General features: G+C 40.8%; 2 protein-coding genes and 1 long non-coding RNA gene across 3 annotated transcripts; 2 read left to right on the top strand and 1 right to left on the bottom strand.

Annotated features, from left to right (window-relative positions):
• Positions 1–2,507: 2,507 nt before the first annotated feature.
• Positions 2,508–17,038, top strand: LOC141752805 (spermine synthase-like). Its single transcript, XM_074610997.1, has 11 exons — positions 2,508–2,553; positions 4,107–4,227; positions 4,524–4,611; positions 8,048–8,124; positions 8,243–8,418; positions 13,123–13,270; positions 13,371–13,467; positions 15,435–15,546; positions 15,638–15,717; positions 16,398–16,513; positions 16,875–17,038. The coding sequence occupies exons 1-11, from the start codon at positions 2,508–2,510 to the stop codon at positions 16,903–16,905; spliced, it is 1,092 nt and encodes a 363-aa protein (XP_074467098.1). The 3' UTR covers positions 16,906–17,038.
• Positions 17,039–25,533: 8,495 nt separating this feature from the next.
• On the top strand, positions 25,534–28,975 carry LOC141753194 (uncharacterized). The gene is made up of 5 exons (XR_012590412.1): positions 25,534–27,224; positions 27,314–27,433; positions 27,554–28,092; positions 28,192–28,321; positions 28,407–28,975. It is a non-coding gene; the product is annotated as an uncharacterized LOC141753194 (long non-coding RNA).
• A 6,150-nt stretch (positions 28,976–35,125) lies between these two features.
• On the bottom strand, positions 35,126–70,531 carry LOC141753345 (uncharacterized). Its single transcript, XM_074611917.1, has 30 exons — positions 70,385–70,531; positions 68,571–68,644; positions 64,413–64,484; positions 63,143–63,204; positions 62,403–63,037; positions 61,680–61,707; positions 61,557–61,594; positions 61,340–61,470; positions 61,181–61,259; positions 60,973–61,031; positions 59,634–59,681; positions 59,481–59,548; positions 59,067–59,110; positions 58,922–58,961; positions 58,378–58,412; positions 58,161–58,288; positions 57,934–58,054; positions 57,267–57,796; positions 56,831–57,032; positions 55,525–55,681; positions 51,991–52,149; positions 51,640–51,765; positions 50,912–50,957; positions 50,724–50,827; positions 49,761–49,885; positions 47,963–48,334; positions 47,523–47,806; positions 37,144–37,245; positions 36,825–36,974; positions 35,126–35,593 (listed from the first exon to the last, which is right to left on the bottom strand). The coding sequence occupies exons 1-30, from the start codon at positions 70,456–70,458 to the stop codon at positions 35,490–35,492; spliced, it is 4,197 nt and encodes a 1,398-aa protein (XP_074468018.1). The 5' UTR covers positions 70,459–70,531; the 3' UTR covers positions 35,126–35,489.
• Between the last annotated feature and the right edge of the window lie 1,558 nt (positions 70,532–72,089).

Below are 72,089 nucleotides of genomic sequence, written 5' to 3'. Positions count from 1 at the left end.
TGGGAAAACTTTAAAGGAGGGTAAAAGGAAAAAACACAAACCAATATTTCAGTTTCCTTAATTGTTTGTTAATATAGAGGCATTTGTTCATTAGCGAAGAGGCATTTGTTCATTATTATTATTAAGAAGGCATTTTATTTTATATTATTATGTGGATGGGAACTGTTTTTCAGTCTTCTGACTGAACAACTAAAGTCTGGGGAACTCGGTACCGCCACAACACCATCCTTAGAAGGCCATCTATCCATGGTTTAACTCATCAAAGTATTAAAGTCTCCTCCCCAGACAACTTAGGCTGAAGGGAAACTATCCTGTCTCATAACGGTCTTAACCTAGCTCACGTTCCCTTTGCATGGGATTAGCATAAAGTGGGCATGACTGTAAAGGGGAGACTTCTGGGTACCCACAAAACCCATGAACATTCCAATACTTTGTGAATTCTGCTTCACAATGATAGGAAGAATTGACATCGAAGGATAACAGCTGAGTCATTTAAATATAATTGCATTGTTTTTTTTATTATTGGAAGAATAGATATTTATAAATAAACAAACTGAGATAGCTCAATATCTACAAGGAGAATTATCCATCTACCATTTGTATCCGTTAGGTAATTGATAATATTACCTTTAAAGTTTCCCTGTAGTATTGCCTCCCCTGCTGACCTATTACTACCAAAGGAAAACCACACATTTTTAACAGATTGCATTCTCATTTTGACACCAGAAATAACGCGGTGACATGCAAATGTAAATGCAACAGACTTGGGGCGCTGTTTCGCTTATTGCATTTGAATATTGTCCACTGTGCAGCAGATTAAGTCTTTGAAAACGCAATGTCAAATGTTTTCATTTTCAAATAGTTAGATTATAATTTTAATCGTGATTTAATACTTGCACCAATGTTTTCAATGCAGCAATAAATAAATAATTATTTTTACTATTATTGACAATGTGTTTACTATGGTTATTGTTAACCATATGTGGCATATATGTTATTCAATTGAAAAGTTCAGTCTCTCACACTGAGATTTAGTTTGTACACTGTTACAGTTGGTGTTAGACTGGTTTAGTTGGTTTACAAGGCTGTGGTCTTGCTGGTCTTGCTGGTCTTGCTGGTTGGTGGAGCTTTTAGAAGTAGTGAGCCCAAGCTGAACAACAAAACAGGTTTATTGGTGTAAAAGACTCCGGTGGCTAAAGGAACACTCAACCTGACATTTATGTTAAATGCAGTACCTGTGAGGGTTTCTGGACAATATTTGTCATTGTTTTGTGTTGTTAATTGATTTCCGATAATAAATATATACATACATTTACATAAAGCAAGTATATTTGCCCAATCCCATGTTGATAAGAGTATTAAATACTTGACAAATCTCCTTTTAAGGTACATTTTTAACAGATAAAACAATGTGTGATTAATTTGCGATTAATCATGTACAATCATGCAATTAAATATTTTAATTGATTAACAGCCCTAATTAACAAATTACCCTTCACAATATTAATATATACAAAATACACATGACTATGGTCTAATATAGGTGAAATAGAAAGGATAATAAACTGAAGAAATATCAAACAAAACCAACTTGACAAACAGCCGCTGTAGCCCGCTACAACCAATGAAAGATCAATTGCGTTAATGCGTTAAAGAAATTAGTGGCGTTAAAACAAATTTGCGTTAACGTGTTATTGTCGCGATAACTTTGACAGCCCGATTGTAAATATATTTTGTTAATCTATTTGGGGAGTGTTTACGTGTCCTTTACTTTCGGGGAGGGGCCCGTTGTAGATACAGTAGGACAGCTGGAAAGGCAGTGCAGGTGTCAGAGAGGGATGTGTCAGCTTGAGTGTTCCTTCAGCCACCGGAGTCTTTTACACCAATAAACCTGTTTTGTTGTTCAGCTGCCTGTTCTCCATGGGTGTTAATTGTGGGATTCCTTTTTTGTCACAAAAGTAGTTTTGCAGTTAATGAAATTACTTTATAAGTTCTGTGTGTTTATTTTATGAAACATTGCTAGGTATATGTAGTAACCATCTGATAAAACAATAAGCCACGAGAGGCCGGGATTTACAGTGATTTCACAACAGCTAAGGGGCGTTGTTAGGCATTTAAAAAAAAAATATATATTTCAGACACAATTCTTCACAGCTTGGATGCGTCTCTGTGTTTTTCTTTAATCTACTCTCAGGAATGTAACGAGGGTAACTGGTTTTGTCTGGTGTCCTAACAAGAAGCCTGACTTTTTCTGGTTTTTGATTATTTATTTTTTGATTTTCATAATACTCTGGCTATATTTTGGTTTTGAGACAGTAAGGCAAATACCTGTACCGCCGATTCTGAATGAAAGTGTTGTTTCTGCATTTTCATAGAACATTAAAAAAACACCAGTTGTATTCATGTTTCTTCTTGCTGTACAACTTTCCCCTGGGGGAGGGCCCTCCCTCTTTCTCCACAGATAAATACTTGCAGCCTACCTATTCCCATGTATGAATGACTCAGACATGGCACTGCACCACTATACTCTTGACTTCAAGCTCTCTACAGCAGGTAAGATGAGTGCATGTCCTTATCACTAGCTATTTAATATGTATATTTTTTATTACAAATAACAGATATACCAAGGATTAAGAGGATGAAAATGTATAAAAAAAAATTATAGAATTTACATATATCATGAGTCTATAGGGCTTTGGGGTTTCTAGAGTGCTGAATAGTTAAAGATAAATATTATTAATTAATAATCTGTTTAAATAAGGGTTTTCTGTAATAAAATGTACTTTAAAAGTTACTTTCACTACGGTGAAATTTTGCTAAGATAACAAAAAGATTCATAATATAATACAGTTTCTGTTCTGAACTGCAGACATCATAAAAACAGCTCACCTCAAATATTACAAAAAATACATTGGGCAATTGTTCTCCAAAACCCCCCCCCGCAATAACAGAAAGATCGCTCCAAAAATAAGTGTAATGTTGTTTCACCATCAAGTCCACAGAAAGGGCAATTAATATCAATGTCATTTCTCAAAGGGACTGTTTGTAACTTTTTAAGTGTATAAATGTACCGGGTCGAGACACATGCGTGCTCGCATATGCGCGCTCGCGTGGGGCCGGCGTCCCCGCTCCTCTGCCTGCTTGTCTTCACTCAGACAGCGCGCGCGTTCTCGCGTACTCGCTCCACCTCTAATAATAATAATAATAGATTAAACTTATATAGCGCTTTTTAAAGATCTCAAAGACGCTTAAAACCTCTAGACGTGAACGCACGCTCACTCCACACCTCAGAAGAGTTAGTTTAGCTCTGAGAATATCTAGTGAATGTACAGTAGACGTTTGTGCAGAAATAAATGCTGCAGCTCCTCCAGACCAACAGAGGTTTTCCGTGTTTTGTGAAGTGACGGGACTCTGCAGAGAGAAACGTTGTTGTCTCGTTAGCGACCGGGTGCCGGTGTCTCCCTGTTCACTCTGGCTGCGGCATGAAAAAGGCATGAATCCAAAGTTAAGGCAGGTGACAGGCCAAGTGGATGGAATGTTTAGTGAAGTGTACATAAGATGATCTGACAGTGAGGGAACAATTGGAAATGGGCTGGTATGTCTGCAGGGTAGACCAGGTGAATGGAAACAGGTTTGTTGGAGGGAGGGCATGTCAGGTGATCAGGACAGGAAAGAGTACATTAAACTACCCAACTGTAAAAATAATAGTTTAAATTAGCTCAACCTTGACCAGCTACAATAAAATGCTGCTTATGTGTTAATCCATCTCTAATAATTTAGTCATAATCCAGCAGTATTAAGTATAATGATATGACACTATCAGGGGCCATTCTACCTAAGGCGTATAAGGAGTACTTTTTTTTTTTACGTTCATACAAATGTACATTTTTAATAATACTTCTGTACTTTTACTTAAGCATTACTATGAATGGCCATTAACTTGTAGAGCATTTTTACATTGTCACGTTGCTACTTTTATATAAAGAGTGTGAGTACTTCTTTCATCACTGATGCAGATAATGTATAATGGGGGGGAATTATCATTAGTTATTGTTATTTGTGTATATTGGTTTTTTTTCATTGTTCCACCCTCAATCTTTTCCCAGTTGATTCTGCTTCGACAGTTCATGATCTACTGTCCATATTTCATGAGCAGGAAATGACAGAGACTGTCCATGAAACAAATGGGCATGGATACCTTGGTACTTTTGTAGGCAAGAATGGCCGGTAAGAACAACATTTTTGCTTGTCACATAATTTTTTTAACAATCAAAAGTTTTGCATTTTCTTTGGTCTGTGGTACAGTTGCAGGAATATCCAGAAACATCTCAGAGTCATGTAGTTTATTGCATAATATTAGTTTCCTATTTTGCATAAATAAGCACATTATATTTTATTAATGCCGCATGGAACCCAGTTTTAATGTAAATATTTGAGAAATTAGGTGTTTTTAGTTAGTTTACCCTATCACCCTTTACCCTGCTTTGTTTCCATCTCTTTATCTTTACCACTTCATTTTTCAGGCTTGCAGTTTTGCGTGTGCACTCCCATGGGTTGGTCACCATTGATCTGCAGTGTTATGAAGAGGACAACACTGAACAAGTAGACAATGTAGGTGATTAAAAAATAAATACACAATAATTTATCCATTGCCTAAAAGCCAAAACACACGGGAAGTCCCACAATGCAGCATACCATGTGATGTTACTAAATTTTAAGCTTGTCAGGGTATGTAATAACTTCTCTTTTATCACTCATAAAATGTAGTTTTACAGTAAAACTTGATTGCTATACAGAAAAGCAGGCTGTACTGTAAACCAGGAAACGCTTTATATCAAGAAAGGTCCTTGTAATAAGCCTTAGTTAAAGTGGCAGTTGGCAGTATTTTTTTGGCATCATTGGGCAAAAATTCCATAATAACCTTTCAGCATATTGCAATTCAAGTGTTCTGAGAGATAACTAGACTTCTGCACCTCATCATGGCTCCTTTTTTCAGGCTTTAGAAAATCTAGCCTGTGACGGGAGACTTTGACCAATCACAGGTCATTTCATTGAGAGAGTGTTCCTATTGGCTGTGCTCCGGTCATGTGACCTGTACTTGGTGTTGTACTTGGTGTTCCTTCACCAGATTTAACAATGGTGACAAACTTTCTAATTTTACAGCTAAACTGTGGACTACAAGATGATTCTGAAAACATTTGAGACGAGAAATAGGCATTAACGTAACATAATATTGATTCATATTTGATCAGCGCGTCCCAGTTTGACCATTTGGTCGGAGTTTGCGAGTGATTGACAGCCGACTCTCATAGGCAGCTGGACAGCGGACCTCAGATCAGTTCTGACTGGTGGTTTTCCTTCGGTATGTGAAATCTCACAGATGCCGTTAGGAGCACCGGAGTATTAAGAGGCACAAGATTTTTTTCAGGTTACCTGTTTCATGTACTACTGTCACGATATAGCGATCGTTTTATAGAAATAACTTTATTTAATCATATTTGCTCCCATCTCGCCTACTTCAGCTTTAATAGGTATTAAGGCCCTTATAAGTCCTTATAATGCTATCGTCACACTACGAGCAACAAAAGCAACAAAACGGCCAAGCATTTTTTTAGACGTAACGGTATAGGGTGATACAAAAACATATGATTAGTTGACGTTTCACCGTGTCATTAGAGCACTGAAAAAAGTTGCGACCAGCTCAAGTGTTGGGTGTCTGTTTGTAGCTTCATGGCACCGACTTCCATTGAATATGACTTTCCTGTTGCTGTGTCACTCGTAGTGTGAACGCAGCATAAGATACTAATTAGCATTATTATGTGTTAATAAGACTATATAAGTGTTAAAGGGACTATTTGTAACTTTGTATGCGCATAAATGTAGCGGGTTGTCACACATGCGCGTTCGCATATGCGCGTTCGCGTGTAGCTGCTGTACCCTCCTCCTCTGCCTGCTCTCCTTCACTCAGACAGCTCAGCTCGCTCCACCTCTAGACGTGAACGCGCGCTCACTCCACACTGCAGAAGAGTTAGTTTAGCTCTGAGAATATCTAGTGAATGCACAGGGGACATTTGTGCAGAAATAACTGCTGCAGCTCCTCCAGACCAACAGAGGCTTTCCATGTCTTGTGAAGTGACCGAGCTGTGCAGAGAGTTTACGTTGTCTTCTCGTTACCGACCGGGTGCCGGTGTCTCCTCTGCTCTCCAGCTGCGGACGGAGAGAGCAGGGAGACATGCTGCAGAGCTCCGCTGCCTCAGCCTGCACTTAGGCAGGAAAAGCCAACACTAGGATCAGATCTAAATCATGTTCATGTAGAGACCTTTGTCTGGTCAGCTAACATTACTGCCAAGCAGCTGAAATATAGAGTGATATTGTGGTTTTAGCTGACGTGTGTCGCCTCACTGTTTTGAGCGATGCTCGTTCAGGTATATTGAGAGCGAGCAAGCGCGAGCCCGACGCTGACTTTCGTTGATTTCACGGCCACAGGTGTCGCTGTTAAGAAGCATTTCTGAAAGTTACAAATAGTCCCTTTAATAATAGCATCATAAACACGTTTATTGTTAGATTATTTATAAGACATTTATAGACTGCTTAAGAATGTAAATAAAAGCTTTATGAGGTTTTTATAATTGTTTATAATAGCAATACAAACACATTTATTGAGTTTAACTAGCTTACCTTTTATGTCATTGTTAAAAACTTTACAAAGCTGTTTTGTTGCTTTATTAAGATTAATACATACTTTATTATGCATTTATTAGCAGTAAACTATGCACTTATTAACAGTTAACTATGCTTCTCGCAGCTCCTCCCTCTGGAATGAGACCTACATGTTGTCAAGGTTGATAAAATGTGAATAAAGAATTACACATAAATACAATGTTTTAGAGGTGAAACACAAAAACACACTTTAAGACAACTCTTTAGAATTTTATTTTTTGCTGTCCATCATTTCCACGTAAATGTCAGCCACATGCGGCCAAAAGGAGAAGGTTAGATTGAAAAAAAAAGGGACAATCATTAGTACAATTACATTATCTTTCAACATTGAGGTCAATTGTATACTGTAAAAGACAAAATATGTTACAAATATGTTACAATTGCACTATTTTTTGTTGATGTGATTAGTGATGTTTTATATGTTTTCAGAATTTGAAAAATATAGTTAACTGTTAATAAGTGCATAATAAAGGATTTATTAACCTTAATAAGGCATTGTTCTTGCTTTAGGTCCAGTAGCTGCAAAAATCATAATAAAGTACACATTAATCTTAATAAAGCAACAAACATAGCTTAGTAAAGGTTTAACAATGACAAAATAGGTAAGTTGGTTAAACTCAATAAATTATTTTGTGAGGGTATTGTAAACAATAATAACAAAGTCAAAGCTTTTATTAATGTTCTAAAGCAGTCCATAAACTTTTAACAAGTTTCTTATAAGTGCTTATTCTTGTGTTACAATCTAACAATAAAAATTTTTATGATGCTATTATTAACACACATATATATATTTATTATTACATAATAATGTTAATAAGCATCTTATAAGGATTTATAAAGGCCTTTTACCTATTAACTAACGCATAGTACGTTAATATAAAGCGTAACTGTAAACCAACTTGTACAGTATTTCCTGGAACTATAAAGATCTGTGCCAAATAATAGTGTATGATGATAATAAGAACAGCATAGAACTTTCCCCTCTTACAGTAAATAGATTTGGGATATGTGACAGACACCAGAGGACCAGTGCCAACGTTATTGCTTGTACATGCCGTCTACTTGCCTCGGGTGCACAAACATGCACTTTCCCATAGACAGCATATTTGGTAGTCCTCCAGAAATACAACTGCTACAAATGCTGTGGAGCATCAGTAGGTAACATGTAGTGCACATTGAAACAATACGGCTGCTGTATTGTTCACTATCTATATGTTTTGGCATTAAGAGTGCTGCTCATGTAGCACTATAAAGTATCCCACTAGTTGACTAGTTGATTAGTGCACTTAAGCTTTTATAGTGTTTGTGACAGTCTGTTTCTCCACAGCTTTTAAATGCACTGGAAACGAAGCTGGAAACGAAGCTAAAAATTATCTTAAATGGCAATATTACAAGGATTAAAAGGTACGTTTCTGGAGGCTCATGGCTTTGCTCATGTTGTAGAAAGGCAATTGCCGTATTTCATGCAGCTTGCTTGCTGAAGTAATATTGATTAATTGTATTGTTCACCATTCACCCCAAGGCTCCCAGCCCTTGTACGTGGAGCAGAAGTTGACCGATACTGGTCCACAAGTGATGGAAGAATGATTGAGTACGACTTTGACCAGTTGGTGTACGAAGAAGATTCTGCATTCCAAAACATAAAGATATTCCACTCTCAGCAGTATGGAAATGTCATAATACTCAAAGATGACTTAAGTGAGTGTATATAACACAACAATACATGGCATGTTTGTCACTTTTAGACATAAGATACAGTCAGTTTGGCTCCATCAATTGATGGTTAACAAATAATGTATTTTTTAAGTACACTATTTGTGTGTACTTAACGTGTGTTAATTGGGGACCCCTCCTGGAGCCAGACCTAGAATGGAGCTCGCCGTCGAGCGTCTGGTGGCTGGGCACAGCCCGAAAAAACAACATGAAGCTGCCATCCTGTGGGCCCACCTGCCGCAGGGATAGGCATGGGGGTTGAGTGCAATGTGAGCCAGGCGGCAGGCAAAGGCAGGGATCTAGGCATGCCGAACCCCGGCATCGCAGACTGTCTCTAGGTTATGGAACATCAGCTCTCAAGCGGGGAAGAAACCGGAGCTGGTGCGGGAGGTGGAACGGTGTCAACTAGATGGGCTAATCTCCACACATAGCTCTGGTTCTGGAACCAAACTCCTGATGAGGGGCTGGACCCTTGCCTTTTCCACTGTTTCACAGAATAAGAGGTGCCGGGTGGGTGTGGGGATACTTATGAACCCCTGGCTGAGCGCCGCTGTGTTGGAATTCTCCCCGTAGATTGAGAGGGTCGCCTCTATGCGACTGCGAGTCGCTGAGAGGAAGACTCTGACTGTTGTTTGTGCGTGTGCACCAAACAGCAGCTAGGAGTACCAAACCTTCTTGGAGTCTATAGGTGGCGTCCTGTAAAGGGTGCCGATTGGGAACTCTATAGTCTGGCGGGGGGACTTAAACGCTCACGTGGGCGACGATGGAGAAACCTGGGGAGGGGTGACTGGGAGGAACGGCCTGCCTGATCTGAACCCGAGTGGTGCTTTGTTGTTGGACTTCTGTGATAGCCATGGATTGGCCATAACAAACACCATGTTCGAGCACAGGGCAGTTCATAAGTGTACTTGGTACCAGAACACCCTAGGCCAACGATCGATGATCGACTTTGTGGTCGTATCATCAGATCTGCGGCCTTATGTCTTGGACACTAGGGTGAAGAGAGGAGCAGAGCTGTCAACTGATCACCACCTGGTGGTGAGTTGGATCAGATGGCGGGAAGAGGCTGCCAGACAGACCAGGAAAACACAAATGTGTAGTGAGGGTGAACCGGGAACATCTGGATGAGGCCACTGTCCATGAAGACTTCAACTCCCCCCTCCAGAAGAATTTTTCACGCATTCTGGGGGAGGCTGGGGACATGGAATCCGAGTGGGCCATGTTCAAAGCCTCCACTGTGGCTGCTAGGAGTTGTGGTCGGAAGGTCGTCAGTGCCTGTTATGGCGGCAACCTAAGAACAAGCGCGGTGAAGGATGCCGTCAAGCTGAAGAACGAAGCCTTTTGGCCTTGGATGGCCCGAAAACCTGGGTGTGGGAGGAGTTCAGGGAGACCATGGAGAAGGACTGTCGGTTGGCCTCAAGGAAGTTCTGGAAAACTCAGAAACAACTCAGAAAGGAAAGCAGGGCTTAAAGGTCACATATTATACTCCATTTAAACTAGTTATTATAGGTCTCAGACACCTCCAAACCATGTCTCTGAAGTTTTTTTTTCAAAAAAACAATCAGATCATGCATTCCAGCATGTCTCTATAACCTCTGTTTCAGCCCATTTCCAAAAGTGCTGATTTCTGTGTCTGTAGCCTCTGTCTCCTCCCACTCTGCTCTGATTGGTCAGCGTTTTCTGTCAATCAAACGTCCTCAACAACACAGCGTGACCCTCCCCGCCCCCCTCGCGGCCTGAGAGCAGGGAGAGAGAGGAGTGGAGAGAGAGGAGCTAGAATAGAGCTTATAAACCACTTTAAAGTTTATAAACCAGAAACTTCACCCAGCGCACGTTACCGGAGGAATCTGATCAGAAATCGGCGACACATGATGAACATCTGCGGTCCAGATTCCAGGTTTTCCTGACGGTTTCTCTCAGGTAAATAATACTATTTATATCTCTGTTAGTTAACTCAGTGTTTACCTCATGCATCAACTCTGTAAATCGTAAACATACACTCTGTTTTACGTCTGTCTTTACAGATCCATCTGTGAGAAATGACCGACAGAATCATCCCAGAGGAGAGCAGACAGCTGAGAGCAGACAGCTGTGGGCAGATGGGAGATACAGAGCTAACCCGTTAGCATGTAGCTACATGCTAACGGGTTAGCTATGACACGGTGTGTAAACACAGCGACCATCAGGGTGGAAAATAGAAGATGTGAAACAGTAGTCAGTTCATTATTTCTGCTAAAAGATAAATGTATGGAAGATCAGAGTAATGGTATATTAGTTACAGTAGTAGCTGTCTCTGTGTTACCATGACTACAGACCACCGGAGCTTAGCTTACCATAGTTTACCAGAGCTGAAGACTTTCTCCTGTACCATGTTAACATAACTAACTAACAGGTGAGATGATTACAAATGCTGTGAATAATTAATATTGTCATCTGTCAACTCAAATAAAGTTTGACTGTGAAACAGAAATGTGTTGTGTTGCTTACAAGTCACTATTTACTACCTGTACTCTGCTACATGCATGACATCAAATATATATAATATATAAATATCATCTGTTTAAACAGTGTAATTACATAAAGCCTTTGTGAATGAACATGTTATATTTAGATGATGGGAGTACATGAAGACGGTTCTGCTGGTTCTTGCAGACTAACAGTAGGAGCTACTTTGCTCAAGTTCGGTTGAGGAGGAGAGACAGTGACGCGCTGTGGGGCGGGGTCAGCTACTGAAGGTTCTCTCTGGTTCGACCAGGAAACCCTTACATGGCTTGCATTTCTCAAATGACGTCAGAATACAAGGAAAAAAGCGAATTTTTTTTCTGCACCCATTTCCGGACAAACGGAGGAGGAGAAAAAGAGAGAGGATGGTCTTTTATGATACTATGGTGGCCTGTAGACACACTGGGGACAGATATTGATGTTTAAAAGACATGGAAAAGTGCATTTTGCATAATAGGTGACCTTTAACTCAGGCTGTGTTCAGCAGGGGAGGAGAACTGTGGACCCAGACTGGGGATATTGTCAAGCGGTGGAAAGAGCAATTTGAGACACTCCTGAACCCGACCGACACGTACTCCGTAGAGAGGGCAGAGTATGAAGACTCTGGGGAAGGCTTGTCCGTATCCTTGGCAGAGGTCGCTGAGGTAGTCAAAAAGTTTCTCGGCGGCAAGGCACCAGGGGTGGATGAGATTCACTCTGAGATGCTGAAGGCTCTGGACAATGTTCGACTTGGCTTACCCGTCTCTTCAGTGTTGCGTGGAGGTCGGGGACAGTGCCTGTGGAATGGCAGACCATTTTTAAAAAGGGGGACCAGAGAGTGTGCTACAATTATCGGGGTATCACACTGATCAGCCTCCCTGGGAAAGTTTATTCTAGGGTGCTGGAGAGGAGGCTCTGACCACTTGTCAAACCTCAGATCCAGGAAGAACAATGTGGACTCCGTCCTGGCCGTGGAACAGCTCTTTACCCTCACAGGGCTGTTGGATGCGGCATATGAGTTTGCCTATCCAGACGACATGTGTTTTGTGGACTTGGAAAAGGCTTACGACCGTGTCTCCCTGGGAGTCCTGTGGGGGGTACTGCGGGAATATGGGGCACTGGGGTCGCTGTTATGAGTGAGAGCTGTGTCTGTATACTTGACACAAAGTCAAACACGTTTCCAGAGGGTTTTGGCCTCCGCCAGGGTCGTCCCTTGTCGCTGATCCTGTTTGTGATTTTACTGACAGGATCTTAAGGCGCAGCCGGGAGGAGGAGAGTGTTTGTTTTGGGGACCTCAGAATTGCATCTCTGCACTGTGGTGTGGTTCTGTTAGCTACATCAGATCGTGACCTTCAGCACACACTGGGTCGGTTTACAGCCGAGTATAAAGCGGTCGGGCTGAGAGTCAGTACCTCCAAGTCTGAGGCCATGGTTCTCTTTCAGAAAACGGTGGATTGCGCCCTCCAGGTTGGGAGTGAGTCTTTACCGCAAGCAAGGGAGTTGTTAAGAATATCAGAGTCTTGTTCATGAATGAGGGAAAAATGGAGCTGGAGATTGACAGGTGGTTTGGTGCAGCATGAACCAGTGTACCAGACCATTGTGGTGAAGAGGGAGTTGAGCCGGAAGGCAAAGCTCTCGATTTACCAGTCCATTTACCTTCCAACCCTCACCTATGGTCATGAGCTTTGGGTAGTGACCGAAAGAATGATATCACGAATACAAGCTGCCGAAATGAGTTTCCTTTGTAGGGTGGCTGCCTTAGAGATAGAGTGAGGAGCTCAGATATCCGGAGGGAGCTCGGAGTAGAGCCGCTGCTCCTTTGCGTCGAAAGGGACCAGTTGAGGTGGTTCGGGCATCTGATCAGGATGCCTCCTGGACACCTCCCTTTGGAGATTTTCTGGGCTCTTCCAACTGGTAAGAGGCCCCGGGGTAGACCCGGAACACAATGGAGAGATTATATATCTTGTCTGGTCGGGAAATGCCTCGAGGTCCCTCAGGAAGAGCTGGGGAGAGGGACGTCTGGAATTCCCTGCTAAGCCTGCTGACCCCACAACCTGGTCCCACATAAGCTGAAGAAAATCAACATAGAAGTGTAATATACTAGATTAAACTTGTAACAGTTAATTTGATGGTGATACTGTGTTAGTTGGTATTACTTAAAAGAACTGATGAAATATTTTGGTGTGTAAATAATTACTTACCTTGCAGACTTGTCAGAGAGGGATTTGGCCTTCGCCCAAGCCATCATGGGTAGCGGAAGAGAGAATTTTGCTGGGAAAGAGGTGCTGATATTAGGAGGAGGTGATGGAGGGCTCCTTTCTGAGCTGGTCAAAGAAAGGCCAAAGATGGTCACCTTGTTGGATATATCCTTGATGTGTTCTGTAGTTTTCTCTCACAGCATTTTACTAATACGTATAATTGTATGTCTGCACCTGATTGATCATTCCTTTACAAAGTGTGTACATTGACCCAAGGGTGATAGAGCTGTCCAAAAAGTACATGAGAGGAGTTTGTGGCAATATCCTTGACAACTTGAGGGGAGACTGTTACCAAGTGAGTGCTGAATGAATATTAATATTCTACTGCTGTAAAATCTTTGCCTCTTCAATGAGCCTAACATTGGTCCACCTGAATAACCGGTATCTGTTAAAGGTGCCCGCTGGAGTTGTCTTGTAAACAAACGGGGTCTAACAAATGTGTTGAGTGCATTTCCTTCTTTATAACAAATTTTACAAAACAGATTCAGTATTTTAAATCCAGCATTGTTTACATCCATGTTTACTAGCTTGCAGTCTTCTGCTTGCTGGCGCATTGCAGCAGACCTTGGCCTGTTACCACCACCTGTTTATCAGTGTTTTGTTTTTTTTGGTCTCTTTATTGAACATCGTGAACAGACAGACATTCAGCAGGTCATAAGAACCTGTTTATCAGTGTGACACCATTGGTAAAACTGTATCACATCATATATGTATGTGCATTCTCATGTGCATTCTCATCTGCACCTGTGCACAGATAAACAGAATAGGGGACCCACTCGAAAACAGCTCCATAGTATAGTATTTGTTAAGTATTTAATACTCTTATCAACATGGGAGTGGGCAAATATGCTTGCTTCATGCAAATGTATGAATATATGTATTACTTGAAATCAATTAACAACACAAAACAATGACAAATATTGTCCAAAAACCATCACAGGTACTGCATTTAGCAACAAAATATGCTCAAATCACTAATCATCAAGCCCAACAGGCAACATCTGTGGGTCAGTGTGCTGACTTGACTATGGCTTGCCCAAAACTGCATGTGATTCGTATAAAGTGGGCATATCTGTAAAGGTAGAAAATAGAACCCATTTTTATTCACATATCTTGAGATCAGTTTTTCCTTGCCAAAATTTAGTTTGGAGCGTTATTTAGCCTCCTTTGCAAAAAGTTGTATAATTGTATGACATTGGTACCAATGGATTCCAGATACTGGGATACTGGACCAGTATCTTTACTATTATTATTGTGTTAACTTTGACAACCCTAATAAAAATCTCTATTGCTCTTACTTTTATCACTTTGTCGTAAACTATTTTGTCCTGATCAAGATCCTGTGGGAATGATGACTCAGAGTTGAGCCCAAAGATAGCTAAATAACCCATTAATCTTGCTTCATGGTACAAGCCTCAGGTGGAGGGCCAACTCCTAAACAAACTGTGTTTCTGGTTGCTCAAAAGAAGTGACAGATTTTTAGATGTTAACATTTTTAGATATTACTTAAAGGGACTGTTTGTAACTTTTTAAGCGTATAAATGTACCGCATCGGGACACATGTGCGCTCGCATATGCGCGCTTGCGTGTGGCTGGAACCTCTGCTCCTCTGCCTGCTTGCCTTCACTCAGACAGCGGGCGCGTTTTCGCTCTGCTCGCTCCACCTCTAGACGTGAACGCGCGCTCACTCCACACTGCAGAAGAATTAGTTAAGCTCTGAGAATATCTAGTGAATGTACAGTGGACGTTTGACTCCTCCAGACCAACAGAGGTTTCCCGTGTCTTGTGAAGTGACGGGGCTCCACAGCGGGAAACGTTTTCGCCTCCGGCCGGGTGCCAGTGTTTTCACTGTTCCCTCCTTCTACGGTTGGAGCGGTAGCGTTACTCGCTGCGGAGCCCCGCTGCCTTAGCCGGGGCTGAAGCGGCGGGGCTAAGGCAGGAAAAGTCAACACTAAGATCAGCAGTGATTCATGGAGAGACCTTCGTCTGGTCGGTGAAATATAGAGTGATATTGTGATTTTAGTTGACGTGTGTCGCCTCACTGTTTTGAGCAATGCTCGTTCATGTCTATTTAGAGCGAGCAAGCGCGAGCCCGACGCTGACTTTCGTTGACTTCACGGCCACAGGTGTCGCTGTTAACAAGCATTTCTGAAAGATACAAATAGTCCCTTTAAAGAGCAAGTTATGTATTAAGCATATTTTCCAAATGAATGAAACTTGAGAGAAAAGTTTGGTGGATTCTTCTCATCTCCTGCATTACAGATACTAGTTGGGGACTGTATCCCTGTGCTGAAGAAGTATGTCCAGGAAGGAAAGACGTTTGATTACGTAATTAATGAACTGACTGAAATCCCATCATCCAGGGAAGAAAAAGGTTTCTATATTATTTTTTACATTGTGTATTTTTGTATACATATATAGAGATGTAATTGTTCAACTTGTGTCTGAACCTGTCTAACTGCTAGAATCTAAATGGGAGTTCCTGCGTCTGACCTTAGATCTGTCATTGAAAGTCCTGCGTCCCTCTGGGAAATATTTAACAACGGTGAGTTTTGTCCCTTTTAGTAACTGCTATGTATGTTATGTCATTACATCAGGGATGCTCCAATCAGTCCTTACCTATTTTTACTGAAAACTTCTGCATCCCTTAGATCAATCTTTAAAATCCCAGTGAAACTGCTTTTTCAGAGTATCTTGATTCCTTTATTTTGATGTATTTCCTGTTGAAACAGGATATCTGGGCAGGGAGTATTGCAAGGTGGGATCGCGGCACAGTTAACCCAGTTCGATATCAGTCAGGGAGAGAATGGCAGTGTCACTTCATAGGAAGGATGAAAGTGTTCTTAGATCTAAGCTTTATGGTCCATATCTCAAAATACAATTTAGTTTCAAATTGTAAAACAGGAACATTTTATGGAATGGGAAATCTGCTAACAAGGGGGGAAAGTTATATTTAATTTTATTGTGGCTAAGCATTGGAACACACCACTTCCACTCGTAATCAGGGTTGGACATTAGCACCAGCCAAATGCTGGTAAAATGTGCAAGTGGTTGCTAGATTTGCTTCACTTACCAGCCAAAACAACAATAATCTATTGAGTGACTGGTAGATTTTGGAATCCACCAGCCACAGTGGCAGGTGGACGAAAAAGTTATTGTTGAAAACAATCATTAGCTGCAGTATGTGTGTCATGTAAAAAAATATTTTCTGCTACTGGTCATCAGACTGACGGAGTCAACAGGACACGGGAACTGCGTCTGTACGAGGAAGAGCTGGGAAAGCTCTCGTGTCCCGTGGGGTTCTCCAAAGAGGGGGCGTGTGTGCCCTCCTACATGGAGCTGTATCCTTTTATCAGTTCTAAGGTTTTTGGTATGCAAGTATTGTAACATAGTTCAAAAAACAAACCACATTGATTTAATTAATTTATAAAAATGTGTTTCTCATATCCCATTAACTATTTTGGTGTGCATAAATTCACAAACAACTTTACAAATGTTTTATATTTATAATATTTTACTGTCTTCCTGTCTCCATTAGTCCCTTATTTCCCATAACCGATAGAAATGAGAGCAAGTTGTGATAAACAAGAATTATCCTTTGAGATCAATTGTTCATACATTGCTAAATGGACACAAAGAAATATTGCAAACTTTTGCATGCTGTTATATTTTGTTTTGTGCAAGCCTTAATTCTATTGTCAGTTGGACTTTCTACTCAATTTGGAAGAAGTGAAGTCCTCCAGATTTCTCTGCTTGAATCCCCAGCAGCTAGAATGTGAATGCACCTCCCATTTCTGCTGTAGCCTTAAAGGTGTGTTCAGACTGAACGTGATGTGAAAATTAGGGCAACACAAACGTTGGATAAATGCTTCATTATGTGGGCTTTAGAATTTAAAAAGAGTCGATCTGGAGAAATATAACAAAACTAACTGGAGTTTTACACACTCATGGCAATCCAAGCCTATTAGTGAGCTACAGCTGACCCACTACAGCTAACATCTATACTATAATTTTCTGTCTTTGATTAATAAGCATAGATCGCAAAACACTCCAGCATTCAAGTTAGTGTGAATAAATCAAGATGAAAATTGGCTTTACATTCGGACTGAACACATCTTAAGAGGTACGATGGCAGTTTTAAAATAACCTCTCTATTAACCCCATTCTACCCTAATCTTCCTTCTCTTTCTTCCTGTTTTTGTTGGGGTTTTCCATTGTTTGCTATAACTTATCAGTTGTATTTTGTTTGTTACTTGATTTGGAATGTCCATTTGCATGTACTCTGGAAGAACTGTTAGATGTTTAAACAGTGATTTGATACACTGATAATGTGGTGTAACTCATGAGTTATGAGCTCATGTTGTGTGATAGGCCAATGTATAGGCTTCAGTAGGTGATTGGTTCATTTTTAACAGATTGAATGGTTCAGCTGATGGAGGCTACTAACTTACAAACCTCAGTCAGATAAAGGACCAATGAGTTAGACACACTAGAGTCTAGACTAACATTTTCAACTTAACAACACGTCTGCCCCTGCACTCTTTCTGCTACTAGGGGATGGAGAGGGGGGATGGCAGGTATGGCAGGTAAACAAGGTCCATGGTCCGTGGTCTCTTGGACATCGATTTTGGAGGTCCTTGATGTGAAAAACATTGAGATTGCTCTCAAAATCTGTGTGCTGGATTTTTCTAACTTCCATTTAAATCCATCGCTCACTTTATGCTCCTCTGGGAAACAGCCGGGCAAAAAAGTTTAATAAATAAATAAGTAAGTATTAGTTATAATAGTATGCATATTTATAATATTTGTATTGTTCAACACAGGCCATATTGATAGAGACATTAAAATGAAGACAATAGAAATATATTTTTTTTACTTTGTACGGCACTTTGTAGGCAGACGTTTAACTGACGTCATTATGGAAGTCGACTTTATTACAGTCCGAAATGGTGAAGGCAGAGGCATGTTGCTGGGCACTGGCGTTGCAATGGAACGTATAATTGACTTTCACTTCTTATCAATATAAATTCTTTGCTATCGTTAATATTTTTTCCGGTCCCATGATGGTCCACCGGAAAGGGCGGGACTTCGTCTCTCAATTGTAGTGATAGTGATGGCCTACATTTCCCATCAGGCCTGCCCAGTCCGGAGTGCTGAACTGAGTAGTTTGTTACATTTGCTGTTTTATTTTCCAAAATGCAAATACTTTTTGTTAGTGTTTGTAATGTAATGTCTATGGTCTGTTCAATAAATGGTGGTTTAAATTGGTAATTTTGACTTTTGTGCTGGTTTATATATAACTCTTAATCTATTATTAGAAATGTAAATGTAATATTTATTTGCAGCATAAGGGAGTTTAAAAATGTTGATCTTTTTGGACTACTTAACCATGTCATGGTGTCCCTCCTGTTTGAAGGCTACAATAACTATTCTGTGAAGTTGCTAGACTTGACTGGTACAAGTCTGTTGGCTTGTTCAACATCAGTGTATGCAACATGCCATTGAAATATGACTAATTATATTGATAACATCATTAAGATAAGTTTGAATATATCGATGTGTAAAAATAAAGTGTCATGTATAAAGTAGGATTTCCATTACCCATTACAAGTCATACAATACATGTGACATGCAGATCGACAGTACACAAATTACTCCCTATTAACATTATATCCAAGTATTTCAAAATAAAAAGCCATTACGCTTCTGTCTGTAGGAGTACATGAATGTGAAACATGTAAAGGTTTCTAGTCAGACTGGTAGAGTTGTAACTGAGAGAATGAGACTTGTCGGTCACTGCCAAAGACATCAAGAAATCCCAGCAAGCATGCTGGTGCTGTGGGAAGCAACGCACGGGCATCGATCACCAGGACGTCCCAAACCAACATACATGGACGTACTGAGGAGAGATACAGGAGAGTGCTGGCGAGCTAGCCAGATGTATGGAGGACCGAGATAGCTGGAAGCTCCGCTGGAAAGCCCGTCTGAGGACGACCCGATGATATCAATTCCGATAGTTGTATTATCACTCTTTTTGATCCACTGCTATTCATTTTTGTTATCCTACTTATTTTATTTTAGCTGCTGCCCTATTATTGTGGTTGCTGTGGTTTCTCTCTCTCTCTTTCTCTCTCTCTCTCTCTCTCAACCCAACCGGTTGCGGCAGATAGCCGCCCACCCAGAGCCTGGTTCTGCTCTAGGTTTCTACCCGCTAAACGGGGAGTTTTTCCTGGCCACAGCGTGTTGCAATGCTCTTGGTGGGATCTCTTGTTGGGTCTTTAAACTATAGAGTACGGCCTAAGACCTGCTCTATATATAAAGTGTCTCGAGATAACTTCTGTTATGATTTGACGCTATATAAAAAGAAATTGAATTGAATTGAATTGAATTGAAATATAAAATGAACATCTCTAACCGGAGTTCTCTGCTAGTCTCATTCAGCTGCAGCACAGGTAGGTCCTCCACTGCTTCCTCACACTTTCCTTCACCGCACAGTAGAACACAAATATAAGAAACCTACAAAACAGAAACAGCATATTTGATGACACACCAAACCTTTTACAGTGTGGAGTACAGTGTCATCAGTTTGGACATACAGGTAAGGCAGGGGTGTAAAGATTAATGAAATATTATACTTAAAAGTACTGTTACTTTAGTTAAATTTAGTATAAGTAAAATTACTTCTGTAAAAATCAACTTAAAAGTATAAAGTATCTTTAAAATGTACTCAAAGTAAAAGTTACTGAGCTATTATTTAAAAGTATTATTAGAGTTGAAGAATGATTGTTACATGAGCTTTCCCATTAGATGTAGAAAGCATGTCAACAATTGTTCATATTTATAATTTGTTTGACAGTGCACATGCAATAAGTGCTAAACTTTACAGAACAAAAGTCTTCCAAGTCAATTAAAGAGCAGGAATAGTATGTGCCCTTAAAAAAACCCCGTACAAATAGCATTAGAGAAACCCTTTGTCTTTAGAACAGATGCCCTGCAATCCAAACCAACACTACTGTAAGAACCACAACATGTCTGTATCTACAACACTGGATCATCACACCAATCCAAACACTTAATTTTCTCTCTCGGCTCAATCATCTTGCTAAGTCAGAAAAACACTTACTGTATGCTGTTTCACAGAGAAACGGGTGCAACTGTTGCAGTAAGTATTAACTAAATACAAGTACACAAGTACACCATATTGTATGTTTGTTAGGGCTAGTTCAGCCTAGTTCGCTTTTCAGTGAACAAAAGTCCAGCACAGCTGAAGAGGTACTTAAACACAGCAGAGGCAGGTAAACCAGTGTTGAGTTTGACAGACAGTTTTTTCTAGTTCAATAGGTCCATCTTATCTGAGATACATGCAAGGTCTTCATCCAGCTCCCTTGTACCTTGATACCTTTTGGGCCTTATTGAAGAGAAGAAGTCCTCTTCATCTGATGAATGCATTGCTGCCTGATGTGTTGGTTCGCAGTGTTACTAACATTATTGTACCGAACGGCCACATCTTAGGTCCGCTTGTTACAAGGCATTCACAGCTTATGTAACTCAGCAGCTACAGTGGCCAGTGGTAAAATGCCCCTGCACATAATTTATCGTCGAGTAGATGGCAGTGCTGCCCTGCCCTTAACATAAACCTGCTGCTAAAGAGTGAATAGGCTGTTTCAGCTTCAGAGATGCCTGTTGCCTGTACACGGTCATGCCATTTCTCTGCTGTTAGCCAGTTTGCACTATATTGCACAATCCAATCCGTGTATTTTTTTAATCAAGCAGTTTTAATTTTTTAATATAAACACTATATACATTGCTTGTGTTATTTACATGTTTATTTTTTATCAATAATGTTAATTCTACAGAACAATGGTTTCACCAAACTGATGTGCAGAAGGAATATGGTTGTGATGGAAATAAATGTATTGGACTTGAAGACGTCTGTGTGGTTCTAATCAATCACCTGCAGTGAGTTACTAATGTAGCTGAGTCAATATGTTGGTTATGTTATTTTTATTATTTTCATTTTGTTTAGTGAACATTCTCAAAACCGGTGTGTTATACTTTATTTTGTCATCAATATCAGCGAAATTATCTGTATTGTAACTTTATTTGTGTTAACTTTGTATTGAGTGAATGAAACGGTTGTGTTTTTCATGGTTCCGGGTTACCTGTTGTAGCAGGGGGGCTTTAATTGTTGACGCACAAATCACACATAGCCAAAGCATGGACAGCTTGTGCACTGGTAAGATGTGTTGTGAGGCTCGTCCTCCTCTGGTTAAGCTAGCATGTTTAAAAGTTGTGTATTCTGGCTTAAACTGTATGCAAATGCAATGATGCATCGTTATCAATATGTTTCTGAGGTTGTCATTTGGTTTCGAACGGCCAAAATACGACTTTTACTTCTGTTAATTCCGTCGGAGTTTTTCGCTCATTTGCATATTGTCTGACTGCTGCAGGGGACTGAGAAAGAGCCTGCCACTGAGTGTGTGTGTGTGTGTTGACTGTGCCCTGTGCTGCTCCTTATAGGTGCGTTATGATGTTTAATTGTTGGTTGTATATTTTTCCTGTATAGTTAGGATGGACTGCATTAGTTAAGTAGCTTAATATGAAGATAAACTAATTATTTACAGTGCACTTTTATTTTATTTTATGAAGAAATGCTGCTATTTACATGTAAACTGGAGGGTTAGAAACCTAGTTAAAGTATTACATTTAATTTCAGGTGCTATACATTTCATTTATTGACTTTTGTTGTATTTACTGATTTCAATACACTTGTAGCTTTTGTATTTTTTTATGTTTACATATTATATTTATAACTACTCTGTTATATGTGTAATGTACAAACCACACATGGCAAAAGCATGGACAGCTTGTGCACTGGGGACTGAGAAAGAGCCTGCCACTGAGTGTGTGTGTGTTGACTGTGCCCTGTGCTGCTCCTTATAGGAAAATAAATGTGCAGATCCTGATTCCTGGTCTGAGTGGTGTCTTACAATCTACAAGCAACCATTCTACAGCTGCTACACTAATTAAGTGAATCCAGCAAAGATATAGCAGGGAAGCTGCACCTTCCTCACAAGTAGAGCCAGGCACAGCTGGATTAGGATTTTGGATGCAATGTCCCACAGCGTTCAAGTTTAGACAACATGAAGCATCTCATTGGACGTCTGAGGGACATAATAATAGACACCTGTTTTCAATTTATATATAAAGTCTATACTGTATATTGTAATTTGTTTGGTGTTCAAAACAATCAAGACTGCAGCTTTCACATTTTCACAATATGATGGTCACTCTTGTCTCTTTGTACCAATATCAGCGCCCTGCAGACCCAGAGAGCCCCGCAGAGCCCCGCAGAGCCCCACAGACCCACAGTTTTCGACGTACTCATGTGCCAGTAACAGAACCACAGTTAGACGTACGGACGGAGTTCAACAGATACATATATCCAAGATGGACGGAGATTGCAACTCTTATCAAGGCTGCCAACATTATTGAAATGATAGTCCACGTTTCTAGCCTTTTATTAAATAAAAGTTGTGTATATTATAGTAAATGAAGGATTTTTATCAGTATAAACAATCTAAAACAGCTGTATGCCTAACGTTACACACAATAGACTGTACAGTCTGTGTTACACACACACACACACACACACACACACACACACACACATACATAGATATAGAGCATACAATATGTACACTGCTCATAATTTTTGTTCAACATTGCATCACAAGATGATCTGTTATGAGACTGGAATTTAATCTTAATGGCTATCAACTATTGATTTGAGAGTATTTGATAAAAAAAACAATAATCTGTATTTGGCCAGAAACCAAGGTGTTTCAACTTTTTTGACTCCTAGTGGTAAACAATCTATGCTACTTCAATGGTAACTAGGAAATGCATTTCTTGCAGAAAACAACAACGCAATGAAATTTGTAAACAGCAGGACAATAGTGCAATGTCGCAGAGTGCAAGGGGTGCTACAATAAATATGGGATGATAAATGTAACATGTTGCTTTATATACATGAGGTTGGTGAATATGATAGTATTAATGGCATCACAAGCTAGCATTAACTTAGAGGTACAAAAGATATATCTTTTGTTGATGTAGGTATACTGTAGGTATTTTGTTTTATTTGACTACATACATGGAGAATGTGTTTAAAAGTTAGTAGTATTGATACGGTTTAGAATGAGAGGGAAACATCTGATTATGCTAATCTAACATGTTATTTACTCATTTAGTCAAATGTTATTGGCACGTTTCGTATTGTTGTTGCGTTAGTTTAAAATCTTCAAGATTTGCATCATTAAACAGCATTTATAAAATTTCAGGTCGCCTGCAGAGATTGCGGAGAAGATTATCAGGGCGCCCCTACCATCTCTGCAGGACTTCTACCACTGTCCACAGAAGAGCCTGCAACATCATCAAAGAATCCACCCAGCCCCAACACAGAATTTACACACTCATGCCCTCTGACGTGGGGGGATAGTTTTTATCCCTTAATTTTTTTTAATGAAGTGTAATTATCTCATCCATTACACTTCTGAAAGCTATTTATATATCACTGGCCCATCTAGACGATGTTAAATTAATAAATCTGTTAATTTACGCATTCACACATCAGCAATTTTTTCTTTTGCCAGCTGTCCTTCCTGCATTTGGCAGCTTCAGCTGTTACTATTAACCTAGATTATGTGTTTAACTTCTTCGTATGTGTCTGATATAGTTTGCTTTTCCTTTGTAAAATGTGCCGCTCTGCCTGTCTGTCTGCAAGTCTGTAGACTTGTCCATGTTTGGATTGGTCATATGCTGTAAACATCACCCCGTTCATGTGAAGGCGCTCATAACCAGACTGAGAAACCCTGGGTTGATTTACCGAGTTGATACAGAGGATCCTCTTTGTTAAGGTTAGCTAAGCCATATAACGAAAAGATACCCTGGGAATGTTGAACTTACTTGTAGTCAGACTCGGCATATGTATTACTGGGGATCCAAGGGAGTGCTTTGTTAAATTTGGTGCAGTTTTGACACACGACACATTCAATATTAATAAACTTAAATAAACAAGCACACAGCACTGTTCATCAGTGGCAGCGGGGCTTCAGGTGAAGGCAATCCTTTTTGTTCCTCAGTAGCGCAGCCTCTCTCTCCCCTCCTGCACTTTCCTCTGTTCTGTGTAAACCTTCGCACGTGCACATAAGCCGCCCCTACCTCACGCGCATCACACACTGCCGGGCGCCAAAGTTTCGCTGTTCCCCAAAATGAAGCGGTCTATCGCTGATTATTTTAAAAAAAAAAAATGAGGAGAGAAAGGAGGAAGCTCGTGGTGAGGGAGAAACTAACAGAGGTGCCGACTCAGACACCACCGATGATGAATGTGCAACAGGCACGGAGAGACTAGGTGACAGACAGGTGAAGAAAAAGAAGTACCACTTTCAGCCACAATGGCTAACACAGTACCCGTGGTTACGGTACGAGGGGAACGCTATGCTGTGTGTTTATTGTAGGCAATGTGGTCCGTCCGTTGCAGGCAACTCTAAACTTGTTGGTGGCTCAACACAGTTTAAGCTTGAAACTTTAAAGAAGCACAATGACAGCAAAAAGCACAAAACCTGCCAGGACCGATGCATGACCCGCAACACCTAGCCCCTCCCAACCTCTTTTCAGAGGCTAGACGACAGTAATCGCTCAACGGAGGAGAATGAACTGGTCATTAAGTTCAACACTGCCTATAATGTAGCAAAAGAGGAACTTCCGTTTACAAAATTCAAATCCCTTATGACATTAATGAAGAAGAACGGGTTGAATGTGAATCCAACCTACTCAAACGACGTAGCTTGTGTGCAGTTTATAGGAGTAATAAGATGGTGACACCAACGTCTCCACCAGAGAATGTGAAATTATCTATGCCTGTGTCATTGAGAATGGAAGACCGTCCAATATCCTGATTGGCCATAGTGAGGTTGAACACGCCCATGCAAAAGGTAAGGGGTGTGTGTGTTTTTTTGTGTGTGTGTGTGTCCCTCATTTCTGTTGCTATATAATGACAAATAATGACAATGAAAAATGCTCTATACTTAATTATAAATACCCTAATATTTAGAATTTAATTCATACATTTCAATAAATGCATTAATAAATAATATTAATCAATCAACATTTCAGTTCAAGGTAAACTTAAAAACAAATATTCCATGTGTGTCTGCTTCATTTAAGGCATTTATGCTGCAACCAAGAAAGCCTTTGCTACCCTTGGTCCAAAATGTGCCCACTGGATGGAGAAAACCGTAGCAATGGGGGCAGACGGTGCAGCTGTTAACTTGGGCCACAAAGACCCAACCCCCAGAGCTCTGGGGTCTCATTTATAACCGTTGCGTACGCACAAAACGGGGCCTGAAATGTGCGTACGCCACTTCCCACGCAATAGTTGTGATCTATAAAAACAAACTTGACGGGAGAATGTGCGCACCGGTACGGAAACTTTGACCCGTGCGTACGCACATTATGGAGGCACCGAGGCAGGGGAAACTGGAGACGCAGATGGTGAGGTGGTGAATTGAAGCCAGACTGTAGACATTAAATGTCATTATACGTATAATGATGCCTCTCACACATTTAACTTCTCTTCATACTTATATCCACTTTATCATAAACATTTAAAAGCAGTGTTATTTGTGCTATTGAGCCATAACTATTCTACAAGCACCTTACAAATGTAAAATATATCAGCCAACTCAAATCAAATTCTGCTCAATATCTCATCAGCGCTGTCTCACCATCACAGTCCCTCCACCTCCGGAGCTCAAAGGAGAGGGTCGGACTACCGACACTCGCAGTCAGCTGTGGAGCAGCTGTTGAAATCCTCATCATCGGTTGTAGAAATCCAAGATTATATCAAATAGCATTAAAGAATGGCAGAGCAGAGCGCCAATAGTTTTAATAATATCTTCTAATAGTGTGCAGATATCATCAAGTATCATATTCGTTTTCATAAAGTTGTTGTGTAAAATCGCTGCAGTGATGACGTGACTTATTAATTTATTTATGTTTTATTAGATAGGGACAGATACAGTATACATATAGACAAAATGAAGACGGCTATCCGATGCAACTATCAGACTGTCTCCAGTGCGCCACCGCGGTGCGCCACTCTGCCTCCTCCAGTCACCTCCACCCAGCACATCTTCACCAGTCACCTCCACCCAGCACATCTTCACCAGTATGGATTGTGTAAATTAACAAAGTGTAGAAATAAAGCCAGTGACAGCTCTCACACAATCGTTACTCTCCATATCCTCATTATCATTATCAGTCCTAATCATAATACAGGACAAGTTCACTATAAAAACTTAAATAATAAATAAATTGTGTTCACCTGTTAAACTTCTTTTTTCTAATGATATCCAGCGTGGTGGATTTTACTGATTGTCTTGATCATTTTGGCAAGTTGTGAATCGATGAAATCGATTGCTGTACAGATATAAACACTGCAGTGACACTGGTAACATGCTGCATGGTGCTGGTGGATATACCGGCACTGAGGACTAAATGACGTGTATAACAGAATTAAGAGGGAACGAGTGTTCAGAGACCTCCTCAACTACAAGCACCCTTGATCTCTGTGTCAGAAAAACTCCTTTTCTCGGTCTTCCTCTCGGTAGTTGCCGTGATTTACCGTAAAGATCAAACAGGCTCATTCACATGCAGAAACATTAATTAGGTGTTTTGCATGGACCATTTATGGTTGAAAGTGGGCGTGTAGAGGGCGGAATATGAGGCGGATCCACGTGCGCACATTTCCAGGTGGAGTGTGATTTATAAAGGGAACATTGCGTGCAGGTGTGCGTACGCACGGTTTATAAATCAGATTTTTTTTGGCGTACGCCATTTTCGGCTTTTGTGCGCACGTACATTTTTAGTATGGATCCTACGCACTGTTTTATAAATGAGACCCCTGGACAGTTTACAGCGGTGTATATGCACATGGACCACCTGGCAGGTGCCTCAGCCAATGCAGACATAGCTGGCAGAGCAAAGAAGGTTAGTATTGTACCATTTTGAGTTGGGCAGTATTTCATTGTTGAAATCATTTTAACTTGAGAATGAGAACTACACTGATACATTTGCAGATCAAAGCCACCATGGAGGATGGGACATTTGTGTCATTCTGCCACTTTCTGTCAGACCTTTTCTCTTCCATCAGCCGACTCAGCCTGCTGCTCCAGAGAAATGATGTAATCCTACCTCAGGTGAGGGAGACGGAGAGAGAGAAGGGAGCCAGGGGATGAAATATATTTTTGCATCTTCCCCTTAATATGTTTTTGATATGTTAGTTAAAAAAAACAAAACTGTCTTCCCACTGTTCCCAGGCTGTTAGTGGCATCAAAAGTATCCTCGCTACCATAGAAACTATGGCAGCCAGACCCAAACCTGATGGGAAGCTGTCTGCATTCCTGGCAGCCATGAAGGAGCAGCACCAACAGAAAGGAGAAGAAACTGGGAGTCGGGGATTTAAATATCAGGTACACATATGTACTGTCTATATAAATGTTTATTTCTTGTTAATAAAATGTACTTAGTGTTTTAAGTTTTTTATTCTTTACAGGAAGTCACCATTCTTAAAGGTGAAGCTGCAAAGCTGGCAGAAGGTCAACCAGTCAGCCAGTGTGCCCCCAGACTGCAAAAAGCCATTGAGCTGACCTGTCAGTCTACAGTGAAACACCCCAAGGACAGATTTAACAGCCTACTTGGTGACTTGTTGTATTTAAACATTATCAGCACACTGACATGTTTAGAGGAGAAGGCAAAGGATACACCAACAGCAAAGGCAGTGAGGTGTTTCAGTGTCTTCAACCACGACTCTTGGCCATATGATACGCTGGAGGTCCTGGACCAAGGTGTAGAAGAGGTGAAGTTATTTTTTGTGCTACATGTATAATATTTCTGTTGATATTATACCTGAAATTATGTTGATAAATACCTTGTTTTCCTTCTCATCTTGTGCCAGGAATTGGTGCAATAAAGAGCAAGCAAAAGAGGAGTTCCAAGAGAAGATAAACACGTCATTCAAAGATAAAAGTTATCTTGGACTGTGGGAAGTCATGATGACAAAAGAGCCCTACTGCTCAGACTATGCAGTATGCTCTGTTATTTTTTTAGTATATAACATGACATGACTGTAGATTTGGATAGTTGGTTTGATCATTACTTGTTTTCTTGCAGAATATCCTACACCTGGTCAGGATCATGCTGGTGCTCCCAATATCTGCAGCAGTCTGCGAGAGAGGCTTTTTGCAAAAAGGAATTAAGTCAGATGTTAGGGCAAGTCTGCACACTGATACTTTGGAAGACCTCATCAGAATCAGTTTTGAGGGAGCAGAGCTGATGGACTATGATGCCAGGCAGGATGTCAAGCAGTGGCTCTCCCAGGGAAAGAGGGTTAGGAGGCTCAACTTCAAGAGCTGGCCCCTCGGAGTTGCAGGGTTTGAAGGAATGTTGTGTTAAGTTAATTTAATGGAAGTTATGTTAATTTAAGTTAAGTGCAAACATACATTCTGTTGTTATGCTTTACTTTTAACAACATTTTTGTTAAGTTTTCTTTTGATGTTATAGAAGATGACCTATTTTGTTAATCACTGTTCGTGGCAGAGAAACTTAATATTCAGATTAAAATATTTTGTAAATATCAAGTTTCGAGGCATTGTCAATGTTTCACTGGGGTATGTAAATTAAGACAACTATTTATTAGCATGCAAGGTCATTGATTAATACCATGCTGTAACCCCAAAAAAAGTGCATGGTGGGAGTGTTGCAGCGAGTTGGAGGGGGTCTGTATTTGCATAAAGTTTAAAAAATCTCAACACAAGATTCAGCAGTGACATAGCCTATTTCTCGCCTAAAATGTTTTCAGAAGTAGATTTTGGTGGATTGTTTAGCTGGAATAGCAGAAAGTTTATGCGCAGGCCACGATGTTGTTTCTTATTTGAAAACGCGGGCAGAGAACCAGGTACCAATCAGGTGCATTCCACGACAGGGTATGTCACTGCTTGAGTGACCAGTTGAGTGGAGCAGCGCGTTCCCTAGTGTCCACTGGTGGACATATAGCGCGATGCTTCATGTTGACTGTTTAACGCCGAATTCCCACCAGAACAGCAGCAAAATGTGGCCTGCCGTGTGCTGCCATGCAATGTCTATAAAGCTGCGGCGAAGTACGGGCAAACTAAAAGTTCAGAAAAGTTTAACGCTACATTTCCACCAGATCTGGCAAGAGCGCTTGAAGACGCGCTGCTTCACTCAACTGGCCACTCAAGTGGTGACTTACCCTATCGTGGAATTAGGGATATGATGGTGGGGAAACTTTCCCACCGGTTAATAAACCTGTGACAACACCAGTGTTACTAATTACACTGGACCTTTTACAAGAAAAGATGTAGGTCAATATGTGTAGTGCGCTTACTTTGATCACCTGCTGTGACCACTCCGTCCTCCTCACGGCAACTGCCTCATTTACGTTATGGTACCCTGATAGCATTGGGTTTAAATCTGAAATATTGTCAAAAAGGTATTTTCTTCTTTTCGTTTCAACACCAAATCCTCCGCTATAATATTGTCTGTCAACTCTCTCTCATCACGTGTGTGTAAAATATGACTCCTGCTACTCTGAGCTGAGACTACCTATGGAGTGGACACTTTCACTTTATAGTGTTGATACGCCAAAATAAACTAAATGGGTTTTATTTCTGAAAAAAAAAAAAAAACGACGGTGGGTGCGGTGGGTACGTAATGTAATCGGTGTGTGCGATTCGCCGTCTCTGGAAACCCCTGAGAAACTTTTAAACTAAGCATTGTTGATCCAAAATAAAGACAGATTCAGCAACTACATGGCTTATTTCTCGCCTCAAATGTTTTCAGAAACACATTTCGGTTAACTATTTTTCGTGAAATAAGAGAAGAAAGTTTCCAAACTAGCCGCCATATTGTATTGCCATATTGGCGACTGCTTCTCCTGATTTCCATAGGATATGAATGGAAAACATTTAGACGCCCTCCCTCGCCAGATGTGGGGGAAATGCACCTTAGCAGCGAAGTGTGGCCAGAGAGGACCTGCAGCCAATTAGTAAACAGATCCTGTGACATGATGACCTAGTAAATAATTTGTTCCCGCCTGAAACACATGCACACGCCTCCCGGACGCAAAAAAAAAATTATTATTGCGGTGAGCCGCTGGCTGGTGTGAATTCGGCACTTTGGTCAGTTGTGCTGCTTGATTAGTTAGCTGTTAGCTGTATTAGCCCCGTTAGCTGTTAGTCAAACACACCACAGGTCTCTGCTGCCCACCGGCTGCTAACAGCTAACCTTAACAATCTTTCTCTTACCGACATGAGAAGACGCGCTCCATTGTAGTTAGCGCTCGGTTCAGTTTGTCATTTGCTAAGAGAGAGTTATACATACATAACGTTACATACATACACTATTGTCTTACCCTGGCATGTTAATCAAGAGAGGGACAATTCGTTCATAACCGTAGCCTTCTTCTTCTTCTGCTGCTGCTTCTTCTTCTTCTATATTTTATTTCGAAATTTCAATACAGTAGTTACATAAACAAAACTTATTATTATTATTTAGTATTTATTAGCGCTTAGCAAACTACCTTAGAGGTGGACCTGCAGCCAATCAGTAAACAGATCCTGTGACATGATGACCTAGTAAATAATTTGTTCCCGCCTGAAACACATGAACACGCCTCCCGGCTGCAAAAAAAAATTATTATTGCGGTGAGCCGCTGGCTGGTGTGAATTCAGCACTTTGGTCAGTTGTGCTGCTTGATTAGTTGGCTGTTAGCTGTATTAGCCCCGTTAGCTGTTAGTCAAACACACCACAGGTCTCTGCTGCCCACCGGCTGCTAATAGCTAACCTTAACAATCTTTCTCTTACCGACATGAGAAGACGCGCTCCATTGTAGTTAGCGCTCGGTTCAGTTTGTCATTTGCTAAGAGAGAGTTATACATACATAACGTTACATACATACGCTATTGTCTTACCCTGGCATGTTAATCAAGAGAGGGACAATTCGTTCATAACCGTAGCCTTCTTCTTCTTCTTCTGCTGCTGCTGCTGCTGCTGCTTCTTCTTCTTCTATATTTTATTTCGAAATTTCAATACAGTAGTTACATAAACAAAACTTCTTATTATTATTTAGTATTTATTGGCGCTTAGCAAACTACCTTAGAGGTGCGTTACCGCCACCCACTGGACTGGACTGTGGAGCAGTAGATGTAGTCCGCAGTCATGACTGTAAAAAACAGTCAATAAAATATGTTGTCAATAAAATGTTTTCAAAAAGTGTGACACACTGCTACCACGAGACCAAATACATAATCTCCTGACGGAGATAATAGTTAACATGTTTTTCATATCCCATTTACTATTTTAGTATGCATAAATTCACAAACAACTCTACAAATGTTTTTAATATTATAATAATTTACTGTCTTAATACAATTTGGATTGCAATATTGTAGATTTGGCCCTTATTTCTATTGGTAATAACCGTGTACTCATCAAGTTGATTGTTGTGATCTGTTGGCTTTTCTAGTAACATAACTGATAGAAATGACTGAAATTATCTTTTGAGATCAACAGTTCATACATTCCTGAATGGACACAAAGCAATACTGTATATTTTTGCATGCTGTTGTATTTTGTTTTGTACAATCCTCCAGCTCTGCTTGAATCCCCAGCAGCTGGAATGTGAATGCTCCTCCCATTTCTGCTGTAGCCTTAAAGGTGTGTTCAGACTGAATGTAACATGGAAATTAGAGGCAAAACAAAACTAAATGGATTTCCACACAATCATATGCCTATTGTTAGCGAACTACAGCTGACTCACTACAGCTAATATCTGCACTATAATGATCTATTTTTGGTTTACACTCCAGCAGTCAAGTTAGTGTGAATAAATCAAGATGAAAATTGACTTTACATTCAGTCTGAGCACATCTTAAGGGGTACAATGGTGGTTTTATTTTCCCCACCTCTATTAACACCATTCTACCCTAATCTTCCTTGTTTAACAGTGATTTGGTACACTGATAATGTGGCGTAACTCAGCTTACAACAGCTGTGTGTTCTCTTGTTTTCCTTAGATTTTTTTTAAGGTTCTTTACTCTTGAGTTATGAGCTCATGCCAGGGGATAAGCTAATGTGTAGGCTCACCACAGATTGTATCAACGCAATGTAATCATGCCCAGTGAGACTGAAGTGTTTAAGCCCAAATGTGTTTTTTACGTTTTATGGCTGGACCGCAGAGGGCCAGCCCTAAAAACGCAAAAGTCTGTCACTGAGTGAGTGAATGAGTGAGTGACTGACTGAGTGATGAAGTACAGGATTGGTCGGCCGACTGTTGGAGTTTCCTCATTGGCCGTTGCTCTTTCAAAATGAAAAGGCGGGGGGAACAGTCCTGTGTTTACGTTTTCTGGGGAGCGTGTCAACGGTTCAATGTATCATTGCTCCTCTGCTCCTCTGCCGGCTTGCCTTCACTCACACACCGCGCTCGTTCTCGCTCTTTCGCTCCACTCTCACGTGCATGCGCGCACACTACACACTTCAGAAGAGTTAGTTTAGCTCTGAGAATATCTAGTGAATATGCAGTGGACGTTTGTGCAGAAATAAATGCTGCAGCTCCTCCAGACCAAGAGAGGTTTCCCGTGTCTCGTGAAGTGACAGGGCTCTGCAGCGAGAACCGTTATCGTCTCCGACCAAAACTACGGTGTCTCCCTTGTTCCCTCCGGCCGCGGTCGGGAGGCAGAAGCAGGAAAAGCACTAGGATTAGTAGTGATTCATGGAGAGACCTTCATCTGGTCAGCCAACATTACTGCCAAGCAGGTGAAATATAGAGTGATATTGTGGTTTTAGCTGACGTGTATCGCCTCACTGTTTTGAGCGTTGCTCATTCATGTCTATGTAGGGCGAGCACAAGCGCGAGCCCGAGCAACAGGACGCTGACTTTCGTTGACTTAACAGCCACAGGTGTTGCTGTTAACAAGCAATTTCTGATTCTTACAAACAGTCCTTTTAATTGCAACAAACTTGTAAAGAATTTGTAAAAAGGCCGAATTCATGCTTTGTCAAGTCTGTCTGCAACACAACAAGCAAACAACTTTTAAAATGCTTGTTTTCTGAACGAAGTTTGGATCGATCAATGCCAGGCTATGCTAACATTGTAGCTACTCAACATAACGTCATCTAGGCATAAGTACGGCAGCGATGTTGTTGTAAACGGATCAAAAGTGTGCCGAAATAACTACATAATGATGCTGATTAGTAAAAAGTCTGAATTCATGCTTTGTCGGGTCTGTCCGCAAGACGACAAGCAAACCACTTTTAAAATGCTTGTTTTCTAAATGGAATTCGGATTGATCAGTGCCAGGCTATGCTAACATTGTAGCTGCTCCATTAACACTCCATCTAGGAATAAATACGGCAGCAACAACGTCAGTGATGACATAAACCTTAGCGAAGATGTTCTTACACACCACTTATATGATGAATGCTTTTGATACACATGCTTTAATAAAAAACTGAAATATTTTTAACTTTGCATACTGTATGTCATTCTCATACCTTTTCACCTTGTATACAATGTATAATATACTGACTAGTAAATGTTACCATTTACTATTACTGAATGTCATTTGCTTCATTATAAGTTGTCTTTCAATCAAACATTAAGATATAAGTGGAAAAAAAACTGTTCGCAAAACATAATAGACATGACCGCTGACTATTTGTGTAATAATTTAGCCACAAATTCACATACTGACCCTATACGGTCCAGCCACATACTCGGTTTTGACGAGTATTGTTAAGACTGTATTGGGTGCATGTAAATGACGGTGATTGTAGCTTACATATACAGTAAACAGCATGTTTACGTGTGATCAACCCTGTGGGACTTACATTAAATTTATTCATTCAATATAATTTCATTGAATGCTGTTCTGTCCCACTTGAGATACTCTCTGTGACCTCAACAATTAAAAGTGTTTTTTGGGGACAATTCCTTAACTTTTGTTTTTCTTTTTTTTAAAAAAGGGAATTGATGTATACTAATCAAGGACACCCTTTGGAATATCAGTGAGCAGAAAAACAATGTAGATACAGCATGAGCCATTGATAAAGGTTTGCACAGTTGTGTTATGTGTGACATGTGCTAATTAGCAACATACAGCTGAAGATGATGGGAATGTCATTCATTTTGAGGATTTTGGTCATCAGCTAAAGTATTGGACAAATTAAATTTTAGACTTGATGGCACTAGAAGAAAGAGTTATTAGCCTACAATTTATCAAGGGACCATGGATGTCCGTACAAAATTTAATCTTAATCCATCCAGTAGCTGTTGAGATATCTCAGTATGAACCAAAGTGGTAGATTGACCAAATGACAGACATTGCCATCCATGGAACTGCTGCTAGCATGGCTAAAATAAAGGTGCAGGGAGGACAGATAAGTAGATTATATGAATGCCTTAAGAATTTAAGTAGTATCCATGAATGTGATAGCAATGTATTCATCACATTTAATGCAAAGTGCTACCTGACAATATACCCATGTGCCTGGGTGTGAATCATTGTTTAGCCACGCTAGTTGCATCCTTCTAGTGATGGCAATCTTAGTCCAATACTTTAACCCATAGTGAAACTCTCAATTTGCCAATTTAAAGAAATTCATGTCTCCCATAGGATGAACCCTGGATACTTCCGCAATTCCCCTCACTTTTCAGCTACTATCAAAGTCTTCACTTTTACACTTAACACAACAATACCAACACTAATTATTTAATTACTGTCAACCTCAGCTGAGAGTAATAGTAACACTGTAACATTAGCATGCTGACACGCTAAGCGCTAGTCTTTTGCTCCAATAAATTGTGCTAAATGTGGACATAATTCCTTTTATTTGACAATTACAAAAAAGTCATTTACAGTCAAAACTGGTACACATCTGTTGTGATGTCCTGATATTGACTTGTTGACCAGTGGGTCAACATCAGTGTATGCAACGTACCATTGGGATATGACTTCTTATAACATCACTGTACGAAGGAATAGAGGTTGTTCAAGTGCAAATACAATTAAGAAAAGTATAATGTGTCATGTATAATGCAGGATTTCCATTTCCCATTACAAGTCGTGTGATAGATGTGACATGCAGATGGACGGTGCATAAATTACTCTATTAACATTACATACAAGTATTTCAAAATAAGAGCCATTAAACAGTCTGTCCTGTCCTTGGCCTGGATCAGGGCACTGGTAGGTGTCTGTACTGCCTGTTGATCTCGTTGAGGACCACATCCGTACTGGGGTCTTCGTCCGCTGTGATTGCTCTGTCTTCAAATGGGCTACCTGTAATACAGCATTTCTGCATTATTTCTATTTTTTCAATAAATACCTAAGGGGAATTATATCTAGTGGAAAAAGTGGTGGGCTCCTGGCCACTCTCAATGCAAAATTTGTTTAAATATACATTTAACTTCACCTCTTTAAAGGAGCAATATGTAGGACTGACAGCTAGCGTTTAAAATGGGTAACAGCAGTCCAAATTCAAAACATTGGAGCCGTGGCCCGTCCGCTCTTCTGGTGTGAATGTTAGCAGTTAGCGCACGTTTTCGCAATTTGAGGGTTACCTTCCAGACACGACCGCATTAGCCTGGCCAGCAGTAGTATTCTGAATCACTTCACCGGCTGTGTGTCTCAAATACTCGCTGCCTTGATAACCAGCTGCACACGGACCACAGAGAAATGCGCCAAGGCTTTTCAGGTCGGGTAGAATCTAACGTCATGCTATCTTTGTTGATCCAGTTCGTTTGCTTGCTTACATGGCTGCAGAAGGCTGTTTGGGTATTGAAATAGGCAGCGGACAAGATCACTCTATGTTCTAGAACACTGTCAGGCACATATTTCAGAATGAAAGCCTTGTGTTAACAAATGAAGGAATTCTGTCCACAGAAAAAAACGCTTGAGGGCTTAAATTTCGAAATGAAAGCAGGACGTGTTGATTTAAGCCCCATACTTTATCAATTCATGGAGCTCTCCAAGTCACTGCATGTTCCACAGCACTGACTGCTCATATTTCAAAATAAAAGCCTTATATTAACAAATGAAGGAATTCTGTCCATAGAAAAAAAAGCTTGATGGATTTTATTTTGAAATTAAAGCAGGAAGTGTTGATTTAAAAATAAGTCTTTATTTTTTTTCATCTCCGTAACATATTCTACAGATGTCTAGACATCGAAACTTTAGTAATCTTGCTGGTATGATGTCAATATACAGTCTATAGATACCTTTCACTGTCTGTTGTTGCTGTGAGACGCACGCAGCACGCGTCAAACGTAGGCGAGACCTCTATTCTCTAGAAGAGACGCATGTGTGATGCACGTCTCACGCGGGCAGTGTGGCTGCTCTAACCTGTCAACAGGGACGCCGAAATAAAAAACAACAGGTAACGCAGCCGCCACGCGCTCCTGACGTTCCCTATGTGGATGAGGCTTAAGAGTCTAAATTTGTTATGAGTGTCTAAACATCTCAAAGTCAGGTGGCTGTGACTCTCACAATCACGATGGCAGACTTCACTTACCAATGCCACTAATCTGCTCTGAAGAGTCACTGACGAGGAAAGAGGAGGAGCTGGATGAGTTGTTGGACTTGGAGGACTTTGAGGAATGAAGAGATGTTAGTCCGGTCACTGATGCCTTCACTGTCTTCTGTGTTGCAGTGCGGCTCCATTCTGTGACAAGAAATTCCACAAGATGAAATGTAACATAATCATTGATGTGTCATTAATTACCATCATATGAATATGTTACTTTGAAGGAACATGTGTCCATATTCAAAGGAATCAGAAACTAAATAGAGGAGTACATGAGTGTGAAACATGTAAAGTGAAAATCTCTAACCTGAGTTCTCTGCTAGCCTCATTCTGCCGCAGCACAGGTAGGTCCTCCACTGCTTCCTCACATTCTCCTTCACCGCACAGAAGAACACGAATATAAAGAAACCTACAAAACAGAAACAGCATTTATATGTATATTACATACATACTGCAGTGCATACACATTAGTTTAAGTTTGTTGTATTACCGGTAAATCATTTCACAGTTGGCTGGACTTGCAGTTTTGCAACATGCTGCTAAATAGAGTGCTACAGGAATTAGTCATTAAACCCGGAAATGAGTTAGCATTTTACACTTCTGGTTCCCTCGTCTGGAAGTCAATGGTTTTTTTTTAATGGGTTTTTAGTTAGATGCCTGAAATAAGGTCTGTGGTTAACACAAGCTTAAGAGACTTTAAAGTTTTGTTCTTGGATATAAAATACATCAGTAAATATCCCACTCGTGAATTTTGAAGCTTTTACATGTCTTAAAAATGGCGGTTGCTAACAAGTGGATAAATGAGATGACTGAACGTCATCACGCCGACTCGTCCGCCATTACATCCTCGTTGTGTATACTCGCCCTAATGCGACGGTGGTGTATTTTGTTTATAGCCTAACGTTAGCTTTGTACTTCTGGCGATTGCATTTACATTCCAAAAATCATGAAAGTGGTGTTCATTTGTGAAGAATATCTTGCTGAACAAAACGTGTAAGTATCATAAACGTGTGTTTGCCGCTTATTTTCTGCAATAATCCAAAACCTAAATTAAATTTCCGTTGGCTTTTTGTCGAGGGAACCCAGGGCGATGCTAACTTCCTGGTTGGCCTACAAAAAGACGTCATCCCTGGAGCACTCTATACCACATAACTTTATATGACACACTTTGTTAGTGGGAGTCCACTTGCACAAGGTGTTTACATTTTTGGTCTACTTTTTGTGTGAAAGTTAAGCGCTACAAGACTGAAATCTTATTAAAGGATAATACGGGTTCATTACAACTTGGGTCTTGTTATTGTAGTTTTGACCATCACTCCTATGCATAATTACAATATTGAACTCACCAAGTTAATTACTGAGATTAGACATTGCGACGACGTTAGTAAAAGGAAACATCTGGGCCCCCGAGCTCTAACCTGGCTGACCCAATTCTATACCAGGATAATACAGTCAAACTCAATCCCAAAGAAATGGCGGTCAGCAAAAGTAATTGCCATACCAAAACCTGGTAAAGACCACAAACTACCAGCAAGCTACCGCCCAATCTCTCTACTCTGCGTCCCTTTCAAAATCCTAGAACGCCTTATACTACAACGCATATCTCCAGGAGTAGAAGAGATTCTTTGCGTAGACCAGGCCGGTTTCCGCAAGGGCCGCAGCACAGGAGAACAAGTACTGGCCCTAACCACCTTCATCGAAAATGGTTTCGAGCGCAAACTGAAGACAGGAACAGTATTCCTCGACCTCACAGCTGCCTACGATACTGTTTGGCACAAAGGCCTCCTGCTAAAACTCACAAAAGCACTCCCTGCCTGGGCAACAGCAACAATTAAAACTCTGCTAACTAACCGGAGGTTCAGAGTTCACCTTGGACAGAATAAGAGTGCATGGAGAAAACAGTCAAACGGGCTCCCACAAGGGTCAGTCCTCGCCCCAACCCTGTTTAACCTTTACACAAATGACCTACCCACCACTAAATCCCGTAAATTCATCTACGCTGATGACATCTGTCTGGCAACCCAAGCACCAGACTTTGACTCTCTGGAACAGGTGCTCACGGAAGACCTCGCAAAGCTGGACCAGTACTGCAAAACCTGGCGCCTAAAACCAAGCCCCGCTAAAACAGTCTCCAGTGTATTCCACCTCAACAACGCAAAAGCTGCTTCAGAGCTAAATATCCAACTCAGCGGACTTAAGCTGAAACACGCCCTCAACCCAACTTACCTGGGAGTGACACTTGACAGGACCCTATCCTTCAAGGAACACCTGAAAGGAACGGCAGCTAAGGTGAAGACTAGAAACAACCTGCTCTGTAAGCTCGCTGGCTCAAAATGGGGGGCAGCAGCCCCCACATTGCGCACCTCGGCACTGGCCCTTGCTTACTCTGCAGCAGAATACTGTGCCCGTTTGGTCCAGGTCACCCCATACACACCATGTGGACACCCAGCTCAACACAACCATGCGAATCATAAGCGGGACTATTCGTTCAACACCACTCCCCTGGCTCCCTGTCCTATCCAATATAACCCCCCCACATATCCGGCGAGTAGCATCTACTCAAAGGATGCTTCAAAAGGTCGAAGACTCTCCCCATCTACCAATCCATGCAGACATCTGCAACCCACCCACTGCCCGTCTTCCATCTAGACGACCAATATGGAAGAATACCCCACCAGCCGACTTCACCACCCAATCAGCATCTGTCAAACAAACATCTGGTGTCAGACCCCACCCTACAGGTCCCTGGCACCAACCTGCCAAGGATACAGTGGTCAACTCTTAATAGATTCAGGTCCGGACATGGCCCCTGCTTGGCCAGCCTTCACAAATGGGGCAGCAGCCCAAGCCCATTGTGTGCCTGTGGAGAGGTGCAAACAATGGAACACATCTGTAGTGGCATTCCTTCTGAATCCCAAAAATAAGCCACAAACGAGCTGTAGGCACAGTAACTTCAGTCTGACGCGAATGACAGGAGATGTAATCCAGTTTAAAACGTTTACTGAGAAAAGTTAAATATTACATAGTGTCACACGGTAGAAAAACTATGTGCTCCCGTGTCTAACGCAGCTCTCTGCCTCCTAACTCTAATGCACACTCACTCTCTCACTATATTAAAGGGAGTCTAAATTATCAAAATAAAATATACATGCATTTGTCTCTTTACCTTTTTAAACATTATCTAAGTCATTTACAATAACTATAAATTATTAATTTTAACTTATATTCACACATTGTGGCTCTTACATATCCGGCCCCTAATGGTTAAGCGGAAAGATTAAGCAATTACAAAATAACTCAAATACTAAGAGCCATCAAACTGAAACAATTATCAACTAACTCAAATACGTAATTTCTCATAAATAGACTGCAATTAACATTTTTAAACTCTTAATTATCAGTCCTTTTCTTCACATTTCTTCATCATGTGGTCCTCTTGTGTTTACATTGCTTCTTGCAGCAAGCACAGTTTATTTATAGGTCTCTCCAGGGTGCTGGTTTTGGTCTGCAGCTTCACCCTGCGTACTGTTCCACTGGAGTCTGGTATTGTTTGGATAATTCTTCCCATTATCCATGTGTTTCGTGGGAACGAACTGTCGACTACAAGCACCACATCTCCAGGCTTGAAGTTTCTTTTCAGTTTTGTCCACTTCTGGCGCTCCTGGAGTAGGGGCAAGTATTCACGAGTCCATCTGGTCCAAAATAAATCAGCAAGATATTGTACTTGCCTCCGTCTCCTAGCATACTGATCATCTTTGTTGAAAGTTCCAGGTGGCATGTTGGGCTGTACTTTCATCAGCAGCAAATGGTTGGGTGTCAAGGGCTCTAGATCACATGGATCATCTGATGGGCTTGTGATCGGTCGATCATTGATTATGCTTTCAACCTCACACAACAGAGTTTGAAGACTGTCGTCTGTGAGGGTCTGTTCTTTCACCAGGGCGTTAAGGATCCTCCGTACAGTACGGATTTGCCGCTCCCAAACCCCTCCTTGATGGGAGGCTGCTGGGCTGTTGAAAATCCATTTTATGCCCTTCTTCTGCATAGCCTTTTCAATTTGTGACTGGTTCGGGTTTTCAATGGCCTCTCGCAACTCCTTTTCTGCACCAACAAAATTTGTGCCGTTATCAGAGCGCATGATGGTGATCTGGCCTCTTCTGCTTATGAAACGGCGCAAAGCGTTGATGCAAGAGCTGGTGTCGAGACTGTCTGCTACCTCTATATGCACTGCCCTGATGGTGAGGCAGGTAAACATTACACCATACCTTTTTACAGTGCTCCGGCCCCGTTTGACATCAAAGGGTCCAAAGAAATCAACGCCTACGTTGGTAAAAGGCGGCTTATCTGGTAAGAGTCGATCTTCTGGCAGGTTTGCCATCTTTTGTTCTCCAACTCGGCCTCGGAGTCTCCTACAGACCGTGCATTCTGATATAAGCTTCCTGATGGCTGAGTTTGCTTGAGGAATCCAAATTTTTTGTCTTAGCTGCGACAACATGTAGTTGCGTCCGCAGTGTCCAATTTTTTCATGAACATCAGTCAAGATGAGAGTGGCTACTCTGGAGTGTTTTGAGAGAATTGCTGGGTGTTTTGCATCCTCTGGCATGGAAGATCTGTCCAGCCTTCCTCCAACTCTCAAGATGCCATCTTGTAAAATGGGGTCAAGCTTGTACAGCTGACTATTTCTCTTGACAGACACATTACTGTGGAGAGCCTTCACTTCATCAGGAAACCACTGAGCTTGACTGTGTCGGATGATCTCCGTTTCTGCAGCCATTAGCTGTTTCTTTTCCATAGCAGATTTGTACTTTTCAATGTGCTGTTGCACAAGTACCCTCTGTCTCTCTGTATCTTTTTCAGACTGACTGATGGAGAGTTGTAACTCTTTTCTTTTGTTTTTCAGTTCAGTCAATGTTTCCTTGGCTCTCAAAATCCATGCAACTGCTCGTTTTAGTCGGTCCCAACTTGAGTAGTACTGAAGCAATTTGTTCACAGGATCAGACTTTTCTTCAGCTGTGATGGTATTCACTGTGATGTTCTTGACCTCTGGGTCATTTTGCAGATTTTGAGTCGCATTATCTGGTCTCTGTGGCTATTCACTTTCTGATTGTAACAGAAACTGTGGTCCATTTATCCATGTTTCTCCTTGTATCAGGCTCTTAACTTTCATGCCTCTGGTGGCTTGATCAGCAGGATTCTGTGATGTTCTGACATACCTCCACTGTGATGGTTTGGTAGCCTCACGTATGAGCGTAATCCTGTTTGCCACAAATGTTTTGAAGCGAGCCGTCTCGCTGTCGATGTACTTAAGAACCGTTGTACTGTCGGTCCAGAAAATGGACTGTTGAAGTGGTACTTGCATTTCTTCTTGCAACATCTTGTCCACTTTCACTGCGACGACTGCTGCGGTTAACTCGAGTCTTGGAATAGTGACTTGTTTTAATGGAGCCACTCTAGACTTCCCCATCACGAAGGAACAATGGGTTCTGCCTTGCTCATTTACCAACACCAGGTATGATGCTGTGCCATAGGCATTCTCACTTGCATCAGAAAAATTATGCAATCGTGCTTCGACTGTGCGCCCAAATCCGATAGGCTTAACACATCTGTTAATGCTGAAGTCTGAGAGGTGGGTGAGATCTTCCAACCATTTACACCATTGTTCGGCTTGCCTGCCACTGATTTCTTCATCCCATCCTTGCTTTTCTTTGCACAGGTCCCTCAAAAGAAGCTTGGCATGAAGTACAAGTGGCGCCAGGAAGCCAAGAGGGTCGTAGATGGCGTTTACAACAGAAAGGATACCTCTTCTAGTCAGTGGCTTGTCCTGCAGCTTGATGCTGTGTGCGAATGTATCATTTTCTGTGCACCACTGTACACCAAGGGCTCGTTCAGTGGGTAAGACATCATGTGTGAGATCAAGGTCTTTCAGCTCACTGGCTCGGTGCTCTGTGGGTATGGATGACAATACCTTTCTGCTATTGCTTACCTATTTTGTGAGGTTAAAGCCTCCCTCAGCACACAAGTCTCGAAGGTTCTTTGCCAAGGCAACTGCTTCTTCTTCTGTAGGTGAAGATTTTAGACAGTCGTCTACGTAGAAATTTCGCAGAACTGTTTCAACAGCTTCTGGATCTGCAGTGTCTCTTCTATCCTCTGCTGTTCTCCATAAAGCATAAGAAGCAACACTAGGAGATGAAGTCGCTCCAAAAAGGTGCACTGCCATCCGATACTCTTTCATCGGTGCATCTAGGTTGCCGTCCGGCCACCACAGAAATCGCAGTAGGTTGGCATCTGCTTCTGGAACTCTCACCTGGTAGAACATTGATTCAATGTCTGCCATCATCGCCACTGAATCTTCACGAAACCTCAGTAAAGCACCAATGGTGAGGTCAGGTCCCTGCATTAGCTGACCATTCAGCGACACATCCTGAAATGAAGCTGTGCAGTCAAAGACCACACGAATTTTCTTTTTCTTCGGGTGGTACACCCCGTGGTGTGGGACGTACCAGACCCTGTTGTCATCGCAGTTAAGCTGTTCTTGAGGAACTTCAACAGCGTAGCCTTTATCAAGTATGCTCTCCATGAAGCCTTTGTAGTCTTCAAGAAACACATCATTCTTTTGCAGTTTTCTCCTGAGACTAGCAGCTCGCTGTTCTGCCACACAACGGTTGTTTGGCAACTTAGCTTCTTCGTTCCTCAGTGGAAGCCCTATGCAATAATGTCCATCCACAAACTTTGTTGTCTTTTCCACTGACAACATAAACTGTTTGTCTTCCTGAGACATCTCTTCCTTGTCATCATAATGACGCTCTGGAAAGTCTGTGTTGTACTGTTGGACCAGTAGCTGTTCTATTTCCACCACTGAGATTCGGTTGACACTGTAATGAGCTGTCTTATCCTTGGAAATTATGTTCTCGTTCTTTAAAGGTCCACTCACCATCCAGCCCAAGACAGTCTTCACGGCGTAGGGCCCGTCATCTTGACTATTGATTATGTGCCACGGCTCCATTGCCTTTGGGTTGTTGGCTCCTATGAGAAGGCCCACATCAGCGTCAATGTGTGGTAAGATTACTTCGCTCAGATATGGCCACTTTTCTAATTGTTGTTGACTGGGAATGTTTTCTTTTTGAACAGGGATGTTGCTGTGTGTGAAGACCTTTGGTAACTGAATGTACTTTGTGTCCTCTAGGTCACACACTTCCAGGTCAGAAAGCACGTTACTGTTAATCTGCTTCTGTCCACCAGGTTCATCTTGGCCCATTGTGCTCAACAATATCTGAGTCGGTTTTCCTTTCACGTTCAGTTTCTTTCGGAGCTCCTCCGTACAGAACGTGGCGGTACTTCCAGGGTCCATGAAAGCATATGTCTCTATAGACCGTCCACTCTTACGGGATCTCACTTTCACTGGCACAATCGATAACATACATTCAGTCTCTCCGGCCCCAGTGTAGCCAACTATTTCCTGCGTAACTGGCTTCTGAGCTCCTGAGACCTCTTCCTTTATAGTGCAGACATCATGTGTTGGAACAGATGTATTTTTATATGTTTCTCTCTCTAAATGAAGAAGGTCTGGATGTCTCTGTGAGCACTGTTTGCAAACCATTCTCCTCTTGCAGGTCCTACTGAGATGGCCTTGTGTTAAACATCCAAAGCATAGTCCCTTTAACTTTAGAAACTCAACACGCTCACCGTGTGTCAGCTCTTTAATCTTGAAGCAGGACTCCAACGTGTGATTCTTTTGACAGAAAAGACATGGTGTTTCAAAGGCATTAGCTGCTTTTACTGTGCTAGCCTGCTTCACTGTTGTATCTGGTCTTTTCCTCTCCACTGACACGTTGGTTGCGAAGCTGCTTCCTCTCATTCCACTTTTGAAAGGTTTTTCTTTTTCTTTGGCTTTGCCGGCTGTTGATATGCGGCTGTCTTGTAGTTCTCCAAAGATTGGATCCATAGCCACATTTGCTTGACGATCAATAAAGATAACAAGGTCAGCAAATCGTGCTCTGTGTCCTCTTCTTTCCTTAATTTCAAATGCTGAATTGCGCCACCTTTCCCTCATTTTATATGGTAATTTGGATACCACTATTCTCATGTTCGTAGGGTTATCCATTTCCTCCATGAACTCCACATCTTCCATAGTGTTACGACAGCCAGTCAAAAAGACAGCATAAGTGTTCAATGCTTTTGCATCTTCAGACTTGATTTGCGGCCACTTTAATGCTTTATCAATGTAAGCACTGGCTATCATTAGCTCATCTCCATAATGCTTTTTAAGCAGTCGTTTCGCTTCCATGAATCCTCTTTGTGGTGGCATGTGCTCACAGCTACGCACAAGTTCTTGTGGTTCTCCTGCAGTGTACTGTTGGAGATAGTACAACTTATCCTGATCACTATCAGTTCTCTGTTCAATGGCTTGTTCGAAAGCTCTGATAAATGATCTGTAGGTAAGTGGATCGCCTTTGAACACTGAAATGTCTTTAACTGGCAGCTGAGCCTGTTTCTGTTGAGTAACCATCATCTCTGTAATCATATTTTGCTTCTGCATTACTTGAAGAATGCCATCACTGCTTCTGTCACGCTGTTGTCTGTCAGTGTTGTCTTTGGGTCTTGACCTCACAACCTGTGGCTGTGTATATTGCAACGATCTGGATGACATCTTACCTCCAGATACAGGTAAGTTAGCGAGCGGATGTTGTCTCCGTTCCTCTTCCTTCACTCGAGCTCCACCTGCCATATATGAGCGGACATAGCTGTTCATGCCATCTTCTGATCTCTCATAGTCTTTCAACACCTTTACTTGAGCTCTTTTCTCAGCAATAGCAGCCTTTAAAGTCAGTCTTTCTAGCTTGGCTTTAATACGTGCTTCTTCCAATTCAAGCTCCTGTTTCTCTTGTAGAGCTGCAGCACCTTCAACTAAGCCAGCAAGCTTTGCTTCTTCATTTACACAAACTGATGATCTGACAGACATGACAGATGAGCGTCCAACATTTGAGCTCCTTCTTTGTGCTGGTTTGTTAAAGCCAACTTGTGATGCACTATCTTCAGGACATACATCATCATCTTCATCATTACTACTGCCAGTCTCATCATCATCAGATGCTCTATTTACTTTCTTTGTTTTGCTTTTACTTGAAGCATCCATCCATTTTTCAGTTTCTTCTTCAAACTGTCTGATAACCAACATCTTAGGTACAACCCAGTTGCTCACATCTGCATCTTTTTCTTCTTCAGGCAGAAGATCTTCTATTTGCATATTGAGCTCTTTAAACTTCACAATAAGAGGGTTGAAATCATTATGCATTAACTTTTGCACTTTTTGCAAATTGTCAGCATCACTCATCAAACAGTCAACTTCTTTTCTTTTACCAGTTATCCGAGCTAATACTCCTCTCCTGGTTCCAATCAGCCGATGTAGTTTATCCTCCAGTGCTCTTTCAGTTAACTTGCTCATTCTTTTAGATTCCATGTCCACAGCATCAATTACTTCCTTATCTTCAGCCATCATATTAGCAAAGCAATGTGTAAATTGCGTGCAAATGAGTAAAAAGTATTTCCACTTTTCTCATCAGACAGGTGCATCACAACTTCTCAAAAACGCAGAAACTTCTATGGCTTTTCCTTAAGGCAAGCTGTTGTATTTGCACGCGGAGAAATCCACTGCGTAGCTAATTAACAGGTTGTATCAATTAGCATCATCAATCTTCATTAACTTCAGAGCAGCTGTCGGTCTTTCTTTTCTTTCATCTTGTCCGACGTTTTTATTCAGTCAAAAACATACCGCAACGTTGCTTTGAGCTCTTCTTCCAAGCGGTGCGTCGGACTTTCATTCAGAATTCCACGTTGTAGCATCCAGCGCTCGTGGTCCGTCTTGCTAGCGTTAGCTAGTTTCTTCTGAGCAGTTTTTCTACTAATGTAGTGGCATTCCTTCTGAATCCCAAAAATAAGCCACAAACGAGCTGTAGGCACAGTAACTTCAGTCTGACGCGAATGACAGGAGATGTAATCCAGTTTAAAACGTTTACTGAGAAAAGTTAAATATTACATAGTGTCACACGGTAGAAAAACTATGTGCTCCCGTGTCTAACGCAGCTCTCTGCCTCCTAACTCTAATGCACACTCACTCTCTCACTATATTAAAGGGAGTCTAAATTATCAAAATAAAATATACATGCATTTGTCTCTTTACCTTTTTAAACATTATCTAAGTCATTTACAATAACTATAAATTATTAATTTTAACTTATATTCACACATTGTGGCTCTTACAACATCATTGAAGCTTGCCCGCTCCACAGTCTAAAAGGAGGGTTAGACACCCTCCATACAGCAGACCAGGAGGCAACTGCATGGCTCAAGGACTTTGCATTCGCTAAATAAATAAATAGTAAAAGGAAGTGTGATTTATTTGGAAGACAAAATGAAGAAATAAAAATTAACAGTAAAATTATTTCCTAAACTCTCTACTGCATCTATTACTGGGTAAACTTAACCCAGTATTGTGTTCGTGCTACAGTATATTGACGCAAACAATTTTTACCCAGTCATTTTTAGTGTGTACAAATAAAGAGACAAGTTGTAATACAATCAAATATTCCTATTATTGCCTATTATAAGCCCTCATGATTTAAAAAATGACTTTAGCCAGGTTTTAACAGACACACTATTACGTCAGCACCCCCAAATGAGTCAACTCACCTTGCAAGGAGTTAAAGATGGCAAAGAGGTACATGAATGGCAGGTTAACGGGGCCCCAGGCAAAAAAGGCAAAGCCCCAAGTAAAGCCCAGGAGGATCATTATCCCCGCCACACTGCGCACATCCTGCAGCGTGGTACGGTGCTGCGCATTGTGAGGGTTCTGCCTCTTTATCCGACACAGCTGGATCAACACCACAACGAACATGGCAAGGTTGAACACAAAAATGAAGCAGAAATAGGCCACCACTGCCACATAGAAAGCAATGTCATTTTTCAGCCAGCAGCTGTGGGAGAGAACACAGATGGGAGAGAATTAAAGGGTTATCTTTTTTTGTTTGGTGCAGATTTAATTTTTTACGTGTTTTGGTATTTGTGGAATATTTTTAGTTTGTGTAGAATAATGTGCATGTAACTGTAGTGGCGTCTGTCAGAAGACTCACAAATCATCACTAGTGCCATCTGGAAACTTTCCATAGGAGACCAGACCATAGTTGTCCTTGTCAATTGCAATGACAATTATTACCACAATCATGGGGACGCCCCAGCCGACCAGCGAGAACTTCAGCATGTAGCGTGATATGTGGCTATTGAAGACTTTCACAAGGGCCAGGTACATGTGGACAGCCTCAAGTCCCATCCAGGTGAAGGTAACCAGCAGGAAGTAGTGAAGGAACAATGCGGTGGATATGCAGAGGCCCACAGCGTCTGGGTAGAGCGCCAGCCACGCATCCACCATGAAGACCAGGTTCAGCAGCAGCAGCGCCAGGCACAGCTGGATTAGGATTTTGGATGGAATGTCCTTCCGCAACTTCCTGCAGTGTTCAAATGGTTTAGACAACACAATCTCAGTGGACTCTTCTCAATAAACAATATGTCTACTGTAAAAAGTGCTGTGAACAAAGATTTGCCACTTTCTAGTTTTGGGGAATTTTACACATTCTTAATACTGCATTGCAAGTCAGATCCATTTGTGAACTCTAGTAGTAATAAACAACGGTCTGAGGGACAAAATAATATAGATTTGATTTCAATTTGTATATGCATTATAATTTGTTTGGTGTTCAAGACAATCAAGAAAGCAGCTTTCACATTTGAGAATGTTATTGCCACTCTTGTCTCTTTACAGTCGCTCAGGCAAAATGTTCAACATTGCATCACAAGATGACCTGACGAAAGACTGAAATTTAAAAAAGTATTTTATAAGATGTTAGCAATACGGCTGTCAATCGATTAAAATATTTAATTAATATTTAAATTGTGCCGGTGTCTCCCCTGTTTCCTCCGGCCGCGGTCGGGAGGCTGAAGCAGGAAAAGCCAACACTAGGATCAGCAGTGATTCATGGAGAGACCTTTTTCTGGTCAGCTAACATTGCTGCCAAGCAGGTGAAATATAGAGTGATATTGTGGTTTTAGCTGATGTGTGTCGCTTCACTGTTTTGACGGATGCTCGTTCACATTCAGGTAAATCAAATCAAATCAAATCAATTTATTTTTGTATAGCGTCAAATCACAACAGAAGTTATCTCTATATATAGAGCAGGTCTATGACCGTACACCATAGTTTAGAGACCCAACAGGATCCACCAAGAGCACTGTGGCCAGGAAAAACTCCCCGATTACTGGGAAGAAACCTGGAGCAGAACCGGGCGCAGGGCGGGCGGCCATCTGCCGAGACCGGCTGGGGGGATAGATAGATAGAGAGAGAGTGAGAGAGAGAGAGAGAGAGAGAGAGAGATAGAGAAGCAGCCACAATAGTATTGTACCGCCACAGGTGTCGCTGTTACAACCAATTTCTGCTTCTTACAGACAGTCCATTTAAAGGGAGATTTGTCAAGTATTTAATATTCTTATCAACATGGGAGTGGGCAAATATGCCTACTTTATGCAAATGTATGTGTATATTTATTATTGAAAATCAATGAACAACACAAAAGCAATGACAAATATTGTTCAGAAACCTACACAGGTACTGCATTTAGCATAAAAACATATGCTCAAATCATAACATGACAAACTCAAGCCCAACAGTCAACAACAGCTGTCAGTGTGTTAGTGTGCTGACCATCCAAGGCACTTTAAACTACTAACTTTATCATAACAGGGCCAGAAACCAAGGTGTTTCAACTGTTGTGACTGACTCCTAGTGGTAGAATCAAAAAAGAAACTCTGCATGCTACTTCAATGGTTATTATAAAATGTTGGATGTGTGTCATTTATCTTATGGCTCTCAATACTCACCCAAAGGCCAAATAAGTGAGGAGGGTGATGGACAGGAAGATGGCAGAGATTCCACAGCCAATATACGTGATAAATGTGAGTATGGTGGCCTGTACACGACTGACTAGAGGCTCTCTGGAGAGGTCCTGTTGATAAAGGAAGAAAAAAGAGAAGTTACAGCAGAGTGTAAAAGTGTTTACTAGGGCTGTCAAAGTTAACATGATAATAACGTGTTAACGTAAATTTGTCATTAATTACTTTAACGCATCTTGCGATTTTTAGGTTGTAGCGGGCTCAGTTTTAAAACTAGCTATGAAACTGAAAAAACCTAAGGAATCCATTGGTACCAACCATGTCATACTAGCTTGCTGCGAAAGGAGGCTAAATAACGCTCTAAACTTACGCCAAATTTTGACGAGGAAAAACTGACATGGCCATTTTCAAAGCGGTCCCTTGACCTCTGACCTCAACATATGTGAATGAAAATGGGTTCTATGGGTACCCACGAGTCTTCCCTTTACAGACATGCCCACTTTATGATAATCACATGCAGTTTGGAGCAAGTCATAGTCAAGTCAGCACACTGACACACTGACAGCTGTTGTTGCCTGTTGGACTTGAGTTTGTCATGTTATGATTTGAGCATTTTTTTTTTTTAAATGCAGTACCTGTGAGGGTCTCTGGACAATATTTATCAATGTTTTGTGTTGTTACTTGATTTCCAATTGATAAATATATACATAAATGTGCATAAAACAAGCACATTTGTCCACTCCCATGTTGACAAGAGTATTAAATACTTGACAAATCTCCCTTTAAGGTACATTCTGAACAGATAAAAAAATGCGTGATTAATTTGCGATTAATGACAATTAACTACGGACAATCATTTGATTAATCGCAATTACATATTTTAATCGATTGACAGCCCTAGTGCTAACCAAACATGCATGAAAAAAATTTGAAAAAGTATCATCTTCTCACCAGCAATATAGCAAAACTGGTCAAATGGTTGCAGCCACAAACTGTCACGTTGTCTCTGCTGCTTCGGACAAAACAGCCTTTTGGATTCCAACCACCTGATTCGTCTGCCGGTAGAAGACACAGATGAACAATGTTTTCATCTTTGTTTATATCCACTTAATTCTGACAGAAATAGTTGGAAAACTTACCATTTAATGTAAAGTCCCAGAAAACACATGTAGCCACAAAATTAGCCTGTAGTTTGGGAAAGGGCACACGAGCTTGTATCAGTTTACAATCTCAAATTGTATGATGATATTTCTTTCTATGTTGAGAGTGCCTGTTACTACTCTTACAGCATATTTGTGGCCTATCTGTATTTAAACTGCAGCTCTAAAAGATATAAAAATATCACCGCTGTCCTTTACTTGTTTTAGGAAGAAGGATGATTGAGATCAGATTAAAGACTTACGTAAATATTTGATGTGGCTGTACAATAAGTAATACCGGTTTAACTTTGTCTAGTTTAGTGTATTTAAGGATGAAAAGTCAATACATCTAAGAAAATAGCAAACAGTTAAGCAAACATGCTCTTTAAAACTTAAATGACAACCCCACGGTTGTATGCCTCCATCAACCAGTCAAGTTGCAGTTTATATATTTTTATATGTCTGTCCAAAATGTTATTACTTCATCATTTTATCCTGTTAGACATTTGTGTGAAATTGTCATAATCAGCACATGAATCTTGAGTCATGAATAAAAGTGTTTTATGAGATCATAGTGACCTTGACCTCAGACCACCAGTTCATCCTTGAGTCCAAGTGGATGTTCGTGCCAAATTTGAAGATATTCGCTCAAGGCGTTCTCGAGATATCACGAGAATGGGTCGCTGGCGCAGAGGCATAAAAAAAACTTTTTTTTCAAACGGACTCACTGGAACCGGCTCTGTGTTCCTCAGGTGAATTACAACATCGTCCTGCAGTTCTGTGATTGACAGGTTGGCCACACTCGCTCCCAGGATCCCACTATTGAGTTTGCGTTCTGTGCCCAAAGATCTGTCCTGCATGGCCATTTAGAGACAACACAAGATACACAAGTTGTCAGTTAGTAAAGACGATTTTATAATATAATATGAAATGTGGCCCATCTGTTTCCTGTAGAACACAAAATTATGGATATACGACAATAAAAGACACATTTTGTAATCAAAATCCAAGTGTCTCAGAGTTCGGTTTCTCCCTCTGCATATCTTGCTTTGAATGGGACGTTTGTTGCCTGTATAGACCTGGTAAACTGTGCTCTCCTGGTAGAAATTGAACTGGACTCTGGAGGCCAGCTGCTGTTGCTCGTTGGTCAGGTCCTGTGTGAGAGTGGGGGGCAGCCTGATGGAGCCCTGAGGGATGTCTGTTCTCACACTCCTTCTGAGCCTGGAATCCCCACGGACCTGCAGCACACATGGGACAGAGTGAACAGAGAGACACAGGCTTAACAACTAGATTTTTATCATCATACACTTTTAAAACCACTTTAACTCAACTCAATCTGTCAGAGATCACTATTTGCAGTAGCTCAACACATTTCTTCTTCAAGTGTAATCCAGGGATGTACCCTTAGAAATCATATTACAGTAAAAAAAAAAGTCATGTCTTTGTGCCTTTCCACATTTGTAGAATATACTGAATGTAGCTCAAATGTAGCTTTAAATTAAATTGATAGAAATATTTTTTTATATATATTTAATTCCTATGTACAGGTTATGTTGGAGAACTATTTATAATAATTGCAAGTGCAGCGGGACATTCTGAAACATTTGAGCAACAGGCACTTTTACTTGGCAGAGCAGGTAAAACGCACGTGGAACAAATAACAATAACAAGGCCATGACAGCAAAATACCAGGGCCCTGGAACTGGTACACTTGGAAAGAAGCCATGAAACATAATTCATGTCATTAATTAATTACACACATGCTTTTCATGTTGTGTCATGTCTGCGTTTCTGCGGTGAGAAAGCTCTTTAATTGCTGGGTTAGTTTTAAATTGGTCCAGATTGTCTAACTCCACTTCCTGTTTGAAAATGTGGCTGCAGGTGCATTACAGTATAAGTGGTGGAAGAAGTACTTAGATCCTATAATTAAGTAAAAGTACCTATGCAATAGTATAAAAATACTCCATTACAGCTCAAAGTTCTGCATTCAAAACAGCAGAAAGTGCTTGAAGTATTAAAGTAAAAGTACTCAATCTGCAGTATAATGTCCCCTGTGACTGACATATTATTATATTTTACATCATTAGATTGTTAAAGGGACTATTTGTACCTTTTTAAGCGTATAAATGTAGCGGGTCGGCACACATGCGCGTTCGCATATGCGCGCTCGCGTGTGGCCGGAGCCTCGTCTCCGCTGCCTGCTCTCCTTCACTCAGACAACGCGCGCGTCCTCCACCTCTAGACGTGAACGCGCGCTCACTACACACTGCAGAAGAGTTAGTTTAGCTCTGAGAATATCTAGTGAATGCACAGGGGACGTTTGTGCATAAAAAAATGCTGCAGCTCCTCCAGACCAACAGAGCTTTCCCGTGTCTTGTGAAGTGACGGAGCTCTTCAGAGATTTACGTTGTCTTCTCGTTACCGACCAGGTGCCGGTGTCTCCTCTGCTCTCTCCGGCTGCAGGCGGAGAGAGCAGGGAGACACGCTGCAGAGACCCGCTGCTTCAGCCTGCCCTTAGGCAGGAAAAGCCAACACTAGGATCAGATCTAAATCATGTTCATGGAGAGACCTTCGTCTGGTCAGCTAACATTACTGCCAAGCAGCTGAAATATAGAGTGATATTGTGGTTTTAGTTGATGTGTGTCACCTCACTGTTTTGAGCGACGCTCGTTCAGGTATATTTAGAGCGAGCAAGCGTGAGCCCGACGCTGACTTTCGTTGATTTCACGGCCACAGGTGTCGCTGTTAACAAGCATTTCTGAAAGTTACAAATAGTCCCTTTAATACTGATGCATCAATGTGTAAGCAGCATCTACAGGGTGAGGAGGAGCTGCTTTATCTACTTTATAAACAGCTTAGTCCAGTGCATAGACTGTATATATAAGAAGTGGATGTAGTCACCATGACGTCGAGTTCATGAACTGAAAACATACTGTGAAAGGGTTAAAGTTGTAAGATGAAAACACGGATAACTCCTAGACCGGATACAACGCTGTGGCAGCAACCTGTCAATCACAGGTAGCCACGCCCTTAAGCATCCCCTGCTTTATGGTCTATTTGTCTCTAAATGGTCCATAATTTACTAAATGAACATCATGCTCTATTTAAGAAGATTCGAAACTAGCGATTGAGACCATAAACTCATGTTTACAATGTTTACTGAGGAAATAAATCAAGTGAGAAGTAGGGTCATTTTCTCATAGACTTCTATACAATCAGACTTCTTTTTGCAAACAGAGGAGTCGCCCCCTGCTGGCTATCAGAAAGAATATAAGTTTAAGGCACTTCCGCATTGGCTTCACTTCTCAGACCTGGAGATAGCCCACTGGTCAAGTGTTTCCCAACCTAGGTGTCGGGTCCCCTACAAAGGCTCACAAGATAAATATGAAGAGTCGTGAGATAACTGATGGGAGGGGAAAGAAGAAGAAAAAAGTTCTGCTACACAAGCCTGTATTAATATTTTGGTATTTTCCATCTGAAAAGTTGAGCTGGGAAATGTCTCTTTGGTGGAACTGGTAAAAGCTCAATGTGACAACTGGACACTGGCCTTTTTAACGGGTCACAAGACGAAAAACCACTGACCTAATCGAATCTAACAGTGTTGTATTTCTCTCTGAAATGTAGTGGAGTTGAAGTATTAAGTAGCATAAAATGTAAACACTGAAGTAAAGTACAAATAATTAAAATAGCATGGCAGTTAAGCACAACAATTGTGCAATTTGCGATAAAGCAACACATTTGTCACAGATGTAGGCTTATATGCTATGAAAAGATATAGATATCGGGGCACTACTAATTTGGGGCCTGAGGGCTCTGGCAGCCATTTTTCAAAATGGCCACCAAATAGGCGCTTAATATTCCAATGTGAAAACTGATCTTATGAATTTTGGTGATTTCCAAGGTATTTCAAGCTGATTAGATCAGATATCAGATAATAACAGACATGTTTTTTCCCTCTTTATTTTTTAAGGGAGCTTTTTTAAAGCTTTAAACTTGAGAAAAATGTGAAAGCCAAATAAAAGGAGCATGGTCACTTCAAGGTCAAACTTCACCCCCTTGCCTTCATGATAGAATGACAAACAATACAACTATAGAACGGCAATATCTTCAGCTTTCCATCAGTACATTGACATTAGCAGAAAAATTGACAGAGTTATCACTGGATAAAGTTCTGGGTCGCCAGTAACCTCTAATCACAGTTTAAAATGATACTGAACTTTGGTCAAACTTTGGGTTGTATTGCTAACTATCTGTGTTATATGCCCAACTAAAGGAGAAAATCGTCATCAAGTGGTCCTGTGAGCAGATTACAGTTTGTTGTTATGATGTATTAATATGTTTGCTATGAAGCTAAGTGTTATGAAGCTATGTGTTTTTATTTAATCTATGTGTTATGTGTTTTTATTTAAGCTACAGTATGTGTTGTTATGAATCTATGTTAGGCAGCTATGTGTTATGTGTTTTTATTTAGGCTATGTGTTGTAATGCGTTGTTATGAAGCTATGTGTTGTTATGTGTTTTTATTTAAGCTATGTGTTATGTGTTTTTATGAAGCTATATCACAAATGTTGTGATATATGGCCTATATATAAACTGGACAATTCATGTCATACCTGTACATGATTGGGGTCTGAGATGGAGAAAAATGTTTCTTGAAAGTTGCTGCCATCTGCTGGTTTCACAGACAGAGCCACAGCCGGGGACAAGAGGGTCTCAGGCTCTCCGCCAAGGACCAGCTTCAACCCCACTGTATCAACAATCCCTATAATCCTGATGAAAAAATAAATTAATTGGTATTGTGCAAGATATGAATAATTATAATACAGAGCAAATTCAGTTACACCAGTGGTTCCAAACCCCTGGGTCGTGGACTATAATTAGGCCTTGAAAGTCTGCTACCAGGCCACAAGACACCATATGATTCAGTGGAAAAAAAGCGGAATAATTATATACATACATAGGCTATAATAGGTTATTTTTGTGGTAATTAGGCTATGATAGGTTATTTTTGTGGTAATTATATTAAATTTGGCACAGTCTGTACTGCATTTTTTAACACGTACTAAGAGAAGCGACCACATCACTCCAATCCTTGCTGCCCTTCACTGGTTACCTGTGAGTTTTAGAATTGATTTTAAGATTTTACTGCTTGTTTTTAAAGCCTTGAATGGTCTGGCTCCTGCCTATATCTGTGATTTGCTGACTCCATATAAGCCTGATCGATGCTTGAGATCCTCTGGCACGGCCCTATTAATGGGTCCAAAATCCAAACTGGTCAACAAAGGTGACCGGGCTTTTGCCGTCCAGGCCCCTCAGCTGTGGAAACTCAGTATCTTCTTTTTAAATATCTTCTTACTCACTTTTATATTGCGGCTTTTTCTTAACTGATGACGCATTGCTGTAACTATTTATATGATTTTATCTTTTTTAGATCCACGTTCTGTTAATTACTTTTATCATGCTTTTATTGTAAAGCACTTTGTAACCTTGCTTTTCAAAGGTGCTAAATAAATAAAGTTTTTATTATTATTATCATTATTATTTTTCACCATCACTCCCTGTCACACACGCCAACAACTTTCTGACTTAGATTTAGTGTAGGTTATTAGTGCGCAAAACAAAAGTCCATTATCACAACATTTCGGCATTACACAGTACATACAATCTCATACATGAGAACTCACTAACAGTATTATGGGAGACCCCCTGTCTAACTTAAAATTTCAATGGTGTAGGAATCTGTTGTGGAGAACAATTACGCTCAGCTATTATGATCTCCCCAGGTGGGCAGCTTGCAACAAAACTGTCGATATAAAAACAGTTTGAGGTGCAAAAAAAGGTCTGGCGGAAGCCCTGATTTATACCATGTAATTTCTTTAATAGTTCACAATAGAGAATATAAATAAGTGAATCTGTAACCTGTTGGAGGAGTCGGACAGCACCTCAGGAGAGGCACCCAGCAGATTGCTGACGATGTGGACGGAAGTGTTCCCCAGTGCCAGGCTGACGGTCGGGCCCGACAAAAGATTTTCCAGCTGAGACACCAGCTGATCCACCTGGCTGGAGTTTAGGTTGGACACGTCTCCGGTCCGCTCAAGCAGTGCATTGGCTTGGCTCTCAGCTGTAGGCGACAAAATTTAAAGGGTAAACTATAGACCATTACACAGTAAACATTCCAAATGTGTGCCAGTTAATTTCCTGTTGTAGTGTATGTGAATGGCATAAACTGACAGGAAGTAAACGTGGACCCAAGCTGTTGCCTAGCAATGCAGTTCTGTTGAAACAATCTATAATGGTGCTATAATGATGTAAATGTTGCAGCAGAGTTATATACAGTGCTGAGGTGATAACAAACCTGACAATGTGACATTAGCAGCAGTGGCGGTGGCATTCAGAGTTTGAGCTGTTGTGCTCAGTGGGGATGAAGTTACATGTACAGATGAGGTGGTGGTGTTTGGTTGTGCGGTTGTCACATTTGGACTGGTTGTGGTGGTGTTTGGTTGTACAGTTGTCACATTTGGGCTGGTTGTGGTGGTGTTTGGTTGTACAGTTGTCACATTTGGGCTGATGGTGGTGGTGTTTGGTTGTACAGTTGTCACATTTGGGCTGGTTGCAGTGGTGTTTGGTTGTACAGTTGTCACATTTGGGCTGATGGTGGTGGTGTTTGGTTGTACAGTTGTCACATTTGGGCTAGTTGTGGTGGTGTTTGGTTGTACAGTTGTCACATTTGGGCTGGTTGTGGTGGTATTTGGTTGTACAGTTGTCACATTTGGGCTGGTTGTGGTGGTGTTTGGTTGTGCCGTTGTCACATTTGGGCTGGGCGTGGTAAACGGCACCTGAACACACCGCTGGTCCAGCTGCACAAGCACATTTGTCCCATTTTGACTATGAAGAAAAAGGACAAATTAAGATCTGGGGTGAAAGCATTTGTAGAATTTTTTACATCAGATGTTACATGTTATAAACTATAATACAGATTTAGTTAAGTGCAGAAGATAGGGTGGTAAGAAGACCATACAAACCAAGAGAGTATGTAAGCCTCTTCTATTGTCGTACAAAAGGTAGCAGGCTTTAGGTTAATGTTAATCCACATGAACTTGGATTTAAGTGGGTTGTCGCTGACTTTTGAATTTCCACAAATTGCTGTGTGAATTATTAGCAAAAACACAAATGAGGAGTTTGACCCGTGGTTATTTTGTTGATTGTATGAATTGATGTTGAATCGACTTGTTTCCCTGTATATACACACCTGCTCGGGTCACTTGTCCATTGTAACGGATTTCTTTCTCAGACCGAAACACATTCATCACGGCTGCCGACACGTTACAGATAGGAACCTCATGGCCAAAGCCTAAAATCACTCTGCAGCTTAGAAGACTAGAATTTAAAAAATCAGAAGTGCACAGATTTCAGTCATTCAGTTAATTGAAATGCTCCTTCACAGCTACTAATAGGATTAGACTCACTTTGATGCTGTCTTTCCACATTCCACTTTGGCATCCTGAGTAGAAATTTTCATTTTTAGTCAAACTATCTCAAGGGATTATGTTAAAGTAACACATTAAAGTAACTTTCATATGCTTTGTATACAAAATGTACTTCTGTGCATGAAAAGATAAGAAAAAGTCCCAAAAACACACTGTCAATTAAGGGTTCAAATGTTATATTTCATGAACAAACAGCATCACAAAAAGAGAAAATGTGCACACAAAGCTGCACTTCATGCAATTTTGTGACAAGTGGCCAATTTCCTCAATGAAATGCACGACTCAAAAACCAGATATTTCACTACACATTTCAATTGGATCTCTCTTGTAATTAGCTGCTTGCTCTCTGTGAAACTATTATTTAATCAATCAAGTCAATGATACGCTGCAGTAAAGGATAGATTTCCTTTAAAGCAAATTACATCTTAGTTAATCCGTGTTATGTTTAGATATTATGGAAAAAACGGTTTGATTGCATTTGGATTAATTTTGCTCTCAGTAGTCAAAATAGTATGATGATTACCTTGTATTCAGATGTAATGATGGACAATGGACATGAAACACTGCAAAGGAACATTACAAAGATTATGATTTATTTTTTAATTTGATTAAAAGGGTATTTATTAATGTAAAATTTGAGTTGTACGTGCTTGAATGGCAAAACTCACTCTGCACTTGAAGGGCAGTTTGATCTTTGTGTTATCTTAGAAATCTGTAAAGATTCAAGAGATTAGAGTTTGATGCTACAATAATTGATGCAAAATGGACAATTAATAATAATACCTTTATTTATATAGCACCTTTGAAAAACAAAATTACAAAGTGCATTACAATAAAGGCATGGTAAAAGTAATTAACATCCAGAACTTAAGATCTAAACAAGATAAAATCATATAAATAGTTACAAAAATATTCCATCATTTAAGAAAAGCCATAAGTGAGTCTTGAGAAGAGATTTAAAGGAAGATACTGAGTTTGCCTGTCTGAGATCCTCAGGCAGTGAGTTCTACAGCAATTAAAGACAGATATTAAAACATATACTTACACATGTATGCATATTCTGTGTGTGCACGTAAACTTACAAGGGACAAGACATATGACGAGTTCATCCTAGAATCTTGTAATGAAATCTGAAAAGTGTAGTATGCATCTGAAAACAAAGAAACAATATTAGCTTATATCTATTTAGATAATACCAGTAATCAAGTGGTTTTATTCTGTGATAAAACACTCACCAGTTCCATTGCAGTACGCAGAGCAGCTGCAGGTGTTGTTCCATTTACCTGAAACAAAGCCAAAGCATGTCGGTTTACTATATTCAAATGTCAGTGTTAACAAAACCACAAAAATTTCAAGTTCTTCATGCAGCATTCAACCCGTCTTACTTAATGTCATAATCCATAAAAAAACTGAAGTGTAAAAATGACAAGTTGCGGTTTTATGGAGGGATTCAAGCAGGACTATTACTTGGCCGGGCACAGTGACTTTAGCAATACTTTAGGAAGCACCCGGCCAAGAAATTAACTTTAAAGAAACAAGATAGAAAGTGTTCACCTTTAGCAATACTGGAGCGGATGTGTTACCTTTGGACAGAACCAAGCTAGTTGTTTCCCCCTTTTAGTCTTCGTGCTAAGCTAGGCTAATATTTACCATACAGATGTGTATATGAGTGGTATTGATCTTCTCATCAAACTCTCAGCAAGAATGCGACAAAGCATATATCCCAAAATGTTGAACTGTTCCTTTAAAACCTTCAAATAAATCTGTAGCCTCACATCATACTCAATACGGTATCCAGTTCAAGTTCATGTAACGCCTACTTAAAAATGTTGCAATGTCTACCTTGACATTATGGGTTAATGTACGTATCAGTGACAAAGGGTGGAACACTTGCTTTACTTTCTGTGGTTTGAAGATGTTTAAGGGAAATGTCCAGAGTAGGGCTGTCAAAGTTAACGCAAAATCATTTTAGCGCCACTGGTTTCTTTAATGCATTAACGCATTTGATCTTTCGGCGTTTGTCACGGGCTCAGTTAAAGCTAGAGTGAAGATACAGGTATCATATACAACTAGAAAACGCAAGGAATCCATTGGTACCAACTATGTCTTATGCTCCAAACTTGCGCTAAATTTTGGGGAGGAAAAACTGGCATGGCCATTTTCAAATCTCAAGATATGTGAATGACAATGGGTTATATGGGTACCCACAATGTCTTACAGACAAGTAATAGTCAAGTCAGCACAGTGACACACTTGATGCTTAACAAGTGTGTATTAACACGCCTGAGTTTGCCATGTTATGATTTGAGCATGTTTTTATGCTAAATGCAGTACCTGTGAGGGTTTCTGGACAATATTTGTCATTGTTTTGTGTTGTTTGTTTATTGATTTCCAATAATAAACATCTACATACATTTGCATAAAGCAAGCATATTTGCCCTCTTCCATGTTGATAAGAGTATTAAATACTTGACAAATCTCCTTTTAAGGTACATGTTGAACAGATAAAAAAAATGTGCAATTAATCGAGATTAAATATTTTAAATCGATTGACAGCCCTAGTTCAGAGCTCACCTGCACCACAGTGAGTTGAGTTGCGTTGAGGAACCACATTTGCAGTCGCAGATTCTTCACTGTCGAAAGATAGAAGCATTTGATATAAAATAAGAAAAAATGTCACTGTATTCTTGTTTTTTGAATACATAAATAAATGAATAAATAAATATATTGTGGGGGGCACAAATAGAAAAAAAAAAAACATTGAAAATCTCAAACATCTTACCATGATGCACCAGCTTGACCAGTATAAGTGCAACTCTTTTGCTCTTGTATATTGCTATTGCACTGATTTTGTAGCAGACCTGTTCAATAACACAGAGAGTTGATTGCATTATTACTTGCTAGGTAGGTAATTATGTATTTCAGAGTATGCAACACTCACCGATTCTATTTGCTGTTTTTCCCACCAGGTGGATATCAGAAGATGTTTTATTGGCCGCACAGAGCGTACGGAGAATACAACATGTAGGGACCCTTTGCTTCAGCTGCAGCATCACCAAACACTTGGTGTTTCTGAAGTATCAGGTTGGTGTTAACAAGAAATACATTAGATTATTTACACTTGTTTTAGCCATTTGAAAATTGTTTATTTTACTTACTTTTTTGCAGTCTTGTTGGCGCATGAAACGTCAATTCCCTGTTAAAACATAAATCAATCTTGATTCATGTGATCATTCTATTCACACTCCGTAACCCACAAACACATTTCAATGTTAACTTACTTGAAATAGGCCAGTTGTTTTGTTTTCACTGAAAAATAAATTGAGACAAGATTGATTTAGCTTGAATTATAAGCAACAAAACACACCCTTGCTAAATTGAATACACCCGGATCTTTAAATTGCTACAGGCATAATTGGATCTGGTATGACCGATAGCTTATTATGACTAATGTTAGCAAATGTTAACAAACATAAGTCAGATATGGCTGTATAACTGACATTACTACTGAGTCACTGCACGGACTTTATGACTCATCTCTTCTTGTGCTACTGCTACTCTACATTTAGCTTGTCACATATAAACATTTGAATGGTTTTATGGCTGAAGTAAAAATTAAGCATTGTGTGGCTCAAGGAAAATTCAATGTGCTATCATCTTGTAATTTTCACCTGTGGCCACAGAGGCCAACAAAATACATAGTTTCACCTTAAATTATAAATACAATTAATCACATGAAGGATAGTTGTTCCTACAGCAGGGACTTTGGGAACCTGTCACTAACATATCATACAATTTGAAGTTTACTTTGATAAGGAGGACACTATTATGACAGCACAATTACAATATTCTCCTTCTATCCACAGTGTAGAAAAAGAAGCAATTTTATACTAAATCATGAGTAAAATCAACAAAATACTGAGATACCCATTACGGCCTATTATGTGAAAATGTTTGACCCTTCACCCTTTCATTCATTCAATAAGAAATCGTTGCACTGATACCTGGTTTGTGTCACACGGTCCCTAATTTCAAGAGCTATGCGGTCCTTGTTTGGCTGACTGGGCTTTGGTTTCCTTGTTGGTTTGTTCTTTCTTTCACCGCCAGGTAAAGTTGTTGTGGTGGAGCTATTTAATGCTGTTGTTGTTGCAAGTGTAGTTGTGTTTTTGCTCAGTAACATTGTTGTTGTTGCAGCTGTAGTTGTGTTGTTGCTCAGTAACATTGTTGTTGTTGCAGCTGGAGTCGTGTTGTTGCTCAGTAACGTTGTTGTTGTTGCAGCTGTAGTTGTGTTGCTCAGTAATGTTGTTGTTGTTGCAGCTGTAGTTGTGTTGTTGCTCAGTAACGTTGTTGTTGCAGCTGTAGTTGTGTTGTTGCTCAGTAACGTTGTGGTTGTTGCAGCTGTAGTTGTGTTGTTGCTCAGTAACGTTGTTGTTGTTGCAGCTGTACTTGTGTTGTTGCTCTGCAATGTTGTAGTTGCCATAGTAGTATTATAGCTTTGCAATGTTGTCGCGGTCGTCATGAGTGTCGTGTCATATGAAGTGTTTGCAGATGTGGTTTGTAGAGAGGTAGGTGTGGCAGTTGTTTCTTCATGGTTTGGAGGCACGCAGCTCTGCAGCTTGTTGTGGAACACTTGGCTAAGCTGAGAAAAGGAACATGATACTCATTATATTCAATCACTGGATATAAACATCATATATCCAATATTTTAATTAGCAACTAGTCCATGACCAGTTTCCCTACATACCCAGGCAGTGATTTCTGATTCATTCTTCTGTCCATCCACAGTGACAACAACAAAGTAGTATACTGTAGTAAGAAGGAAAAACAGAACGTAGTTTAGGAGAGATTTTATATGATGATATTATCCACATCCCAGAACCACAGAGTTGTACTTTCCATAATTAGTAAACTAATCTTAAAGGACAATTTAATTTTTTTTCAAGCCTCATATTAGCCTCAGCTGAACTTCACAATACACTGTTTTGTTTTACACATTGACAATGGCCATATGTACAGACAGATGGGTATATATGGACATGTCAGTATTGTTTTAAAGAGTTCCTCTTTAATGTTAAAAAGTGAGATTGTTCCACATTTTTCATGCAGCAGTGACAGTTGTGGTTTGTCAAAGGTTGATATGACTGTGATTGGGATGATTCCAGTTGTGCAAAATAATAAGTACATGTATTCATATACTTAACTTAAGTAAAATATTTTTCAACTTTCAATACTTCCATTTTAGGCTGCTCCTACTCCACTTTTTTTCTGAGACAAATATTGTTTAACTCCACTACATTCATTCAACAGCTATAGCTAGTTACTCTACGTGATTCAAATTTTACATCAGAAACATATGATCATCTTTAAGGGGAACACCATCCAAATTAAGAATTCCAATATGTTATTTCCGTGGCCTTGTAAAGTTCAATCAATATTTGTGAAGATGAGCTCCTCTCTCTCAAAGCTCATTGTCTATGGAGCAGATTTGGGAGAAAATTGTTCATGTTTACTAATATTTTTTGGACTGTCTTAGACCATAGAAATAACATGTATGAATTTTGAAAAAGGGCATAGTTCCCCTTTAAAAAAATATGCGTAGATTAAACTACACAACAGTGCATAAAGTAGTTAAAACTAGCTCCACCTCAATCAACTACAACATTAAAATGCTGTTTACCGGTTAATGCTTTCCAAAAATGAAAATAACAAAATATTCCTTTATTCGAATACTTCTCCTCCACTGCTACTGTATTCCACACCACCAAGTGACAACCATTCATCTCTATTATGTGACATATTTTGTGTCCTGTCATTAGTCTTTTTACTGAGATCCAAATGGATGATAATTTGTGACACATAATCAGTGACACATTATAACAGATTGGTGAGACCAGCAGCAGCATCAGTGTGGGGATGAAAAGAAAGGTTGTGAAGGACAGTTGTGTTTCTGATTACAAATGTTACTACTGATATGGCAGTGAGTAAGGTGAGTCAGTCGGCTTTTGCAAGTTTACCTGAAGTCTGTGCATTGGTAGGAATGGAAAGAGGGGAAAGAGCAGCAGACGTCTCATCACAGGAGGCCTGACCTGATGGCGGGAAAGAAAGAATAATCATTTTCAGTCTGCACAGAATGAATGACAAAGAGGAAATTGAAATTTCAACTTCCTAACTTCAGTTTAATGGAGATTATTGTGACCTACAGCCATAATACTGAATGGTAGACACTGGACATCACTGTAGACGTTAGAAGTTCTTGTATCTCAATCCCACTTGTGGTTGACTGATATGTATATAGGTTTGTTGGAGATTTTAAAGACCGATACTGTACTGTCATAATTAATAGTAGGTGAAAAAATAAAGAAAATAAACATATAAATTGTATCAATACATTAATAAAAATGAATAAATAATGCTAAAATATAGGATAATTTATATATAATATTTTTTGGATCTCCCTCTATTCTCTCGCACATTTTGACAACTGTTTTTCCTTAAAACTGCAGTCGGTAACTTTGAGCAAATATGATAAAAAGTTGTTTTTATAAAACAGTCACTATATCCTGACAGTAGTGCATGAGACAGGTAATCTGTGAAAAAAATAATGTTCCTCTGTGTCCTCCTCGTGCTCCTAATGGCATCTGCAAGATTTCAAACTAGGCAGCGCTGATTAAATATGAATCAATATTCTGTTACTGTAATGCCTTTAATGACCTTAAATGTTTTCAGAATCATCTTGTAGTGTCTGTTTAGATGTAAAATGAGGAAGTTTGAGACCCACCCGCCATGTTGAAAACAGTGGAGCCAAAACCAAGCACCGCCCACCGGCCTTAGCAAACTTTCTCATTTTACTGCTAAACAGCACACTACAAGATGTTTCTGAGAACATTTGAGGAGAGAAATAATAATAATAATAATATCTTGGATTTATATAGCGCCTTTCATGAAACCCAAGGACGCTTAACAAAGACATAAATAAATACAACAAATGTAACAGTAGCTAGAGGCCATAGGCCTTGGTGAAGAGGTGGGTTTTGAGGAGTCTTTTGAAGGTGTCCAGAGATGGTGCATTGCGGAGCTCAATGGGGAGAGAGTTCCAAAGTGTGGGGGCTGTCACACTGAAGGCTCTGTCCCCAAAAGTTCTCATTCTTGTGTGAGGGACGGAGAGCTGACCCGTGCCTGAGGATCTAAGGTTCCGGGGCTGTGTGTAAGGGTGGAGGAGGTCAGATAGGTACTGAGGAGCCAGGGCGTTGAGGGATTTGTAGGTGAGGAGGAGGATTTTGTAGGTGATGCGGGACTTGACCGGGAGCCAGTGGAGGTGGATGAGGGTGGGGGTGATGTGCTGCCAGGGCTTGGTGCGGGTGAGAACCCTGGCAGCCGAGTTTTGCACATACTGGAGCCTGTCCAGGGCTTTGCTGGGAATCCCGGACAGAACTCCATTGCAGTAGTCCAAACGGGAGGTGACGAAAGCGTGGATGAGGGTTTCTGCCACAGAGTCAGAGAGTGATTGCCGGAGACGTGAGATGTTTTTGAGGTGGAAGAAGGCGGATTTGGTGATGAACCTGATATGAGATTGGAATGATAGTGTTGGGTCCAGGATGACACCCAGGTTGCGGACTTCCGAGGATGGGGAGAAGGAACAGCCATCAACATCCAGGTGGAGATCTCCAACCTTCCGGAGCAGGGCCTTGGGAGCCACAACCATGAGCTCGGTTTTGTTGCTGTTGAGTTTTAAGAAGTTAGATGACATCCAGATTTTTATTGCATGTAGGCAGTTTACAAGTCACTGTGGGGGTAGCTGGGTGGATGGTTTGGTGCTGAGATATAGTTGTGTGTCGTCAGCATATGAATGAAAGCTGAGACCGTGGTGGCGGATGATCTGACCAAGGGGGAGCATGTAGATGGTGAAGAGGAGGGGTCCCAGCACAGAGCCTTGAGGTACGCCATGGTTGACTGGGGCCGGGGTGGAACTGGAGTCTCTGATGGTGACAAACTGTTTTCTGTTTGTGAGGTAGGACTGAAACCAAGAGAGAGCTGAACCGGTGAGGCCAAGGTAGTCAGATAGGCGGGTGAGGAGGATGGTGTGGGAGACTGTGTCGAAGGCAGCTGAGAGATCCAGGAGGATGAGGATGCTGATGTGACCAGAATCTGCAGCGATGAGGAGGTCATTTGTGATTTTGATGAGGGTGGTCTCTGTGCTGTGGTGTGGTCTGTAGCCAGATTGAAACGTTTCGTAGAGCTCATGGTTGGCCATATGTTGATGGAGTTGGGCGGCCACTGCTCTTTCCAGAATTTTGCTCAGGAAAGGAAGGTTGGAGATCGGTCGGTAGTTGTTGCTGTCATCCCGGTCCAGACCTGGCTTTTTGAGGATGGGAGTGACTGATGCCATCTTGAGGCTGTCGGGTACAAGACCAGATGCCAAGAAGGAGTTGATGATGTTCACCATAATGGGGCACAGGGCAGGTAGGCACGCCTTGACCAAGGCTGTGGGCATGGGGTCCAGAGAACAGGTGGAGGCTTTGGCCTTAGTGACCAACTTTGCGACCTGAGGAGCACATACAGGGGAGAAGAAGGAGAGGGAGCACTGAGGCAGGCGAACATCCAAGGGAGCCACGCCCAGTGGCTGAGGTGTGTGTGGAGGGAGGTGGGCAGGCACCAGGAGCTGCTGATGGATGGACTCGACTTTGTCCTGAAAAAAGTCCAGGAACTTAGTGCAGAGGTCGGGGGCACCTGAGGGGAGGGGGGGGTCGAGGGGGCGAAGGAGCCGGTTGATGGTGGAGAACAGCAGTCTGGGGTGGTTTTGTTGGTTGGTAATGAGGGTGGAGTAGTACTGTGTTTTGGCCTGGGAGAGAGCTACTTTGTAGGCCCTCACATGCTCTTTATAAGCCTCAAGGTGGACAGTGAGGCCAGATCTTTTGTAGCGCCTCTCCAGTTGACGGCCGGTGGACTTCTGGGTGCGGAGTTCAGTGGTGAACCAGGGGGCGGGACGGGTATAGGAGACAGTCCGGGTTTTGAGGGGGGCAAGGGAGTCAAGGCTGCCGGATAAAGTGGCGTTGTAGTGGGCAACCAGCCCATCAGCAGAGCTGTTGTGTGGATCTGAGGCCAGATGGGTCGCTATCAGGTCGTTCAGAGCTGGTGTACTCACTGTCTTGATGTTCCTGTATTGGATGGTACGTTTTGTGCGCTGCCTGGGCAGGGTGACAGGAACAGTGCAGAGAACAGCGAGATGGTCTGAGACCGCGAGGTCCAGGCACTGCAGATGGGAGGGAGTTGTGCCAGTGGAGCACACCAGATCCAGCGTGTGGCCTTTAGTGTGGGTGGGACTTTTAACGTGCTGTGTAAAGTTGAAACAGTCCAACAGTGACAGGAATTCAGTGGCAAACGAGCAGCTGGTGGAGTCCACATGAATATTGAAGTCATCGAGCAGGAGTGTAGATGGAGACATGGAGCAGACAGAGGTGAGAAGCTCAGACAGCTCAGACATGAAGGTGGTGGAGGTTTTAGGGGCATTACAGTAACAGAAATGGATTCACGTTTGATCAGCACTGCCTAGTTTAAACGTTTGATCGGAGTTCACAAGTTTTGCAAGCAGTTATTGACAGCTGCTTTAGAGACTGCTCGGCTCTGAGTGCTTGTTTTTCTTCAGGTGTGGTGAAATCTTGCAAATGCCATTAGGAGCACTAGGAGGAGGCAGAGGCAGAACATGATTTGTTTTTCACAGATTATCTGTCTCATGCACTACTGTCAGGATATAGTGACCATTTTATAAAAATAACTTTTTATCATATTTGCTCAAAGTTACCAACTTCAGCTTTAAAAACAAAAGTTCAGTAAGAAGCTCAAGTATATATGGCAGTTGCCCAATGTCAAATATTGTTAGTTTGTTCCTCTTGGTCATATTTTCCACCTTCCTTTACAAAGAAGTTACAGCATTGTGAAATTATGTGTTTTTAGGAAGCAGACAGCAATCAGACTAGAATAACAGGTTACAGTATACAGTAGAAAGGAAATTTCACACGTTCACGTGTGTGACGTGAAGAACGCTGAATGACTGACATGTCAGACATTGCAATGTATAAATAGAGTCGTCGGTCCAGATAAGGTTACCAGATGACAGACGCTGCCGCTCTATTGTCTGCAACAACTCTAACCTGTCACGGCTGATGATGACATACCTGCCAGGAGGATGACCAGCAGAAGTATGTGCATCCAGCGTAGGTGTTTGACATGCGAGCCTGGCTTCTTTACTCTGTAACAGAACAAATAAAATCATTTAGACACTTTTTCCAAATGTTTATATGAAATGAAAACGTCTGGTGTAAGCTTCATTGTGGTGACATTTGGCCTTGTTGATAGTACCTATTGTTGGTCAGCGGTTCAAAAGAGTGAGTCACGCAAAAGACTTCTCAGGCTAAACACGTGCACCTTTTCCCATCACACCCATGCCAATGAATGCTGGAGGCTTTTTTCCTGTAATTATGTTGTAAAAGGTTTTCTCTTTGGTTCGCATCAATTAACCGTATCTTGCAATTTTCTGAAGAACAATGAATAATGCCAAATCAAACACTCGAGGGCATTCCTGTTCAGAGCAGCCTTTGAGTATGATCAGAGTACAATACAACAGAGCAAACACATTACCTTTATCACAGCTTAGGGAAAGTACAAACAGAAATATATAGAGAGAAGTATAGACACACATGTTGGTTTCCATGAACAAATTGTGAATGTTTGCTTGGGCCAGAGCTTTTCAGAGGTGTTTACATCTGTTATGAAGCTATGCTGTTACCATGCATTGAATTAAGAAGTTCGGTGGTAGCAGAAGACTTGAATTTTTAATAGGGTTGTGAAAGTTAAAGCGATAATAACGCAAATTAATTTTAACAGCACTAATTTCTTTAACGCATTAAAGCAAATTGCAATTTCCGAGATACTGATCATATGAAGGGATCCATTGTCATACTAGCTTGTCGGGAAGGAGGCTAAATAACGCTCCAAAATTACGCTAAATTTTGGCAGGGATAAGCTGTGTTAAATACGTGACAAATTTCCCTTTAAGGTACATTTTGAACAGATAAAATATGTGCAATTAATCTTAATTAACTATGGACTATCTTGCAATTAGTCGTTATTAAATATTTGAATCGATTGACAGCCCTAGTTTATAATTCTCTAAACTCTGGTACTTGCTTTTATAAATTAACTCATTTAAAGAGCACAAAATTAAATATGAAATAATGTAAGTGACATGAGTGACTTTAAACATAAAATGGTCATTTTAGTATCAAAGAAAAAACATTCACTCCATCCTACAATGACTTTCACACTGTGTCTTCAATTTTTTTTCCCACAAATGGAGCAATAAACAAAAAGCATCAACAGAGTGGAAGTTTGGGTGAGAACAATTTGTCCAGAAGATGGTGAGACTTGAGGAAGAAGAGAGTAGATGAGAATTGAAATCAATGCTCAGTGAGGGAAATTTAGGCAAATAACGAAACAACAGCTGAAGTCAACTCCTCCTAAAATAAAGATGTCTTATTTCAATTTGTAGATGATAAAGTTAGTGCATCAACAGCACAAATTCCACGGACCCATCCTTCCTGGGAAAGATTTCTTCAGTCCGTTAATATAATCAGAGCACCATTGTACCACCACACTGTTGCTGTGTGCACCCTCTATTAGAAATATTATCAGTTCACTTAAGACTTGATTTAAAGATTAAACAGTATATTCACAAACACAGCCAAAAAAGTCACAGAAATAAAAACATAAAGTAAGATAATATGACAGAAAGGAAAATAAACACATAAAAAGATATTTTAAAAGAGATTAGGTTAATGGTTTAAATAAAGGAATAAAGAAGGAATTGAATTATATCTGTAAATAGAGGAAATCGGTAGATAATCCAGATTCAAACCAGATCCAGCTGTGGTTTCTGAGATGAGCTGTGATCTCAAATTAAGGAAAAGGAGACACACCACCAACACTTTACCTGACAGAAGGGGAATGCCGACATGAAGATCCATCAGAACAAATGCCGCAAGCTTTCATGATTTTTATCTTCATTTGCTTGGAACATAACTATCCTTTGGCAAATTTTAACCTTGTAAACGAAGCCAAACCACAAACACTAGGTGTGCATTTGCTGCTGTGTGAGTTCACTGTGACTTTGTCATGCAGGATCAACAGCTGACACATGTGGCACGCCCCTGAAACGTCAACCTGAACAGGTGGATGCATACATTCACTTTACGCAACACCTTAGTCTCGCTCAACAACTGTCCACCTTCTGAACAGGAAATAGTTTGATTTTAGACCAGATCAGAAAAATCCCACTGTGCTGTACTATCATCCAAACTTAGTATACACATTCAACGTTCCTGTAGGTTTTTGGAGGGAAGAGATTTATCTTGTTCTATTTTCGTTTGGCAGCAAAGGTGCGCCTCAGGGTGTGTCATAAACCCTTTGAGTGTACTCAATGACAGACATGACTAGAAAAAAGTGTTTCCTGGGTAACACCACAGAGTTAAAAGAGTGCTGGCACTGAGACAACTTCCGTTGCCTCAGTCACGCACCAGTATTATCTGTCTGTTATGTTATGCACCCTCTTTCCAGGGTTCTCGGAATGGGAGGGATTGTCCACAGCACACACACAGAGTTAAACTGTTAGTGGGTTAGTTAACTAAATAAAAGTATAATAAGGATAAAATAACAAACTACGCTTCTTTATCTTGGTAAGCCATAGATTTGTTATTTATGCATCCACAGCTTTTTGATCTGCAAAAGCATGAATGATTTATTAACATTATAACAGTAATTAGTGACAACCCTTATAAGTGCACTATACTGTATAGCGGTACCAAACAGATTTGATGCTGTACCAGCTTGAGTTTCCTGTAAATACGATGAAGTTAGAAACAGAAGAATAATAGGTGTAGTTCTCTATATGTACACCAGGGGGAGGTAGGAGGACAGAGACAACAACAAGCCAGGTTTTCATATCTGTTAGAGGCTTGGGAAACACAGTGATGGCAGGGCAGACCCAAATAGTTTAGCTTCTTTATTCAGTTTGGAGTGAAATGCCAAAGGGATTAATGGCTTTATGTGTTTAATGTCTGCTGCTGATCATTGTGCATGATGTTTTGTCTTCACCAGAGGAGATCACCAACTGCAGTCACAACAGATGTATAGACATAAAATGGTCCACTGTTAGTATGACTTGTATGACAGCTTTACATGTAGACCACTGTGGCACCAATTACACAGGGATGTGGATGAATAAAGAAGATATTTGTATTATTTAAGCTCTGGCACCATCCAGTGGAGGATGTTAGTGGAGGACTTCTAACAGTCGGGTTGAGCAGTTTTGGGAGACAAACAGATATTAGCGTACAGTTATAACTGAGTGGTATCAATCTTCTCTTCTAACTCTTGGCAAGGGAGCGAATAAGTGTATTTTTCTCAAAACATTTAACTATTCCTGCTTCAAAATTAGAAGTAGAGTTGTTCCGATACTGCCCAAATTTCGGGATCGGCGAGCATGCAAGTCTATGCACCGATCTGACATCATAATTTATTAACCCAAAAAAAAATCAACTTGTTTAACCGAAAAACAATTCTTCTTCGCCGCTCCAAAACAGTAGCCTTCACTGTGCTGTTGCCCTGGATGTATCATGGCTGCCACTGGCAACATTGTT

This window comes from Sebastes fasciatus, chromosome 16 (assembly GCF_043250625.1).
Source record: "Sebastes fasciatus isolate fSebFas1 chromosome 16, fSebFas1.pri, whole genome shotgun sequence".
Classification (NCBI taxonomy): domain Eukaryota; kingdom Metazoa; phylum Chordata; class Actinopteri; order Perciformes; family Sebastidae; genus Sebastes; species Sebastes fasciatus.
Note: the sequence above shows the minus strand (reverse complement) of the source record. Positions and strands in the feature narration are given on the sequence as shown.

Coding starts and splice junctions, on each gene's coding strand:
- LOC141752805 (XM_074610997.1), top strand. CDS start 2,508: ATGGCACTGCACCACTATACTCTTGACTTCAAGCTCTCTACAGCAG. Junction 15,547..15,637: donor ATCATCCAGGGAAGAAAAAG/GTTTCTATATTA, acceptor TCTAACTGCTAG/AATCTAAATGGGAGTTCCTG. Junction 15,718..16,397: donor CTGGGAAATATTTAACAACG/GTGAGTTTTGTC, acceptor ACTGGTCATCAG/ACTGACGGAGTCAACAGGAC.
- LOC141753345 (XM_074611917.1), bottom strand. CDS start 70,458: ATGAAGATAAAAATCATGAAAGCTTGCGGCATTTGTTCTGATGGATCT. Junction 55,682..56,830: donor CTGTCCGACTCCTCCAACAG/GTTACAGATTCA, acceptor TTTTTTCATCAG/GATTATAGGGATTGTTGATA. Junction 52,150..55,524: donor CAGACCCCAATCATGTACAG/GTATGACATGAA, acceptor TGTGTGCTGCAG/GTCCGTGGGGATTCCAGGCT.